The 72089-nt window shown below is 37.9% G+C and overlaps 3 protein-coding genes across 3 annotated transcripts; 2 read left to right on the top strand and 1 right to left on the bottom strand.

Moving 5' to 3' along the window:
• Positions 1-17470: 17470 nt before the first annotated feature.
• klhl20 (kelch-like family member 20) lies at positions 17471-27188 on the top strand. Its single transcript, XM_056239500.1, has 12 exons — positions 17471-17621; positions 18817-19183; positions 19331-19537; positions 21211-21369; positions 22407-22501; positions 23437-23552; positions 23695-23878; positions 24012-24155; positions 24266-24399; positions 25871-26079; positions 26156-26262; positions 26748-27188. Exons 1-12 carry the CDS (start codon positions 17527-17529, stop codon positions 26830-26832), a joined length of 1902 nt encoding a protein of 633 aa, XP_056095475.1. The 5' UTR covers positions 17471-17526; the 3' UTR covers positions 26833-27188.
• A 1752-nt stretch (positions 27189-28940) lies between these two features.
• On the bottom strand, positions 28941-32584 carry cenpl (centromere protein L). The gene is made up of 5 exons (XM_056239534.1): positions 32505-32584; positions 31231-31390; positions 30891-31142; positions 29549-30100; positions 28941-29453 (listed from the first exon to the last, which is right to left on the bottom strand). The coding sequence occupies exons 1-5, from the start codon at positions 32519-32521 to the stop codon at positions 29379-29381; spliced, it is 1056 nt and encodes a 351-aa protein (XP_056095509.1). The 5' UTR covers positions 32522-32584; the 3' UTR covers positions 28941-29378.
• A 226-nt stretch (positions 32585-32810) lies between these two features.
• Positions 32811-53150, top strand: dars2 (aspartyl-tRNA synthetase 2, mitochondrial). Its single transcript, XM_056239486.1, has 17 exons — positions 32811-33336; positions 33411-33510; positions 33820-33886; positions 34011-34112; positions 34211-34306; positions 35503-35626; positions 35726-35772; positions 38678-38784; positions 40663-40732; positions 41186-41365; positions 42564-42671; positions 43213-43275; positions 45774-45926; positions 47525-47743; positions 50757-50867; positions 51337-51412; positions 52676-53150. The coding sequence occupies exons 1-17, from the start codon at positions 33048-33050 to the stop codon at positions 52870-52872; spliced, it is 2109 nt and encodes a 702-aa protein (XP_056095461.1). The 5' UTR covers positions 32811-33047; the 3' UTR covers positions 52873-53150.
• The last annotated feature ends 18939 nt before the right edge of the window (positions 53151-72089 follow it).

Genomic DNA, 72089 nt, shown 5'->3' with positions numbered 1-72089 from the left:
AGAGAATACAATGCTGAATAAAGTCGTAGTTTTTGTTATTTTTGGACCAAAATGTATTTTCGATGCTTCAAAAAATTCTAACTAACCCACTGATGTGACATGGCCTGCTTTGATGATGTCTCTATTTCCTTTCTGGACAAGTATACCGTGTACACATTTTCAATGGAGGGACAGAAAACTCTCGGACTAAATCTAAAATATCTTAAACTGTGTTCCGAAGATGAACGGAGGTCTTACAGGCTTGGAACGACATGAGGGTGAGTCATTAATGACATAATTTTCATTTTTGGGTGAACTAACCCTTTAAACACAGACTTTGCAGGGTGACACCACATAAAACCCTTCAGATTCCTTGTAACGCTTATGTAGACCATTCTCCACTATGACATGGGTCCGGTGTGGCAGTGGTAAGACACATCCCAGTTGTCCCAAGCTACAGGCCAGTCTGGAATGCTGCTCCCTTCCAGAGCTTGGTGCCAGGCTCCCTGTGCTAGGTGAGTGTCTGTGGCAGGGTTTTGACTGTTTTACATGCTGTCTGGGCTTGGCTTGCCTCATATCTCAGTTGGTTAATGATTGCTATAACTCCTAATTGTGGCCAGGGTCCAGGCAAAGAGTCACAGGCCAGACCTGGGTAATGAAAGGGAGGAGAAGAGGGCATAGGGAAAGACAGAGGGGGGAAAAAACTAATAAAGTCATGGATTACTGGTACAAATCATAAGAATAGTGGTATTAAGTAATAAAACATGGATTCATGTTGTGATATTTTCTTTTGTAAAGACTAAATATGTTGAAATCAGTTCTGAAACGGTTTGCTCTCATTGTTCTGTTCTTTGTGGCTATTTATTTGAGAATAATTAATCAAATATAGGGATAGGACAAACTAGATTTAATGTCACACAGGCATTTTCATATCCTGTATAAAAAATTATATAATATAGTACAATATTATATTATATTATATTATATTATATTATATTATATTATATTATATTATATTATATTATATTATATTATATTATATTAATAGAACTATAACTACATATTATAGGGGTCATATGCTATTTTTGTACAAGTTAATATGAATATTTAGGGTCTAAATGAAAACTTTGTAATATACTTTTATTAAAAATTCTCATTAGTATTTTAAGAAAACACAAATTTTACCTGGTCAAAAACAGCTCTGTTTTCAGCACGCCGTTTCAATGCAAATGCCTTTCAATGATAATGAGCTTCACTCACTCCGCCCCTCTGTTCTGCTGGGGTTTTGACACAACGCACTTGGAGTGTTGCCTTGACAACAGTTGAGGGTATATTTTGGAGAGAGAATGGCAGCGGGAGTCTCTGAGGACACATCTGTGCAATCGTATCAGTTTGTAACGTTACCGGAGTCGGACCCGGAACAAGATGACGGCCGCAAAGAAGTTCGACAATTAAGGCTCGAACAGAACGTTTCTGAATGGTTGGTTAATGCAATGTCACTTTGATCTATTTTTGTATGCACTGGCAGGTTAGAGTAGTGAGATACAAACGCTGTGTGTTTACTGATGTATACGTTAGTTCATTGACAGATTGACGTTACAACTAATGGTCATGAAAAACTTTTTTCCGCGATTTGCAAAGATTAATATAAAGGTTAATAAAACTTTACACTTACTTCTTCTGGAGGTGCAGAGGGAACATAAATAGTTGGTACCGATTCTTTTTTCAGGAGCAGCTTTTTAGTAAAACCAGCTAATACTGACCCTCGTTTATAAAGCAGTCTGGTGAGAAATGATTCGCGCAAACATGAACGCATTGACGTTGATCGTGGGGAATATTCCCTTCGAAAACAAAACTCAGCCAATGCGACTTCAGCGGTTGGGATTTAGGAACATCAAAATGACTGCTGTGTTCGTTATTACACCCAAGAACAGAACACCACAGTCGCCTAGACGCCATTCTGCTCCAGCGTATCAACAATGACGGACTATGATGACAGCTCGCTCAGGGCGGGTCTGTGTTGAAACACTGCTGTCAATCAACAATCGTGGGAGGGGTGTCCGACCATGTGACGTCACACGGTCGAACAGCTCGATTTGAGACAAGGGAAAACATATAAGGAGATTAAAACAAAAACACTAGATGGATTTTTATCATTGTATGATGGTTGTGTACAGGCACTGCCAACACACATTTCAGTACAATCAACTTGTAAAAGTGCATGTACCATTATATGACCCCTTTAAAGCTGCAGTCTGTAGCTTTTTTTGGGTTAAAAATTATCCGAAATACATATTTGAGAAAATACATAACCAGCCAGTGTTTAAAACGGTCTGCTTGCCTTAAGTTAGCTAGATTCAAAACGGTAAGCTTGTAATAATGTTTTTAATTCCAGTGGTACTGGTGGATTTCCGCGGGAGATTCGAGCATGTCTTTGCGTCATTACGTCACATCTGTACACATAAAGAAGGAGTCTCGGCTAGTAGGCTAAGGCTATATTGCGTGTGAGGATGTTGGAGGTGGAGATTTATAGCCTTTTCTCACAGCACTTGATATAATTAAACTTATCAATTTGATGGCGGATCCAGAAAGGTTCAAACGACAATCAGTGACAACAGATTCACCCGCTGTAAAATGCAAAAGACTTCGTTCGGACTTCGGAGTGGCTACAGAAAAAAGGAGACTGCAACCGGACCCATGTGAAAACAAGGAGGATATATATCGGAAGGACATTACATGTAGTCACGCAATGCTTACGTTGTTAACATTAACAATTTGAGAACAAAGTATAATTTGCACGGTTTTGTGTGATATGATAACTTATAAGCGATTGTTAGATTTAATCAGCGCGATTTACTGCAATGTCAGAACCAGAACAAAAGTGGATGTTTCTTACTAGTTCAGATGACATTTATAGTTCAGATGACATTTTCCGGTTAAAATTCTTATGTTGGTCATACTTCCAAAAAGAATAATCTGTGATTCTGAATCCCAGTATCCACATTGGTGCGGTGACTGACAGCCTCACACTCTCCTCAAACACTGTGTTCATCCGCGCTGTGCCATGTCGAGAGAGGGTGTTGAAGTACAACCAGAGAATGTCTAATTGCGTTCATTCGACTTTTGGCCTATAATCTATATTGAACTTGCTGAATCAACAATAAAATCTATGTTGATTCAACGACAAGCAGGAGAACGAGATACATTTAGCCGTTTAGCTCCATAGACTCCCATTCATTCTGCACTCGCCCGCGATCACCTCCAGTGGAATTCTAATGGAACTGCAACCAATATGATACACAATGGGGCTAAAGGCCTCATTATGCTTCTGCGTCAACTCCACGGCGTAGCTACGCCGTCACTCCTACGGCGTCGTGGCCGTTTTATGGTTCTGCGTCAGGTTGCGTTGCATTGCGGTGCCTTTCACCGCCAGAACGCTAGGGGTGTGTGTGCTTCGCGAATCCTGGAAAAATATAATTTCCAGGTTCTAATTTGGCCTTAGAAAACCAGTAAAATCTACATTTTTATGTTTAATAAAGGGGCAAAAAATCATAAACAAATATCTTAAAATTCGTCGATTTTTTTTTTTTTTTTTCAGCATTTGGTGTACAGTTCAAATTAAAATTTTGGTGTCCTACTTTGCGTTTTAAAAATACAACAACCGTTCATTTTTCGTTTTGCAATTACGGGTTAAATAAGTGAAAACGAATGGACACAAAAGTAGCTACACTGACCGTTTGGAATTAATACGAGACAGAGTTCTTTATTAAATTCATAAAAGAAACAATAATTACAGGAATAGCCTACTGGACTCTAAACCTCAAAGAAATGCCACAATCAAGACCTCGGAGCAGAAATGAGGGAGAACTCCGTGTCTTTCCCTGCCATCAATGCTTGGATAACACACCACGTCTCCTTCCATTAATAATAATAATGTCTAGTGCGGTGGATAGGCTATAACGTTAAACTTACCAACGTCCGTTACCATGATTTTTGGAATGGCTTATCGCGAGAGGAAAAAAAAGACGTTTTAGTCGCATAACATTGGTTGGAAACGCCGTCATTTCGCAATAGTTTTTTATCGACATAGAAAAAATCGCAAAAGTTTTGTGCAAATCTGTAATGGAAACACACCTAATGCAGAGCGAAAGAGAGAGAATGTTGCAGCTGGAGCTAATCGACGTTGAACAACAAATGATTTTATTGCAAATGTTTAATCGCAGAAGAATCAAACGTTCCTCAACTTGATATCGTTAAAACAAACAGTGCAGTGGTCACTTTAAAAATGGCGGTATAGCGGGAGGGGGAAACCGGAAAAGCTTCACTCCTGAAATGATGTATCTGACCAATCACAGCCCTTGTGATCTGCGTCGCCTCGACGCGTAGTTACAATTTTTTGGAGGTGCACGTCGAGCTACGGCGGAGGGGTCGGAGAGGGGTTCGCGGGGGATGCAGAGAGGTCTGCAGGGGTACGCCGTCGATTCGACGCAGAAGCATAAAACAGGCTTAATAGAAAGTGCCAAGGCTCTCCGTTAGACGGGCTCTGGTACAACTCACGTAAAGTTGATAATTCCGCGAATGACTGCAATTTGCAGTTGCAGTTGCAGATTTCGAACAGAGATGGCGACAAAGAGGAACAACGCCGGACTGCAGCTTTAACATAAGGGGAATTGATATGGGTCAAATTTATTACAAGAACAGTGTGTTCTTCAGTAAAAAAAAATTGGTTGTAAAAAAAAAAAGGATTATTTTCATAGATTATATAGATTATTCTATATAATATATCAATAATAATCAATAGATTATTTTCATAATAATAATTATTATTATTTAATTTCAATCATTTAAAGTCACCCTGCTGCCCCCTTGGCTGAGCCCCCCTGTTTGAGAATCAAATTTACATGGCCTTTTTGTTCAATTTCTTTTTTAAATGTCTTAAAGGTGCAGTCTGTAAGAATGACAGCTAGTGGTCAAATTCAAAATATCGGAGAACGCTGTTTCCCCAGCCCCCTCCTCCTCAGACGGGGAGGAGAACACCACTAACCACTCGGTGAGTTGCACAGTTTTGAAAACGAACGTTTAGGGTTGTTTTAAGGACATGTTTGTGCATGCCCATAGACAGCCACTCTGAAGCGGTCAGAGGCGATTCTAAAATAGTCAAAGAGTCGAGACAGGACCCATCGTCAAAATTTCTGTGTCCACCACTCTAGTTCATCCAAAACAAACTAGAAAATAGACTCAAAGTGCTAAATACCGGAATTATCCTTTAAGACCAGTGTCATTACAATAGGCATATTTATTCAAAAGTTATTAGCATTTTTGGAAATTTTATTTAACTTTTGACCAACAGGTGGTGCTAACTCGAAATCTTTTGAGAACTTTCAGGGGATGGTGTTGGTGGCAAATTCTGAGTTTTATAATGTTACAGCAATGCATTTGTTAAGTATAGCATTTTACATCATAAAACTGTATTGAAGTCAATGAGAATTTCATATTTTGTTCTATTATAGCGCCACCAAGAGGCAAAATCCCACAATTTTTTTCAAGTGTCCTCAGAATAAGCCCATACATGTGTGTGCCAAATTTGGTGAAAATATCTCAATTCACTTCGGAGTTATAGACATAAATATGAAAAAAACACATCAAAAATGACTGACACGTGATTTTGATTGAATTTTACTACCCCTTACTATCAATATTTTGGCATTTGGGTATTAATCTTCAGCCAGCAACCTATGATTCCAAACTTCTGAAGGTGGTTTCGTCTCGAACGGACTAACGGTTTTGAAGATATTGGCAAATGTTTTTTAAGCGCTAAATCACAACGCTACACAAACCGTAAGACGAAACCTAGCATGTTTGGTATCTGTGAACTCGGCAAGGATTCAGGAACCCAACGAGATGACTCTCGTGAAAATAAGTTAACTACAGCCAGAGTTATAAGCATTTGAAAAATAAATTTTACCACTAGGTAGCGCTGTTTCGAAACTTCTCAGGCTCCTTCAAGGCATCGTACTGATGACCCATACCGAGTTTTGTAACAATTCGTTCATGCGTTCAAAAAATACAGCATTTTAGCACATAATTCAAAATGGCCGATCTGGGAAAATTGGACATCAGTCGAATCTAACGAGACCACTTTTATGATTTTTAGACAAACCGTTCAGAAGTTATGAGGAATAATAGCCATTTTTAATTTCTCCGGACCAGTAGGTGGCACTGCGCCAAAACGCAGCATGTAGCCTCAGGTCATGCTTGTGATGACATGTACCAAGTTTGGTCTGAATACGATTAAGCGTTGCGGAGATACAGCCATATGTCTGTTTTCGCAAGCGCTACGTAAAATTAGTTTGTGCGTTTATCAAAAACGGTTTGACGAATTGACTTGAATTCCATAACTTTTTGTCGGCACTGCCTGGAGATGATCTGGTGCAATTTTGGTGAAAATCAGACAACCCGTCAAGGACGAGTTCGCAAAAGTAGGTTTTTTGGCGTCATAGGATGCAATCGAATCGTCATGAGCTCAGGAATCAGAGGAAAAAGAATTTTGTTGATAGGCCTTACGGTTTAAAAGTTATTAGCATAATATAAGTGAAACTTTGGACAGGTGGTGGCGCTAGAGGGAATGAGTTAGAGACACCAAACTGACACACTGTAAGTTGATGAGTTTATTTATCCCCGTTTTAATATGCTCTCGTTCATAGAGATTTTTAGATGGATACCGAGGCTTTTTAGGTTGGGTAGAATCTGCAATCTCTAACCCAGTTTATTTGCTGGCTGCAATACGCTGTGTTTCCTGCAAACTGGCATCCCGGGGTGTCGAAATACTATTGGGTATATTGGCAGTGGGTGAGATCACACAGCCCAAAACCAAAACAGACATTCCAATACGGAAAGCACATTTCAAAGTAAAATAACTGTCTGTAGAAGTGTTTTTCAGAGAAACGAATATGTGAACTCAGCATGTTTCCTAAATATCTGCAAACATATTATGGTATTTTGCTTTAGTAGAGTGAAAAAGTTACATACATCACCTTTAAAATGTCACTTTTTTTTCATTAATTCAAATTTTTATTTTTTGATCTTTTATTTGACACTATACTGTACCTTATCATGCACATTATGTAGCCTACTTCAAAATGTAAATCTTTATAATTTGTTTTCAAAATTATTTACTTAATCTAAAAGTGCTGTTTTTTACTGCACAGTGCACATTATAGACTTCCATAAATTCAATGTTAGGCTGCATAGATTAGGTCAGCCGGAACTGGGAACACTTCCCTTAAATCTCGATGTACTCGCTACATCATAAGAAGAATGGCATCTACGCTAATATTAGTGTCTTTGTTTATCCCGAGGTTTTCCCGCAGCCTGCCGGATCCAGGCCGTGTCCAGATCTGACGAAGGAGATTCGCCTGGACCCGATGACAATGCAGTGCTGAAGTATCCACTATCCTCTCCCTATGGAGGATCCCTTTCCCACTCTACGGATAAAGCGCTGTGAATTCCGGCTCGCGTACCCCGAAGTGATAAAATAAAACAAAATTCTGTATCAAAATTTATAGGCAAGAAAAGTAGTTTGTTTAGGCTGGGTTGTATGAATTACAAACCTGCGCACATATTTTAAAAAGCACATAACTATAGAATTCTGAATGAGCATGTAAACGCCGTCAGCGTTAATCACAGGTTCGCGTTTAAAGTCTGATCATTTCGACGGAGGTGAATCAATCAAAGTTAACTTTAGCTGGAAGTAACATTATTCAAGAACCGCTATAACGCCAAAACAATCTGTTACCTTAAATTATATGTTTATCTCTGTAAAGCTGCTTTGAAACAATTCATTGTTAAAAGCGCTATATAAATGAAGATGACTTGACTTGACATCAGTCCACCCGGTTCCTGTGATCTCTGTGTGTCTGCCTTGCCTGTGTCCACCCCAAACCCATCGGTCTGTGAGGTCTGTGACCACACATGCTCCCCACGCTGCTTCAAACATCATCCGCTGTCTCCAACACCGTGCCCACACTATCTCTCTGCACGTGGGGAGCCTGCCTCCAGGCACCGAACACCGGGAATTTCTTGAGAAAAATTAGCGTTATATCTTGCAGTGGCTCATTTCGGTTGGGGAATTTTCTTTTAATTATGAACAAGGCACATCTAAGCAGTGTTTAATCACTATTTTATGGCCAACTTGTCATAGTTGCGGCATCCTGTGATATCTTCCTCCCACAGTGGCTGATGAGACAGTCGCTGTTCATTGGTGGTTGACTCGCGTTTATGCGTAATTGTGCCCGTTTTTTATCCAGCTGGACTCGATCCATCTTTTAGACTTGCTATATCTGGAAGAAAGAAAACTATGAAGCTTTGAGCAGATTTATAAAGGTTTGATTTATCCTTGGATGACAAGATAGGGAATAGCTTGCAGATTCCACGCCAAACACAACGGACATAATACTAGTGTGGTTTTGTGATGAATTTTTGATGTGTGGTTTGAGTTTTGTTGTATCAATAGAGCATCTTTCACCTGCCTGAATAATACTCTAATGCGTCTGTAATGAATTACTCAACATGCTTGGATCTGAACGTAGAAGATGAATGAGGGAAGACACTGTGTAATGATGACAGGTATAATGACACCTTAACGACAATAATTATAGATTTGCTGATCTGTATTTTTGAATGTCTAGTGCCCCCGGGAAAAACGCTAGTGTTTTGTCCCAAACACACTGAAGGGCTTTTGATTCTCTCTCGTCGTAATTAGAATGATAAGTGTCAGAAAAGTCCTCAGTGTCTCGTTGTGGTTTAATGGAGATTTCTTCTGCGGGCACTGTGAGCGAGCTGTCAGACTCAGACACCCAGCTGGCTGTCCTGAGAAATTTACTCTGTGGCCTCTGAGCTGATATCTGGCAGCATCTCCTCCATTCTCAGAGAATTCCTCATTCTCCCTGTAGCCGCTGCCAGGCTCGGAACACTGTCGGAAATGCTGCGGCTTTGGCTGAGCGCTGTGTGAGGTCCACCTTCACTGTGTGAGCAGTCTGCTGGCAGAACAAATATGGGTGGGACTTCTTGCCACACACACACACACACACACACACACACACACACACACACACACACACACACACACACACACACATCCCACATCCCACACACACAGAGGCTTTCTCAAATCACACTTTAGGATTTCATTTACTAGGCTAATGAGGCCAGGGCTCAGACTGAGTCACGGTTAAACCGTCGTTTTCTCCACTCCGCTGTGAACCAAACGCTTCTATCTTCCTATTACCGTTGAACATGTGTTCAATCCTTCTTCTGGTTGTGGATTCGGATGTATGTCACAATATAGAATAAATTTCATTGCAACTTTAAGGCACCCATCTTATTGTCAATACTGGTCATTTACATATATATTTATCAGACTTTTTTTTAAATCCCCCAAAAAACTACAGTGCATTCAGAGTAAACATTTTATCAACTAATGCATTCCTCTCAAATGATGGAATCAAACTTTTTTTAAACTTGCATTCCTCTGAAATAACCTTCCGATTAGCCTACATAGCATATCTACATGTGATGGACATCAGTTTTGTACATCTTTGCCCGCTCCTTTGAAGGTATCTTGAGTAAAACGACTCTATTTAACAAAGCTCATACAAAAGACAACCTGTTTGTTACGCATAATCACCACCTGCCAGTGCCTACACTCAGACAATATTATTAGACAATGTTAACGAATAGCCAAATAGCTAATGTTTACCATTAGCATTCAGTTCTAGCTCCATTCTGATAAATAGCTGCCACTTTTCACAATCCAATGAATTCTAATGTCCCACTGTACATCATTATTTTTCAATCAAATAATCTATCCATTATTTTTCCAACAAGTCGATTGATATCGATAACAAACTGATTATTAAGGCCTGTTCACACAAAGGACGATACCTATAAAGGTAACGATAAACATATAGGTCTAAAAATCGTTCTTAATATTAAAGAATAGCAGAGTTCACACCACAGCTATAACGATAACGGCACAGAGAAACGATATTTTTGGAATCACTTTCAGAACGATTTTATCTAGCTGATGATGAACGATAAAAACATCGACAGCTGTAATGAGCTTGAGCATTTAAAGTGACAAGAATAGACAGAACGATATCATCCTCTGGTGTGGATGCTAATAGTTCTTACTCTTTATTATACATATACCTGAGCAAACATTAGATTCACTGTCTATTTTTATGCGACTTCTCCTTTAGTGTAAACGCACAGGGTGATGTTTGAAAAGCATCTCAGGATGACGCACGTCTTAAAATAATCATACCCTAACTGTAGTAAAGCCACCCAAGCAATGTTTTCATGTTTTCACTGTGGTCGTGCACCTTTGTGTTTATTATTGAGTGCAGGTGAAGTAAGATGTCCCCGGAAGACTATTTGAGATGGAACCATTTAGGTTTCTGTTGAAATAAATGTTTACAGCATTCCAAACATTTTGTGTGAGACAGTATGTGTGGTCCTGTCGGCACCCAGTGAGAGGTGATGTCTTGTAAAGGTGTGTTTCTGTGCGCCTGCTTGTTTTACCTGTGAGAGAGAGAGAGAGAGAGAGAGAGAGAGAGAGAGAGAGAGAGAGAGAGAGAGAGAGAGAGAGAGAGAGAGAGAGAGAGAGAGAGAGAGAGAGAGAGAGCTATGTCTGAGTCTGTGTGTGTGGGAGGATGTCTGCACATGTGAGTCTCATAACTTTTTAACCAAAGTTTACACACACACACACACACACACACACACACACACACACGCAAATTAAAAAAAGGGGGACAAAACATCTGTTTTAGCACTTACTGTACAATTGTGCACTTACATTCTTTTAGAGATTTTAAATACTCCGTTTTACAAGAAGACGTGCTTTTTTTTTCGTTGAGAACCTTTATTTTTAGGAAGAATATATTTTTTATATATTCATTTGGTGTCTATTTATTCATACAAACAGATAGCACATGTGCTTGCATGTATGGAAAAGTAAGAAGGCTCCATTGAGACTGTAAAAGCAACACCATAAAATGTGGGGAAGCAATTGTGTGAATTAGGAGACTTTTATTATACAAAAAAGAGGAAAAATTGGCAAGTTCCAATGAAGCATCTTGTACAACTTTGCTTCAGTAGGAATTTTGATATTTTCTTTTTGGACAGCGCCACTTTGTGGTCAGTTTGCGTATTGCATGAGAAGCAGACGGGTTGCGATTTGCATCAGTCTGCCTGCACAGGGGCCGAGGGGCCTGGGGACTGAGGAGGGCCCAAAGAGGAGGGTCCGGGGATGAGAATTCCTGCCTGCTATGGCTGGTAGCAGCTTCCGCTCACTCTGGGAAATCGGTTTAACTGGAGCCATCCTGTGAATCCCCACATGGAAATAAATCATTTTTAACTAGCCCCCTCACACACCATACCAGGCATGTGTTTCAGCCCTCTTTGTGTGTGAGTGTGAATGTGCACATATGTTCTGGGTCTACACATGTAGCAGTGTCTGTGAGGTGTGTACGCAGCTGGATCTGTCTTTTATTCCACTCCCTGGAATAATGGTTCTCTCCTACGCATGGGGTGCTTTATGCTGTCTCTGAATGAACACTCTGTGCAAACGATAGCCTACTGTATGTCTATTTTTTTCCATCTGTCTTGGGCCTAAAAGAAGGTAGTGCACTACACTTATAAATAACACATGCATGACAGTTGTGAGGACACTTTTAGTAGCTTTCATAAGCATGCTGTCATTCGCATTGTTCCTACAGAGCCGTATTTAAAAGTCTCTTAGTCAATGACAAGCACACATACATGGAAACCTGTAGGGTCTGACATGACTGTTAGATGGTAAGATTTTAGGTATAGTTCGCTCAAAAATGAAAACTATTTACCTGCCCTCACGTCTTTCCAAACCTGTATGACTTTCTTTCTTTTTGTCAAACAAGACGATATTTTTAAAGAAGACAATAACAACAAATTGTTGGTTACCATTTACTTTCACTATATTCACAAAAAAAGTGAGACTTTTCTTAAAACATGTCTTTCATGTTCCACAGAAGAAAGAAAGTCATATGGTTTGGATCGTCATGAGGTTGATTTGGAATGATGACAGAATAAAAATTTGCGGGTGAACTATTCATTTAACCTTTTACCTCAATATGATCTTATTACCTGATTAAACAAAATAATCATAATCCAAAATGTATGATAAAGTGTGTAATTTTTGTGCTTATAGAGCCACTAATGAAATGTTTTCAAACAGGTTTCCATAGCTTTCTCTGCTTGGATCTGTGAAAACTCTGTCTGGACTGTCTGTCCATCTCTGCCTTGCTTTTTGTCTCTGTCTCTGTCTCTCTCTCTGTCTTGAATGTACGCATGGGAATGAGACAAGAGCAGGGTGCAGTGGGTTTGCTTGGCAGCTGGTATGCCAACAGCACTCCCATCACCTCGCCGACTTAATGCCAGTGGGAGTGAGACAAAGACCACCCCAATTCAGTGCACCATCCCCTGTGCTCATCACCCCACTGGACTATAGTACCAAACCAATGAAACTGAAACAATGGTAGATTGACTACAACTCCAAACTTTTGAACAGTTGTATATAATAGCAAATATTAAAATAAAAGTATTGGGGTTAGTATTAAAATGTAAAATAAAATATAAAAATATAAAAAATGAAAAAAAATGAAAAAATATTAAAGTAAAATATTAAAGTAAAATATTAAAATAAAATGATTAGTAAATTAGTGGTTAGTAAAATAATAAAAAATAATAAAAGCCTTGAAATTGTTACACACACACATACACACACACCAATACTTTTATTTTAATATTTGCTCTGCTGAGAAATGCCAAGTTTTAGGCAGTATAAACACCAGAGTGAGTCTGTAAAATATATTATTTGCTTTAACTGACCACATTTACAATTCACAAATCATCCCCAAGAGAAAGATATGTGGTATCATATATGCATGTTATTGTCCACCTAGGACTGAGTTTATATTTTTGTACAAGTTAAATATACTTTTTTGTGGGTTACTAAATGGTTCCTGATAATTCAACGCATCGTGACCAGTTTCCTTTTTCAAACTGGAGCAACAGATAGAGCTTTCACTGCTTATGCTCAGACTGAGGGCTGTCATTAGTGGAAATGGTCAACCAATCAATGGCTCAAATGTGGTCAGTTCAGGAAGGGGGATTTGCTCGGATTGAGTGAAGCGGTTGGGACTTTCCAGACCTGACCGTACTGATGCTGCTCCCTCTCTGCCTGACCATATATTTGGCTTATTAAAAGTAATTTTATTCAGAATTAAAGGCTAGTTATTCTGTTGTGACTACAGCCTGGTTGTCGACATAAGGTCATACTACCTTAAGGTGTGTGTGTGTGTGTGTGTGTGTGTGTGTGTGTGTGTGTTACAAAATATGTTAACAGTTATTATACACTACTATTCAAAAGTTACTATTCTAGGGTCAGTAAGATTTTTTTTTAAAGAAAATAATACTTTCATGCAGCAAGAATGCATTCAACTGATCAAAGAAAACAAAAATGTATCAGTTCTATAAAAATACCAAGCAGCACAACTGTTTTCAACATTGATAATAATAAGAAATGTTTCTTTAGCTGCAAATATTAGAATGATTTCTGAAGGATCATGTGCAAAGGCTGCTGAAAATTCAGCTTTGCCATCACAGAAATAGATGACATTTTAATATCTTTGAAGCTTGAAGATCCTGCCTTTTAGCATAATGAGCCTGGTTTCACACATTTGTGACTCCTGATTAATGATTGCCCTCTGGTGGGAGACTCAGACGATGCTTTCAGTAGCTTCATTCATATGATGCCTTAAAAGAAACAATAATCTCTTTTCTCTGTTATGATACAGTAAACTCAGGGTTTTCAACCAAGGTCCTGGTAAATGCATGGGGACATATCAAATAAATATAACATTTCTGTAACACATTTCATGACATTGTAACTATTTGAATGAACATTATCTAGTGATGTGATAATGTAATATAATTTATTTGTTTACTTTTTATTTATACTTTTAAACTATTTATTAATTTAACTTTTATTGTTTTTAACATCTCCGGCTCTTCTGGATACATTTCTATAGTCGTATACACACACACTACCATTTGTAAGTTTTTAAATGCACCAGGGCTGCATTTATTTGATCATAAAAGCAAGCAGTATTATTGTGAAAAAAATACTATTTAAAATAACTTTTCTATTTTAGTACAATTTTAAATGTAATTTACTCCTGTGATGGCAAAGCTGAATTTTCAGCATCATTACTCCAGTCTTCAGTGTCACATGATCCTTCAGAAAACATTCCAATATGCTGATATGGTGAGAAATATTGATTATTATTGTTATTGTTGAAAACAGTTGTGCTGTTTAATATTTTATGGAAACCGTGGTACATTTTTAAGACATTTTTTTTAGGATTCTTTGATACATAGAAAATTCAAAAGACCAGCATTTATTTGAAGTGGACATCTTTTGTAACGTTATAAATGTCTTTATTGTCACTTTTGATCATTTTAATGCATCCTTCCTAAATAAAAGTATTAATTTCTTTAAAAAAAGAGAGAAAACAATATTCCTGAACCCAAACTTTTGAACAGTAAATGTCTTATTTCTTTGATATCTTGAATTCGCCACTTATTGTAACATAGCATATAGTGGAACAACCTGGTAAGAATAAGTCCTTTGCCCAATTATAACTCAGCCCTTACGTCCTCTCAAGAGTAGGACCTCCAGGTCCAGTGGCCCCTCCCCCCCCACCCAAACCTCAGCTGCCCCACCTCCTCCTCCCGCTCACCCTCATGCTCTTTTCTCCTGGTTGCCTGGGCAATGCCTAACAAAGCCATCATTTCACCAATTTCCACAGAAACAGGTGCTGGTACAATGGCCGCTTCCTTCTGCACTGAAAGAGAAGGTTAGTGAGGTTCATGGGAACTCGGGTGGACAATCTCAGGGCTGTCCAAGTGTCGTCCTTAGGCTCTGACATAAAAGAAGGCTAATTTGTTGTCGCTGTTTTCCCAGGAGGGGGGGAAAGGAGGGGGACACACATTTTTTGGAGAAACAGACCTTGTGATATCAATCTCAGAGTACCCGAGAGCTCTTTTTCTGATGTGCTTGACGTCCAGTGTTTTGCCTATGTAGAATGACACATGTTTTATGTGTATGGTAAAGTCAAAGAAGCCAGGACAAAAGCAGAAGTGATGTCATTGTTATGAGATGTTTCATTGGCTATTTGATGCTGGGATCCACCTGTATTGCACACTATTCCTGGTCTCTTCTGCCTTCCTCACACCTCAGAACTGAAATTGAGGGGTTGCTGGCAGCATTGCAAAGTCTGGATATTTGGGGAAGGGGAGGATCCTTTTTGCATAGTCTTAAATTATGAATTGTGGAAACCATTTCAGAAAACTTTCACAACTGCATGAGACAATGTTTGAAAAACTTCTCTCTCTTTTTTTTTCAGCAGTTGAAAGGCCATTCAGGTAAAAGTGAAAATATTAAACTTATTTTGCAATATGAAGATTCAAATTAATCACATTTTATTATATTATAAAAATTATATTATGAACTCTAATTTGTTTTATAAACATAAATATTGCAGAAAATGCATGTATTATCAAACTCTCATGACTGTAATAAAAAGAAAATCAGTTTAATTTTCATCATGAACATTAAGTTTCATTAAGTAACAATGTTGTGATTGATTGTTTGATTGTCTTATGAAATTCAGGCATAGTAACATCTCTTCTGTTCATTTATGGTATTTGCAGAGTTCATGCTGATTAATGCAGTCTATTGAGAAGGTCTTGTTTACCTCTATTAGTGGTGTTGTTTGCCCCCACATCAGGCTCCAAAGCACTGCCTCCTATGGTTCAACTTGGGGGCCACCAATGCACAAAGTAAAACACACTACAAAAGAGTATAATAAAACATGCCACTGAACAGAAACGGGGAGAGAAAGAGAGAGACTGCAGGAGAGAGAAGCGAAGGGAGGGGAGAAGTCGAAAGAGAGAGAGAGAGAGAGAGAGAGAGAGAGAGAGAGAGAGAGAGAGAGAGAGAGAGAGAGAGAGAGAGAGAGAGAGAGAGAGAGAGAGAGAGAGAGAGAGAGAGAGACTTGTAAACCTGTCTGAAAACATTCCAATAACAGTGGAAGAATGTAAGCTTATTTGAGTCTCGTCTAGAATGTCTTTGTCAGTAAACTACACACCTTAAAGACAGACAGACACAAACAAGGATTCTTAAAAGGCAAACATCAAGTGCAAGTTGAAAAAAAACATGATCTTATAATGCAATAACAGTTTAAAACATGTTTCGATTTAAACGTATAAATGTCCTTTAACACAGCAACAATATGAATTTTAAAAGTAATTTTAGCAACAAAAATAACTGCACTGAAAACAATTATGTTGAATTTACTTAAAATATAAATGGCAATGCACAATTTTTGCAACACACTTTTTTTAGTTAAAATTAACAAGAAACCCTTTGTTCCTTAAATATATGATTGCACTCAACATTCTTTTCTTAAAAAATATTGAACACAATAAATATACTAAGTAATTGCAAGTTTTGTTAACTTAACATTCAAGGTCATTTACATTTAAAAAAGACAATTAATTGAGTTGAACCAATATAAAATTGAGCAATAGAATAAAACTGGTCTTGACATGTGATTTTGCATTGACATCAATGTAATTTGTGTGACTAAAATTATTTAGCTTATTCAAGTAGATAAAATAAAGAATAAATAAAAAAATTAAATTAACTATAGGGAATCTATCCAAAAGGCCACTTATATGTCAAATAGCCACATAAAGAGAAAAAGTGTGAATTTACTGTCTTTGCAAACACTTGAATGTGCAACTTTATAAAGTGTTTTTTTGTGTTTTTGTATATAAAGTGTATAAAGTGTTTTTTGTGAAAAAAAGAAGTGTTTTTGCTGAACCAAGCTCTGAAAACACGTGAAGCAGTGTTATTTTATTATTATTACTCTATACTATTATGGTTTTTATTAATATTTGAATTATCTTATTTTATTTCAGTTAGTTCATCTAATATTTATGTTTTATTTCAATTAACAAAAATATTGTTTAATAGTTTTAATTTTAGTTAACAAAAACATAAACATTATGAACCTTCCCAAACAATTCCCAAAACCTCAAACTCTGTTTACATCAAAATCTACTGTAACTGTATATACAATAGAGCTTTTTATTTGCTGTTTTGATATGGCTGGTAACAGGAGACAACTACATTTTACATTACACAAGTAAATTATCCAGTTGATGTATTTGTAAATATTTTATAAATATACAGGTGCAAATACCCATATAAAGGTAAAAAATAAATAAACTGTATCTTAATTAAAAAAATAATTTCTGGCACTTCTGGTACCGTAGTCGTAGTGCATGAACGCATGAACAGATAAGTTACAGGACTTGTATTTTAAAAAGCTTATTTCCGGTCCTGTCAGGAAACTCCTCTGGAAAATAAAAAAATAAAAGTGGATGGTGTCCCGTAAACCGAGCGGTTGTCTTGATATTATCTGGCTAAATCTCGACGACTTAAAATTCAACCTGGACCGATTAAATGGACAAATAAGGTGAGGGAATAACGCCTCTTTTGCCATAGTCGTACAATGAGTATCGCCACCTTTGAAAAGCTGCTAAATCAAAACAAATCCAGCACTTCGATAAAGCTAAGCTAGAGCTAAGGGACACTCCGTTAGCCAGTGTGTAAACAGTGAGTCTCTTTCACAGATGTACTCAAAACTTTGACGTTATGTGTATTAAAGCTGTACAGTTATTTTCTTGGTTCTGCCTAAAGGAAATCTGCTAGTGCGTAAGGTTTGTATAAGGGATACTCTGGGCCCTGTCAAATTGGTTATCATTATCAACAACACGAGAGCAATATTTCATTCTTTTAAAATGTCATTCTAACGTCCATAACATCGAGTTAGTTTGTGTATTTGCCTGATTGAAGTCACATTTCTATTTTGCTGCATTGTCATAATTCAGCATTTCACTCTCCAGATCAACCATTTAACTCACACGAGTAGAAGTTGTGTTATGATTAAACTTAATTAAATAGGTTTTAGACGGAAAGCACTGCGGTTAAATGTAAATAGATAACACGTCTAAGTTAAGTTACTCTACATGCATTTTATTGTTAAGGAATGTTCATCACATTCCGATAGAGTCAGTGAATTCATTTGTGATGTATGCTTTGGGACATGTGTTGCTGTCATATTTGCTTTTCGTGCTGTTTTCAAACTTGTTTGCATAGAGTTCAAACTGCTTGATCTCTAGATAATAATTTTCAAGGTAACAACTTTTTTGGTGCAATGTTCAGATTGCTCATGCATGCACAGATGTGCTTGCAATCATGTTGGCATGCTTTGAATGTATTTTTAAGTAAGGGTTTTAATCTTTTAATGACTTCTTATCTGAATTAGGGAAGTAGTTAAAATCAAAATGGACAATTCTTATTTTTATGGAATGTTGCAGTATTTATGAACTGAATGATTTATCCATGCGCTTCCCCTCTCTCTTGTAATGACATTTCTTCTCTGATAATGTGTTTACTGGTGTGAGGGAGAGACAAATCGTCATTCACATGAGATCACAGCAATAGCAAACCACAACGATCCAACAAACCAATCAATTCCCGCCCTACATTTTTTCTGGTTTGAGAAGCAGTTACATTTGGATGTACATCACAATAGTTTTTTTTTCATTTAGCAGATACTTCTTCATAAACATAAGCATAAACTTAAAAAAAAAATTTTTGTTCCTAAGGGGTACCAGTGCACGCCTAGATACCACAGGAATGGATATCACAAGTCGTTGCACCCTGGGTGACCCCAACAAGCTCCCAGAGGGAGTGCCTCAGCCTGCCCGGATGCCCTACATCTCGGACAAGCACCCTCGGCAGACCTTGGAAGTCATCAACCTGCTCCGCAAGCATCGAGAGCTGTGCGATGTGGTTTTGGTGGTGGGAGCCAAGAAGATTTATGCACACCGTGTGATCCTGTCCGCCTGCAGCCCCTATTTCAGAGCCATGTTCACGGGGGAACTGGCCGAGAGCCGGCAGACGGAAGTTGTCATCCGGGATATTGATGAACGAGCCATGGAGCTGCTCATCGACTTTGCCTATACCTCCCAGGTATGCATTTCTATTGCTGTATGTTCAATATTAGAGCTGCACTAAATGTTCAACTATTGTACATTTTTATATTAAGCTCCAGTGCTTGTATTGAAGTTCAATATTAAACTTTAAACCAGCTGATGTAAATTGTGTGGTGGCCTGCAGGTGACTGTGGAGGAGGGAAATGTGCAGACTTTGCTGCCCGCTGCTTGCTTGTTGCAGCTGGCAGAGATTCAGGAAGCCTGCTGTGAATTCCTCAAGCGCCAACTTGACCCCTCGAACTGCTTAGGCATCAGGGCCTTCGCCGACACTCACTCCTGCAGAGAGCTGCTGCGTATAGCTGATAAGTTCACCCAGCATAACTTTCAGGAGGTAATGGCTGACCTCCACACACCCTCTATTGTGTTGACACTGAATGTACCATGACTTTGAACTTGAGTCTTTTTGTTTTCTTTTCTCATTTGTTTTTGCTGTCTTTGGTTGTGCAGCACAGGTCTAAATGTCCTCTATTAATCATAAATGCAATTACAATGTAGGTAACACTTTACTGTAAAGTTCAATAAGTTAATTTTAGTTAATATATTAGGTCTCTGAACAACAATTTTAATCATTTAATCAATCATTTATTCATTTTTGTTGTTGAAATTAATTTATAAATCTATTGTTCACTGAACCACTGCTAATTTATTTTTTATCATAATATATTCATTTTAATTTATAAAATGTAAAACACTTTTTAAAATATCTTTTAGATTTATTATTTTTCTTATTTTATTCAGAAGAAAAGAAAGAAATTAAATTAATCATTTAATTCAGCAAGGATGCATTTAACTGATTAAAAGTGACAGTTAAAGGGATAGTTCAATTCAAAATGAAAATGGTCATCTTATACTCACCCTCAAGTTGTTTCAAACCTGTATGAATTTCTTTCTTCTGCTGAACACAAAGGAAGATATTTTGAAGAATGTCCGTAACCAAACAGTTAACTGGACCCATTGACTTCCATAGTAGGAAAAAAAATACTATGAAAGTCAATGGGTCCAGTTAACTGTTTGGTTACTGACATTCGTCAAATTATCTTCCTTTGTGTTCAGCACAAAGGAAGATATTTTAATATATATATATATAATATATAAGTATATTTAATATATATGTATATATAAGAAATAGACAGACACATATGATGTAAACAAAAACTTTAGAATTGATTAATTGCGATTAATCAACTTGACAGCACTAGTTATTTTAAATTGATTTTTTTTTTCACAATATTGCTGTATTTTTTATTTAAAAAATGCAACCTTGGGGAGCATAAGAGGATTCTTTCTAAAACATTTTAAAAATCTTACCGACCTCATACCTTTGATGTTATAAATATTGTGTAAGTATTGTCCTTTTTAGTTCATGATAGCTAGTGTTTGAACTGAAGTTAAAGAAGCCTTAGTGTACATTGATCTTGCATGGTTTTGTTTTAAAAAGAAAGCTAGATTCGAGAAGTAGTTCTGGTTGTAATTATCATAAGGATTGTTACATTCCTGGAAAACCTGTACATTTCAGACAATTTAGAAAAAAATGTTGATTTCCAGGCTTGGAGAAGTCATCAAAATAAATAGTCAATATAAATGTTTCTAAAAATAGTAATTAAAATATTTCTTCGGTTTTTACTTTTGAAAATTACACTGATCAGAAAGAACCCTGTATATGTGCCTTAAGTGTGACTTCCCTGTTTCTAATTTTAGCCATGGACTTAACCTTTCCATCAACTAGTTTAGGGTTTCCCTGATGGCCATGTAACCCTGTTATTTTTGACTCATGGGAAGAACCCCCATTGCTGGTATCAAATTAACACCCTCCTTATTTCTTTATTTAGTTTAAAAGGGTCATATGCACTGCTGGTGTTATGGGTTCAATTCCCAGGAAAAATATAAACTATATATGTGTGAAACTGTGAATGTGTTTTTACAAATAATTGTGATCTGCTTCTTGAAAGGAATTGATACCCGTCACATGGCCTGTTCATGTTTTTAATCATTTGTGCCTTTTAGGTGATGGAGAGTGAAGAGTTCATGCTGCTGCCAGCCAACCAGCTGATAGACATCATCTCCAGTGATGAGCTCAATGTTCGGAGTGAGGAGCAGGTGTTTAATGCTGTAATGGCCTGGGTTAAATACAGCATTCAGGAGCGCAGGCCTCAGCTGCCACAGGTCGGATATAAGCATATGAATCACTATAGACATACTGCTTGTTGTAGATGCACATCATTTGGAAGAAAATAAAACTAAGTAGTTTTGTATATGTAGTATATATCAAATTTTTGCCCTCTAGCAGTTAAAAAACAAAACTGCACGCATTTTGTAGAAGAACATTGTTTTGGTTGTGCTTCCGCTCTGCGTGACTCTGTGGATGAATATGGCTCTTCCTCATAGCTAAAAAAAGAGAAGAGAGATTATCCTACTGCTCATAAAACATTTACTACTAGGCTTAAGAGATATAACCAGTGATTTTAGATGGAAAGGATCTCAAGCTGACTAGCTGAAGATGTTACTATATCTATACCCATTAATAGTCACGGTACTTCCTTGAAAATAAATCCGAGAACAGTGCTACAACAACCACAATGAAATGACCTTTCACAATCGATAATGCTTTACAATGAACAATGTTAAAGAGCTACATATGGCAATTGATCTGGTCTGTAAAATACCATACTACCTGTTGAGTAATAAAACACCATCTCTTCATCGCTATTTCAAATCCCTCAGTTCTTGCCATCTCTGAAAAGCCAAGCCAATGTTGATTCTGGTTTTATTACGAGCTCTGTCGCATTCTTTTTGCCAGCAGACACTCCTCTCTTCTGCGTTTTTTAAAAACAGGTGACTCCCCAGAGGTTCGAGATTTAGCTAACCTATGCCACTCCCACACCATACATGCATGAAAGTAGCCGGAGCAACTTTTCTCTATTTATGGATATGAGGAGACAGCACAGGCGAGTGACGTATATACGCAATTTCCTGCGAAAACTATCCCGCTAGGTCTAAAATATAAACACTCATAATAGTCCATAGTAAATCAGGGTAAGACAAAAACCCAATTTGGAATTTGACTTATGTACATTTTGTTCATTCTTAACAAAAAAAGGTTCCGTCGTGTACAAATTCTTCTCTTTTACATGTATATTATGTTATTATTTAGACTTAGACTAATTCATGAGACCTCTCATCCGTTTTTGTCATGGCAACAGGTTCTGCAACATGTGCGTCTTCCCCTCTTGAGCCCGAAGTTTCTCGTTGGGACAGTGGGTTCAGATCCTCTGATCAAGAGTGATGAGGAGTGTAGGTACGTGTGAACAACAGTGCTATAAATTACTTCAATAATTGGACTATTGTAGTATTTACCATATTATCTACACTGGCCACTACAGATTAAATGTACGACTTTATGCCCCTTTTGTCAAAGTCCAATATCTAATAAAGAGCATAATTGAATGAACTGTGATGGTTTTAACTGCTATAGGTCTCTTTACTGGTCAGTTAATTCTTATGAAAAAGTTTTTAATGTAGTGAGACCAGATTTTTCAAAGACAAACTTTGAAAACCTTATGTTAATACGATAGCTATTTTGACATAATTGTGTGTGTATTTGATATTCAAGCGCAATAAGCCATGAAAGAGAACTGAACTGTCTGTTTATATAAACTGAATATTGTATTCAATAAATAGTAAATAGAGTCGTCTGACTCTTCTACTCTACAGCAGCCCACATTCAAATTAAAGTCGATGGGTGGTCGCTCCTTTACGGTTACCGCCCCACGGTTGTGGAATAAACTTCCTTTTGCGATTAAATTCCCCAACTTTGGACTGCTTTAAGAGGTCTTTAAAGACCCATCTTTTTAAAAATGTTTATTGTCTTTGAAGTGTATTATGTCTGGTATTATCTTGTATGTCGTTGTTGGATTTTTCTGTTTTTAATTATTGTTTAATTATCTTAAATTTGTTTACCATACTGTGTAGCGCTTTGGGTTGGAGAAAAGCGCATTATAAATAAAATGCATCATCATCATAGTATAAAAAACCTTTTCATGCCCTTGAAAAGTTCATGTTTTATAGGTCATATAGGTCAATATAATGTGTCTGTCTTACTGAGCTAACAGCCATTTGCAATCAATCTGAACCATTAAAATAATATATTTTTTTTTTAATTCTCTATAAAATTTCCATTCCAATCTCTAAATTGTGTCAGCACATATTAATCAACACTTTTTGCCCTTATAGGGACTTGGTCGATGAAGCAAAGAACTACCTTCTGCTACCCCAAGAGCGCCCCCTAATGCAGGGACCTAGAACCCGGCCCAGAAAGCCTATTCGTTGTGGAGAAGTACTGTTTGCTGGTGAGTGTTTTAGCAAACAGATCTTAGTTCTTATTCCACTGATTGATTTTTGTTCACTTTCCAAGATTTTCCCCTGCCACATCTGACTTAAGCAGTCGTGTGATGTGAGTTCTGTTTGTGTGACTCTTGTCCTGTCTGCCAGTGGGAGGTTGGTGCAGTGGTGACGCCATCTCAAGCGTTGAGCGCTACGACCCCCAGACCAATGAGTGGAGGATGGTGGCGTCCATGAGCAAACGGCGCTGTGGAGTTGGTGTCAGTGTTCTGGATGATCTGTTGTATGCTGTTGGCGGACATGACGGCTCGTCTTATCTCAATAGTGTGGAAAGGTGCTGCTTGAATTACACAAATGAATCAGCATTTATCTAGAATCTAATTAATAAATCCTCACAGAATTAAATAAATTACATTTTTATGGATAAATACGAACTCTTCATTTCCGCCCTCTGCTGGCTCTGTCAGGTATGACCCAAAGACTAACCAGTGGAGCAGTGATGTCGCCCCTACTAGCACCTGCAGGACCAGTGTGGGTGTTGCTGTATTAGGGGGTTACCTGTATGCTGTGGGAGGTCAGGATGGCGTTTCCTGTCTCAACATTGTAGAAAGGTTAGTATTAAAATAATTAGATGATTATTATCTAAATATCTCCATGGGCATGGCTTGCATTTTCCTTTGGTAGGGGATATAATGAGATATGTACTTTTTTTTTTTTTCAGGTATGATCCGAAAGAGAATAAGTGGACACGTGTTGCCTCAATGAGTACCAGACGGTTGGGTGTGGCTGTAGCCGTATTAGGAGGTTTTCTTTACGCAGTGGGCGGCTCAGATGGCACATCCCCACTAAATACAGGTAAATACAGGAAGATGTAGAGGCAAAACTCTGTAACATTGGAGTCAGAACAAAGTGATCAGATATTGCTATGAGTGCAATTAATACTTGATGTGTCTTCTGTACTTCTAAGAATAAATGCAGCTGAGGAAGGTTTTGACAGTTTCATGTTGGCAGTATCAGATGTGATCCAATAAAAGACAATTACTAAGTTTGAACTTGTCAGTTCAGGTAAATGTGTTGTTTAAAGTTGCAGTAGTTGTCTAGACGATACCAGTACCAAATATGATATGAATATAAAATTTCTCATTACCACAGATAAATTGATAAGCTATTGAATACAGTCCCTTTTTAAGTTCAAATAGGATTATAAATATTTATTATTTTCAAGAATTGCTCAAGTAAAAATTGTATAAAAGTTTAAAAAAAAAAATCAAATAATTAAATAAGTAAAATACAAAATTAAATAAAAATAAGTAGCAAATTAATGAATTATGAGAGGTGAGTAGTTTTCCCTTTTTTGTCAATATTGCTCGATTAATATTAACATGGTAATAGACCGGTTCATAAATGACTGTAATTACATTTAAAGGGATAGTTCACCCAAAAATTAATGTCATCATTTACTCACAGACTCAAGCTGTTCCAAACCTGTACACATTTTTTTCTTCTGCTGAACACAAAACAAGAAGATATTTAGAAGAATATGGGTAACCAAACAGTTGGGGAAAAAACACTCAAAGGGTCCCATCAACTGTTTGGTTACCCATATTCTTCTAAATATCTTATTTTATGTTGAATAGAAGAAAGAAATTTGTACAGGTTTGGAACAGCTTGAGTGTGAGTAAATTATGAATTTTCATTTTTGGGTGAACTATCCCTTTAATACCTCTCCAAGTTGCCATTTATGACCATTTTGTTATTTAATTTTTTTTTCGTTTAGTATCAAATTGATAAAGTCCTAGTATTTATGTGCTGCATTTTTTTATACAAAAACTGCTCAAATGTTTGGGTTTAGTATGATTTTTTATTATAAAAGAAATCAATGTGTTTATTCAGCAATAATAAATAAATTGATCAGAGGTGACAGTAATTAATAATGTTACAAAGGGTTTCTATTTTAAATAAACGCTGTTCCTTTGAACTTTCTATTTATCAAAGAATCTTGAAGAGAATTCCACAAAAATATTAAAGAGATTTCAACATTGATGATAATAAAAGATGGCTGCTGAAAATTCAGCTTTACCATCACAGGAATAAATTACATTTTTAAATAACTGTTTTCTAGTTTATTATATTCGAAAATGTAATGTTTCACAAAATTACAGCTTTTATTGTATCAAGTAAATGCAGCCTTGGTGAGCATGAGAGACTTTCAAAAACATTTGAAAAATTGACTGATCCCAAACACTTGAACAGTAGTGCTGATTGCTTAATTTCTGGTATTCTAGAGGAAATGCAGAATGTTTATTAACAGTTATTTTGTTGGCAGTGGAGCGGTATAACCCGCAGGAGAACCGCTGGCATACGGTGGCACCCATGGGGACCCGTCGGAAACACCTGGGCTGTGCCGTGTACCAGGACATGATCTACTCTGTGGGCGGCAGAGACGATACCACAGAACTGAGCAGCGCTGAGCGATACAACCCCAGAACCAATCAGTGGTCCCCTGTGGTCGCCATGACGTCCAGAAGGAGCGGGGTATGTGATTCTTTGATCTCGTTTCAGCCTCTTATAAAAGAATTGGCCAACAAACAAATTCTCTCTTTTGTTCTAGGTTGGTTTAGCAGTAGTAAATGGTCAGTTGATGGCAGTTGGAGGTTTTGATGGTACCACATACCTGAAAACTATTGAAGTCTATGACCCTGATGCCAACACGTGGAGGTAAATATGCACAGCACCGTTCAAAAGTTTGGCGTCAGTAAGATGATTAAAAAATAAAATAAAAAGATTTAACAAGGACGCATTAAATTGATCAAAAGTCATAGTAAAAACTTTTATGTTGTTACAACTTTTTTTTTAAAACTTTCTATTCATCAAAGGATCCTGAAAAAAATGTATCAGCTTTTCATTACAATGATTTCTGAAGGGTCATGTGACACTGACAAATGGAGTAATGGCTGCTGAAAGTTCAGCTTTGCCATCACAGGAATAAAATACATTTTAAAATATATTAAAGTAGCAAACCGTTATTTAAAATTGTAATAATATTTCACAAGATCACTGTTTTACTGTATTTTTGATTAACTAAATGCAGCCTTGGTGAACATAAGAGACATTCAAAAACATGAAGACCCTAAATGTTTGAACCTGAATCACATTATTTGTGATTTGCCAGTCACTAATTGCTTTTTCCCCACTCCCTTAAGGCTCTATGGTGGAATGAACTACAGGAGGTTGGGAGGTGGTGTTGGTGTAATAAAAATGACTCACTGTGAATCACATATATGGTAACAACTACAGTATCCATCTCACAGATGCCTCACCATAGCTCGTTCCTCATAGAGACATTGTGCATCATGCAAGAGGAAATCCTGGTTAAAAACTGAGTATTGTCTCCAGTTACTGAGATGGCAAACCAAAGGTATACCATCTCTGGAAGCTGCTCTGAGGAGACTCACCTGTACGGCCATAGAGCATCACTCCATTTTGTTTTTACATTTGGTTTCTCTTTCGTACTTGAGCATAGCCAAAGGCAACAATTTGAAGAGAGAAGCAGCAGCCGGAAAAGCATCAGTTTGTTTTTATGGATGGAACTAAGCTTCTGTCAGTCTGTTTGACTGCATTGAAGAATTACAGTAACCTGAAACGCATCACTGGGATTGGTGTGAATGATGCTTGTGTTTCTCTGATTGATGTTCTGGTCTGAATTGGATGCACTGTGATTTCTTTAGCTTTCGTTTTTTTTATGAGTTGTACACTGAGCATTATCTGTTCCTGCATTCTTACCAGATGTAAGCAGATTAGTTGATCTTTTGTTTAAATCCTTGGTGTACTGAAAATGCAGTTCCTCCCTGAAACATTGCAATCTAATGAAGGCTGTTGCAGAAGAAAAGAAGTTATTTTTGAAGCAGTCAAAAACAGGTTTGACGTATTATCAATTTGTTTACTTTTATACAACTGAATGCATCAATGAATCAGTCCATGCACTTTAATCCACTAAGATTTTTTCTATTGACGTCTGTATTTTTTTTTCTTTAAAATATAGTTGGATGTATTGCAGGGTTCCTCAAATCCAACCCTAGAGGGCCAGTCATGCAGAGTTTAGATCAAACCATGATCGAACTCGCCTACCTGCAATTTTCTAGTAACTCTGAAGACCTTGAGTAGCTTGTTCAGGTGTGTTTGATTAGAATTGGAACTCAACTCTGCAGGGCAGTGGCTCTCCAGGAACGGATTTGAAGAACCCTGATGTATTGTTTTATGCAAGTTTGAGGACTAAGGTAAAAAAAAGTTTCTGAAATTTCAGAACAAACAGGTTTCTAGTTTTAGCAGCCTGCACGTATGGTCAGAAACGTAATGTTAAACTTGTTACTGAATATGAGATGAATCTCTGAAATGTACAACTGCCCTTTCATTTTTTTTTTTATGAACACTCGTTTTCCCACAGGACACTAATGCGTTCTATTTTGGTGTTGAAATACGGTTACATAAAGTATATCTTCCATGGTCTTACCTTATTTAATTTTAAAGATGTTCAACTGTCTATACATTTCAAAACTTTAAAAGTTGAAATAAAACAGGAAAGAAAATATTAAAATGCTTTTAGTCAATTCTGAAATTGTGTTGACAAGTGATCAACCTATTTAATGAGGTTTAGATCAGTGGTTCTCAACCTTATTGACTCTGACGTACCTCATTGTATTTGGAGCCCCCCTCCTAAATATTTTCTCTGGTACTTTTACTGTAATGATGACCAAGCTGCATGTTTTAAAACATTTTTATTTCTGAAACTAGGAGTGACAAATTAATTTTATTAAAAACATTATTAAAAAAATCAATATGTTAATCTGTTTACAGGTTAGACATTTAACATGTTTATAGTGGTTTTTAAATTATTAGCCTAAATTATTTGAAGTTAACTTTAGGTTGAGAACTACTGGTTTAGATTTTTCAAATCTAGATTAGTAAAACATGTTCATTTAAACCAAAAATGTGTTTTTCCTCATACAAATTGGGGATTTGTTGAAATATAAAATAAAATAAAAACTCAACTTTAGATCTGTGCTTTATTGTAAGACAAAAGGTTGCCCAATTCAAAAACATTGTTATGCACATCCTAGGTCATTTTCTGATGTAAATGTTTAAATGAAGGATGTGTCTTGAGTGCAGATGAATCAAAGTAATATCCAACAAAAAACTTAACTATCCTTCCAACAAAAAAATCTGCTTGCAAGTTCTACCTACATACTTTGTAAAACATTATACATTTCGACTGTTAGATGCTGACATTGTTGGCACTAAAAACAACACTTAAGATCATTTCTGAAGCCATGAACCCTGTCAAAACAAACATCCAAAAATCAAGCCAGCTGCAACTCATTACACAAAGATGACAACTGTTCCTAAGTGATTTACATACTTTTAAGGGTACAAAATGTTTGTATTTAATATCAACATATGTTACAATATACTAATTACAGATATTAACATATTTGTGTTATAACTATTTATAAGCACCTATACATATAGTAGTGATACATTTACAAAGTTGACAATCAAATTTATTTATGATAAATGAGTTATATCGCATTAATATTAGCCTTATGGACTGATATACATGTTATTTGTCTTGATAAACAGTCTTAGGAAAGAAAACCGGGATTCAAAAGCAGAATAAAAACAAGTTCAATTTTAAAAGCTGGAAAACAGACAGACATTTTACAGCACAAAAAAATAAATATGAGACGATAAGCCTTAAAAGATATAAAAGTTTAGATGTCATGGAAAAAAAAAACCCAGCAACAAAAATATATTTACAAATCTAAAATAGAAAGATTTTAGGTTAGCATTTTCAGAAGGGCACATTCTGTCAGGAGGGTAAGCAAGGTGGTGATGTAGTCACTGTTTCCGATCTAAAAAAAGAGAAAAATAGTTTTTAAAAAATCATAACATACTGTAAAGATATAACTCAAATATACAATGTACAGATAGGACACATAGCAATCACCTTGATTTTCCCATCAAGCTGTGCTGATCCCAGAGCGGTAGATACTTTTACAAGCGTACCAGCAGACAGGTAGATCTTGAAGTGTCTGAAAAAATGAGTCTCCAGCCCGTTCATGAAAGACTGGACCTCTTTAATATCGATCCGGTCATCTGTACTCTCCTCTGGATGAATACTGTTCCACAGCTCCCATGCATCCTGTGGATTCACCGTGTATGAGACATCCAGGGGTGGCTGTGTCGGAAGGCTCCAGGCCAGTTTCAGATACCTGATATTGCAGGTGGGATGGCAACCGGTCCACAAAGCAGCAAGCCAATTGAGAGTGGTGGAGTTTAAAGCCAAAGAACCAAAGTTGCAATCAAAAGCCCTCTCGAACCAGGATTTAACCAGGGTCGTAAGAGACTCCGGTCCACTCGTGCAAAACAAAGGCAAGCTGACAAAATCTGGAGGCAGCGACCTCAGGTACTCTGGATCCCCATTGACGCATGTGAGCCAACCGCGCCAGACAACTTTCGGTGCATCTGCTGCTGCGGCAAACACCGGTTTGGATTGGATCTGAGGGGAATAAGAGAAAAACAGCATGAATGCGGTATATTCATACACTATTGTTTAAGAGTTTGTGGTTGGTGAGGTTTTAACGTTGTGAAAGAAGTCTCATATTCATAAAGGATGCATGTATTTGATAAATACAGTAAACAGTAATATTGTGAATTACACGTTTTCTAAAAATGTAATTTATTCCCGTGGCCGTGATGTTAAAGATGCATTTTCAGCAGTCATTATATGCTGATTTGGTGTTCAAGAATTTTTTATTATTATCATTAATGTTGAAAATGGTTTTGCTGCTTTTTTTATGGAAACCATAATTCACCTACCCTCCAGGATTCTTTGATGAATAGGAAGTTCCAAATAATGCCATTTATTTAAAATTGAACTCTTTTATAACAGTAAAAATATCTTTACTGTCAATTTAAGAATTAAAGGGATAGTTCACCCAAAAATTCTGTCATCATTTACTCACCCTCAGGTTTTTCCAAACCGGTTTACATTTCTATGTTCTGGTGAACGCAAAAGAAGATATTTTGAAGAATGTGGGAAACAGTTCTGGGGCACCATTGACTTCCATAGTGTTTTTTTCCTACTATGGAAGTCATTGGTGCACCAAAGCAGCCTGGTTACAAACTTTCTTCAAAATATCTTCCTTTGTGTTCAGCAGAACAAAGAAATTGATACAGGTTTGGAACAACTTAAGGGTGAGTAAATGATGACAGAATGTTCATTTTTGGGTGAACTATCCCTTTAATTTCTTAAAAACAATAACAAAATCTTAGCCTGTTAGACTTACCTGAATAAAAACAGTTTCAGCATCCTCATCTGTCTCAGCCAGTCCAAGAACTGCAGTAAATGTGACCTTGAATCCCGCCTCTAACCCGACTTCAACTGCAACTCCTTGCTGTTTCTCTGCTACGATGAAGGCTGAGAGATGCTTGGAATATGATTTCAGCTGTGTATGTCTGAAGCAATGCAAAGGAGTGACATAGGACAGCTTCCACTCATTTTTCACCAAAAGAGCAATATGCTCAGGGTCAACCTTATTCTGTAGAAAGAATAAATGTATTTGTCACTCAAGCTACTCTATGTCAGAAACAGCATTTTGAGATGGAGTCATTTCCATGGTCTCTTACAGTGATTAGTTGTGATTTGGCAGCCCCTCTACTGGTTGGGATCTTCAAGACTGTTAAATGTCCTGGTGTTTGCCAGAAATATGAGGGTGCTTCCACACAGCTCCGGCCATAACTTTTGCTTCTACGAGTTACAGGTCTGCTGGCAGGTGTACCGACGGCACTGCATGGGTAAAAGAAGCAACAGAGATGGGTTATTAACACTGACTATACTACTAATGGGACATACAAAGTTCAATCCCTTCAGTGTTATTTAAAAAAAATGTTAATGGACTGGTTTCACAAACAGGGCTTAGATTAAGCCAGGATTAGTTAGGACCTTATTAGTTCAGTTAAGTGGTCTGTTCTCACGCGTCAAGCAGGGGTGCGTTTCCCGAAAGCATCGTTAGCCAACTATGGTCGCAAGTTCCGTCGTTACCAATAGAGTTCAATGGAAATTGCGATCATAGTTGGATAACGATGCTTTCGGGAAACGCACTCCAGGTTAGGTAAAGATTTTGTTTCAATGTTCGCTGATCAGTGTTTATATGTGAACAAAAGCATAAATTCAATTCGTTCATCATGATATAGTGACCGAGTCTTTTCAGAGAATTTCGACTACATCACTCAATTTATATGTATTGGAGATCGTACTATTTATGATTTTTTGAAGCGTCAACGTGTCAGTTGCGTAACTTACGTTAGCTGTCTATGAACATGGACAGAAAAGTCTCAAGATTTCATTAAAAAGATCTTGATTTGTGTTCCGAAGATGAACGAAAGTCTTACGGGTTTGGAACGGCATGATTGAGGGCGAGTAATTAATGACATCATTTTCATTTATCTTTTAACTCTTTAAGTAGCTTTAATAAACGTGTATTAGAAAATAAACATTTAACGTTACTGGTGTGCTGCGCATCTTAAGACAAAATAATGGCACTAACATACTTTAAGATATGTCAGTGCAAGTTGCTTTCGGTTAAAACAGTTCAAACATGCACTTAAGTCTGGGACTAGGCTTAAGCCTAGTTTGAAACCGGGGATATATGTCGTAACTATACGTATAAAATATAGCCTACTTAAAATGTCATTTTGAGGTTTAAAGCATTTAATCAAACTCAACTTGATTAGAAAACAAAAGACAATCGCGACTATTAGCATTTCGCTTCCACCACTAACTAGCTACATGATCGATTTTCATCGTTTAAGTTAAACGCTTATATGTGTTGATTTTAAAAAAAAATATTCTGCGGGGCAAAATTCACTTTTAAGACGAGCTAAAAGCTAGAATCCTGTACCTGCCTCTCCCCTCCATGATGAACAAAAACACACCGAGCCAAAAAAATCAGGAAGAGGATTTGAAACATCCCGCTTTCCCATCGTGCAACGGGGCGGCGCAGGAACACTAATCGACTGCTGATAGCAAGGACAAAGGTGTATCATATATTTCTACATTTAGTTTACTTTAAACCATATTTACCTAGATCAATAATGGGCGGTCACCAATGTAGAAGCATGGCCAATAAATGTAATATAACTTACTAGTTGCCATGTTACAATCGATTATATCTAGTTTGATTAGTCGTGTCAAAGTATTCATCCATGCGCCTGGCTCAATGTAGCACACGGATCCACTTCGCAACTTTCATGATTCAGAATGTCATTGAAAATCCAACCCGATTAAGATTTATTTTGATGAACTTATTGTCATATGTATTTATAGATTGACGTATGTACAATATTAACGAAAGGAAAGAACAACAAAGGTGACCGTCAGTGTTACATTACCTGCAATAATGTAACTGGATTTATGTAACTACAACCGCGTACACAAAGAAGACATGTACAAAACATGTACACAGTCAAGTGGAATATCAGCTCTGAAATGTATATTTTCAAAGAGATTATTGGTTAAATGTAGCCAAAGACACCAAGACCTCTCATACCGGACAATGGCAAACAAATACAGATTATTTTTTCTTAGATCATCCCAGCAGGTGTTGAGGTGTGTGTACAGCACGAGATCAGTACCTTCCATAAATCAAATTTACTCCACAAAACCATCTCTTCCTCCAAACTCTTTGGCATGGGCTTATGAATTCTCCAGAACCTGCTCTACTTACACTTCAGGTAATGTGACCTTGAACAAGACTTTGTATTTGTTATTGCCTTTTTTAAAATCTATTTTCTTCTTCTCCTTGTAGGTCAAAGCAGTTTTTCACAGAGAAGCCACACATGTGGAGAACTGTGCTCCAGTCATATAGATGAAGAAGTTACTTTATGTGGCTGGATTCAATACTTGAGGTTTGTATGGACGATCGTTTCCATCACAGAATAGAAAAAAAGTAGTTGCGATGTTTTATCTAAACTTCTGACTTTTTTGTCACAATTGCTCAATTTTATAGCTCAATTCAGACATTTTTTGTTCACAATTTTTGGAAAAAATGTCACAATTGTGAGATAGAAAGTCTCAATTACCATTTAATAACAATTTACCATTTTGTTGTTCTGCGGCAGAAACAATCTTCCATAGGTTTGAGACACAATGCTTAGTCTTTTCGATTGTCACTGGGCTACATCACTATAACACATTCTCTGTTATTGACTCATTAGGCAAGATCTTTTTGTGATCTTGAGAGACTTCAGTGGATTGGTGCAAATTCTTATCCCACAGGATGAGGTAGCAAACCAATTCTCTTTCTTGTTTTGTGTTTTATAAACTAATTCTGATGCTGCCCACATGTTGGTTTATTTGTTGGTGTTTTCACCATAACATTTTTCTTTTGACACTTTAATTTTTTTAGTCTAAATCTGAACTGAAGAATGCTTTTCTTGGCCTCACGGTGGAGTCGGTCATCATGGTCAAAGGACGGGTCAGGCGTAGACCAGAGGGACAGGAGAATAAGGTTGTTATGCCTGTTCAATTGCACATAAAGAGAAAAGTCTGACACTGTACTGTTCAGTGTGAAATGTGTGTAAAATTCTCCTTTTTATTCAATATTAGACCATGTCCACTGGAGACATTGAGGTCTGTGCTGAGAGCATGAAAGTGCTGAATACCTGCAGAAAGCTGCCGTTTGAGATTAAAGAATTTGTCAAAGTAAGTAAATATGATTAAACAAAGTGTTGCATGCATTACTTTTTGAATTCTATTTTTGCCTGCAATATTTCTAAGGTGAATCTCACAAAGAACAACATATCAATCAGAAGGAAAAATGATGTACATCACCATTAAAAAATGTTGGTTCCTTCAAAAACAATATTTTAATGTTTTTGAAAGAAGGCTCTTATGCTTACCTATTCTTCATTTATTTGATCAAAAACACAGTAAAAACAGTAATGTTGTGGATTATTATTACAATTTACAATAACTGTTTTCTATTTTAATATATTTTAAAATGTAAGTTATTCCTGAGCTGAATGTTCAGCAGCCATTCTTCCAGTCTCCAGTGTCACATGATCCTTCAGAAATCATTCTAATATGCTGATTTGGTTCTCAAGAAACATTTCTTTCTATTGTCACTGTTAAAAACAGTTATGCTGCTTTATATTTTTGTAGAAACCGTGATAGATTTTTTTCAGTTTTTTTTTATAACAATATCAAAAAAAGATTTTATCCATTAATGCATCCTTGCTGAATACAATTATTAATTTCTTTTTTAAATCTTACTGACCCCAAATGGTAGTGTATGTTTTGCAGGAAAAAAAATCATATTCAATCAAAAATATTTGTTTTAGGATTTTTTGTTGTTGTCATTTTTATAACCATTAAACAAATGTATATTGTAATACAGTAATTGTGTCTTGTCTGGAGACAGTGTTTTAATTTGTATTGCTATTATTAATAAAATTAGTGTTAATTAAAGGCAAGACAAGACCTATAATGCAATACAATCTAATTTGGCCTAAAATATGCTTTAAAATCTTTAGCATTTTTTTGTTTCTATTCTGGGTTTAGCTAAGGCTTCAGCCTACACCTTTTTCAGTTATTACGTATATTTTCGTCATTTATCATGAAAAGTTGTCTATGAGGACCAACAATTATTTTTTGTTGAATTGGAAAAATTTAATTAAATATGGCCCTGAATCGTTTCTTGACAGTGTTTGATAGTGTTTGATAGTCACTCTCTGTCATTTTCTGTGGAATAGCCAATGCATTTAATTCTAGATGGATGTTATTTTTATTATATGAGGTTTATTGACTGTTTGTGATCCATACAAAAATTGTTGTCCAAGTAGCATAAAAAAAATCAATTGATACATTTCATCTTAATTCTTTTTTTGTTTGCCTTGAAGAAATCCGAATCCCTCAGGATGCAGTATCGTTATCTTGATCTTCGGTCAACCGGGATGCAGTACAATTTAAGACTGAGATCACAAATGGTGATGAAAATGAGGGAGTACCTTTGCAATTTGCATGGTGAGGATTAACAGTGGAATTTTCAAACTTGTGCATACAGTACATTTGCTTAGTTAATATACCCCAATACTCACTGAGCATTACCTGTCTTTTCCTAAGGATTTGTGGATGTGGAAACACCAACGTTGTTTAAAAGAACACCTGGGGTAGGTATTTTTTACGGTATGAATCAGTTTCATTCGTATAACCAAAACCAAAGACTTTAGATATACAAAGATATATAGTGGGATAAGTCCCATCCTAAGCTGCTGTTAGAAGTTTCGGTAGAGAAACAGTCAGTGTTCTGAGACTGCTAAGGACTGCACATGCGCATTGCCTAGCATGAAAAATAAGCTTTTTTTCAATGCTATTTGAGCAACATTTATGTGACAATCCATGTAAGATGTTGTTTCTGATTTGAAATATGTTATTTAAATGTGGCAGTTTTTGAGATTTCAGGATTCCCCCATTCAAATAGATAGGATGCCTGAAATAGCTGCCCAGAGGCATTGCAAATATGGCTGCCAAGTGAACAGACTTTCCTTGAAAGAGACTTTGCCAAAACTTAAGACCATTTGCTAATTCAAATACACAGTATTTTGTATTTCATAGGAATCTATGCTGTGCTACTCGGCACATTGTTTCAGTATGGAAATGTTCAGAAAATTATACATTCAAGTTACAACAGCTGTGCTTGTAATTCAGATGTACTCCAAGTGATTTCAGGAATTAAAAAACGTGGCCATGAGCACTAAGAATCTAAGTGTGTTTATTTATTTATTAACTTCCAACATTGTAAATTGCACTCATAAAACAAATATAATACTTACTGAGCTAAATCCAAAAAATGAAAGAGAGAGTATTATGCAAAATGTAGCTCGACATACTAAGCATAAAAACATTTGTAATTGCAGAAACGTTTCATTCATGAGAACTTATTTTACAATGCTTCTATGGTGACTCATGCTTCTGTTTCTTGTTTCCTGCAAGACACCCCTGTAAGGCTTGCCCAAACAACAAACTACAGCTGGTGCAAAATATTGCCAGATCATTACCCGAAATTTTGTGAGCAATCACATCACTCTGGCTTCCTCCCTCGGGCTTTGTTGTGCTAAGAACTTGTACATCTGTTTCAAAGTTTTATAACTTTGAAAGCTTTGACACATATATATGATCGTTTGAATACTACCCACTTTATCTGGTGTTACTGGAAACTTTAGGTTGTAGAATAAATTAATCATGGCTGAGTGAGAATAGTGAGTGAATTTATACAATGGCATCGGTACTAAAAGCATTTTTTTCTTCTTCTTTTTTTACTTTCATGCATAATGTGTAACATGATCGACACTTAAAAACGATTGCATATTCCAACATTGAGATATGCATAACTACAGTGTTTTTTTTCCCTGTACTGTTGTCACTTTCATTTCAGTGCATCACAAGAAAGCTTTCAGTTGAGGAAAAGTCTAATTTGCGAAATGAAACAACAGGGAGTTGTTTTGCAGTTGCTGCAAGGTGTCTTTAGGGGGCAGATGATCATCTAGAATGTTAGAATGTCTGCTAAATGGCTTAAATATTAAATATGAATACGGTTTTAGGTGATGAATAACAATATATCTTACCTGTAGGAGAACTGTCTATATACAGAACCATCTATGTATAAATAGATAGATAGATAGATAGATAGATAGATAGATAGATAGATAGATAGATAGATAGATAGATAGATAGATAGATAGATAGATAGATTCATTTAGAAACTAGGCCTTTTAAATCCATTTTTTTAAGTCAGATTAGCGCCATCTGTTGAGAAAATAAAATAAAACATGTAATTTCATGGTGTAACCACTAGATGCCTGTGTAGCTCTATATGGAGAGGCTTGTGAATTCTAGTAGTTTTTGGAAACAATTACTTACTTTTAAGATGTGGATTTGAATTTGAGAAATTCTCAAATAATACTTTTTGTCAAGGTTTATACATTTTTTAAAAATAATTTTTATACAGAGAAAGCATTTTGTTACACGTAACATTAAAATTCAATAAAAAATTTACAAAAATAAACAGGAATGCTTTATCACAGCTTAATCCATCTGGATCTAATCTCATTTCAACCTCTTATTCCAGTCTTCTGACTCAATTATGCGGCATGGTAATAGCCCTACCAGTTAATTTGTGTTTATAATTGTGTATGTGTGTGTGTGTGTGTGTGAGTGGGTGGGTCTGTTTTGCACTATTGATGTTTTAGAGTTTCACCCCTTCATTGCTGAGCACTTTTTTTTCTGCATCGTGGCCGATTTGTAGAGAATTTTTTTTAAATGTGACTATTTTTTTCCGACCAATTTTTGTGTGTGTTCACGTTCCAAATGCCATAAAAGTCACCAAGTTTCGTACCATTCTGATGAAGCTGTGATTTTTAAAATTTCAAAACAGAACATTTTCGATCACAATTCATTGGTGTGTGTGTGTGTGTGTGTGTGTGTGTGTGTGTGTGTGTGTGTGTGTGTGTGTGTGTGTGTGTGTGTGTGTGTGTGTTTTTGTGTGTTTTTGTGTGTGTGAGTGGGTGTGTCTGTTTTGCACTCTTGATATTTTAGAGTTTCACCCATTCATTGCTGAGCACGTTGCCGATTTGTAGATTGTACACACACATTTTTTGTGTTTTTGTCGATTTCCCACTCATTTCCAATGGTCGGTAATTTTTGACCGAAGAGCACAAGTGTGACAATTTTTTTTTTACGACCACTTAGGCTGCTCGAATCATGCCCTCAATTTTTTTTTGTTCACATTGCAAATGCCATAAAAGTCACCAAATTTCGGACCATTCCGATGAAGCTGTGATTTTTAGAAATTCAAAACAAAAAATGTTCCGGTCAGAAATGACCAAAGAGCACCTTAAAACTCTTTTAAAAATATTTTTCCATGCTTTTCTCACCTCGTGCTACATCATTTTTGCTTCTCTCTTTTATATTTCATAATGTGACTTTCATTTATCAGATTGGCTTGGGATATTCTGGCTGATTTAGTTCTGTCAGAGGCAGGAATACACACTGTTCAAGTGTAACTGTGTTTTTCAGGGTGCCAAAGAGTTTGTGGTGCCATCTGGAGACCCTGGGAAGTTCTACTCTCTTCCTCAAAGCCCACAGCAGTTCAAACAGCTTCTTATGGTGGCTGGCATAGACCGGTGAAAATCATATTTTATATTACATTTTCTTGCCTTTTTCGAATTCCTTTATATCCATAGATTGTTGTCAGATGCTTGGCACATTCACTTAACTCTGCTTTCACTGAATGACAGCCCCTTGAAAACAACTTTTGGCCAACATACTCTTGGAATCAGATGGTATTGTTCGTAGCTTTTAGCAGCTCTGGAATTTGCAGAACTGCATTTGTTCCAATGCTGTATGAAATGCCAAAACTGTGACATGTATGCGGCATGTACAGTGTGATATGCTTTAGAATGCTGCTTTAGATTCTTGCTGTTTTTTGAAGATTTTTGTCTAATTTGAAATTCGAAGGCAAGAATTGTGAGGTGGTATTAGCACATCAGTCACTGAGAGGGTGCTGCTGCTGACATGTTTAGCTTTGTTGTCAATGGTTGTGTATTAAAGGGGTCTAGGGCACATGTGAGTAGTTGACAAGGGCACATTCAATTTAAACTGAAATGACGCTTCGCAGTCCAGCTAGTTAAACTCTAAATAAAATGTTGGATCCCAACAAGTGTACTAAAATATGTAAACTGTTGTAAGGAGCATAAGAAGAATGTTTGATCATCTAAAAAAATACACAGTGATTATTAAAATTCTGTCTGATATAAGCAATACTTTTTTCTAAATGAATGAAAAGATAAAGCACTGAATATTAAAATCAATAAGTTTATCAATATATTGCTACAATATATTTACTAGAGATATGATAAAAAGTATTTATATATAAATAAAATTATTATTGTTTTTTTATAGTTTATATTTTTTTATATAAAATTTCAATAAATAAAGATGGTGAGATGATGGCAAATGTAATTTGAATGTAAATTCATCGTTTGTGATTTCTCCTTTTATTTGAATTTTTTTTTTTATAATTATACACTACTATTATAAGTTTAATTTGATCAAAAGAGACTGAACAATGTTACAGAAAGTTACTTTTATAAGAAATGTTTTCTCATCTGGGCTGGGCTTGCTTTCAAAAAAATTGATTCTATTGAAAATATAATTTTTTTGCAAATGTATCAGCCTAAAGGCCCCAATATATACACAGCAAAGTTCTTTTTCTTTCTTAAGTTGTATCATTCAAATGTATCATGGTTTACAACATTTTCTAACATTGACAATAATAAATGTTAATATTATAATTTAATGTTAATCAGCATATTAGAATGATTTCTGAAGGCTCGTCATGTGACACTAAAGACTGGAAGAATGGCTGCTGAAAATTCAGCTTTCCATCACAGGAATAAATTACATTTAGCAATATACTGAAATAAATAAAAAAACTGTTATTTTAATTTGTAATAATATATCATAATATTACTTGTTTTATTGTATTTTCGGTCAAATAAATTAGCTGTGGAGAGCATAAGAGACTTAAATCTTACCAACCCCAAACATTTGAATGGTAGTGTAAATTATTTATGAATTTATTATAAATATAAAAAAAATTCTGAGTACACCTTTTAAATACTTCAAAAGTTTTTCGTGAAATAAAGTTGGAGTGAAATCAGGCGAACAAAAGTTTGAGAGAGGGTGGCAACCACCCAGAACACACTAGCATTGTGTTAACATTTTTATACAGGCAAGCAACTCTGTCATTGTCAATTCAGAAAATGCAAAAGTCTAGTTTCTATTAGATTTTGAAAAATGATAATGACCACAATAGACCTATTTTCATTTCAATTTTGGCAGCACGTCTCTTTGAATTAATAGTTGCGCTAAGCCAGGACTGCAGGCTAGTTCTATGGAAAGTCTGTCAAAGGAAAATGATATGCTATGCATGATTTAAAAATGTCAGTCAATATTTGGCCCACAGTCACTTACGTGCTGGTTATCTCCTGCAATCTCAGGTACTTTCAGCTCGCTCGCTGCTACAGAGACGAGGGCTCCAAGCCTGACAGACAGCCTGAATTCACACAGGTAATGATGTGCTAAAGGTTGGGAGGAAACATGCAGCAGATGTAGATGAATATTGAGTGTTTAAATGACGTGACTTGCTCTAACTCGCATTCATGAGGGTTAGAGCTGCTAATAAGCTTTACAGGATTCTCACTCAGACTAAAAATCATAAACCCCAAAAGACCATTTTGGTTTTGTTCAGACAGGCAGCAAAAATCCGATTTTTTTTTTTTTTTTTTTTTTGCATTCAAGTCAAATCCGATTAGTTGTTGATGATCTGAATTGCAAAAAAAAAAACCCAAAAAACCACACATACATGTCTTAAACCCAATTCAAACTGCATTCAAAAGTAAAATCAGGTTTTATTCACTGTCTGAGCAAAATTATTAGATTTGAAAAACAAATCAGATTCGTTTGCAGTGTGAACAAAGCATTGTGGCTTATTTCTCTCTTCTGTGTTGACACATCTCTTAGGTGGATATTGAGATATCCTTTGTAGACCAGGCTGGAGTCATGAGTTTGATTGAAGGCTTGGTCCAGTACTCCTGGCCAGAGGACAAAGGACAGATTAATGTTCCCTTTCCCTCCATGACTTATGAGGAAGCCATGAGAGACTACGGAGTTGACAAACCAGACACTAGATTTGGGATGAAGGTGACCGCACTTTCTTCCTTTGTACACATCATCCTAGATTGGACGTAAGACATCAATGAGGTTGTTTGCATGCTGGCCGTCCTTGGCGTCACGCTGTGCTGGCATCCTGTTTCCCCACACATCACAGATTTTCACGCGGTGCTCAACAATTAAAAATGAATCTCTCATGATACGTTCTCTTTTACCGTTGTGCGTCCTGAATGCATTCAGTTCTGCTCGTAGATTTAGAGCCCTTTGCTGAATCTGTGATGTTTTAGCATTTAGAAAAATAAGAGATGAATATTAAATACACTACTGTTAAAAAGTTTGGGGTCAGTAATTTTTTTAAAAGAAATGAATACTTTACTTTTTTCCTAAGAAACATAGTATCACAGTTTTCATGTAGATTTTAAACAACTCAACAGTTTTCGTTTTTTACACACATACAGTAATGGCTGCTGAAAATTCAGCTTTACCATCTTATAATTAAATTACATTTTAAAATATATTAAAATAGAAAACAGTTATATTAATAGTAATAATATTGTACATTATTACTGTTTTTCTGTATTTTTGATCATATAAATGCAGCCTTGGTGAGCATTAGACTTCTTTCACTTTTGATGGTAGTGTATGTATTTTAACTACATTTTCTGTTATATTTTTACTTTTCTATTTGTTTGTTTAGATTTTTAAAATACATCTCTTTATTTCATAAGATATTATTAAAGTACTAAATTTACATTTAAAGTACATTTAAAATGTTAAAGTTAATTTGCACAAATTTTCTTGTTAATACATTCACTTTGTGTATTGCTTTCTTAAAGGGATACTCCACCCAAAAATGAAAATTCTTTCATCATTTACTCACCCTCAAGTTGTTGCAAACCTGTATGAGTTTCTTTCTTTTGCTGAACACAAAGGAAGATATTTTGAAGAAACGATTGGAACCAAACAGTTGTTTGGCACCATTGACTTCCATAATAGAAAAAAAAAATACTATGGAAGTCAATGGTGCCAAAGTTCCAATCGTTCTTCAAAATATCTTCCTTTGTGTTCATCAGAAGAAAGAAACTCATACAGGTTTGCAACAGCTTGAGGGTGAGTAAATGATGACAGAATTTTCATTTTTGGGTGGAGTATCCCTTTAAGGCTGATTTAATAGTTGTGGCCTGTGTGGCAAAACTTAGTTAATTCTGATGTGTTTTCTTGTATTCAGCTTGTGGATGTCACCACAGCATTCCAGGGAACGCAAATCGAGTTCATCAAAGATGCACTTCTTGAACCTGGTGGCTGCATTCAGGCTATCTGTGTCCCAGAAGGAATGGTAAGTATAGAATCCGGAGATTCTGTTGCTGATGCCCCGGCACTGAATCAACACCATTGAATCTACAGCACAATCTAGTCTGATTTCCAAACAAAATAATCTTTTGAGTTGGTTTATTTCAGTGATTCAAAACTGACAGTGCAATTAGTGTAGCCTGGTTTACGAACAAACAATTATTATCATAGGCATACTATAGTGATTCAGGTTAAGACAAAAACACGGGTTGGAAGATGGATTCATGATGTACTCACTCATTATAATTTTTGTAAATTCCTTAGAACTCTCATTCCTTGTCATCGTGAAGGCAGCAAACCAGAAATGTGTTCCTTTTAACTCGTATTATACTGGAAATCAATGAACATAATCATTAATATAAATCACATTATTGTATTTAATCACTTATAAGATGACATTCTTTAAAAAGTTGTTACCGAATGTGTTGAGGTTCACAATTTCTGCCATTCATATTTCTATGAGAGGTCGATCTCTATACTGTCTCTGGAACAGGTGAAGCTAACTGTGTGTGACATTTCATCCACAGAAACACCTGAAGGGCAAAGACTTCGAGTTCCTCAAACAAGCAGCCAAGGCACAGTATGGTCAGGTGAGTTTTGTGTCTGCTGATGGAACGCTACCAGCATTCAGTGTGTGCACATCATGGGAAGTCTCCTGAAATATTTATCTGAAAGTAATCAATAAGTCAGGATGATTTGGTGGTAAAACAGTCAAATGTAACACACTGCATACTTACCCCGAGGCAAGGATTGACCTCACTAGAGGGTCATGTGTTGAACGTGTGTTGTAGGCGGCCGTCCATGGAGTCTTATAAAAGGAATGTTAGATGTATTTTTTTCCTCTACCCCATACGTAGTACATTCACAATTTTTAGCTTGTAATGATTTATATAATATAAAATAGTTTGATCAAATTTTCATGTTAATTCATGTTATGCTTTGTACTGAGATAAAAAATAATACTAATTTGCATTTTGTCTCAGTCTGCTCTTGTTAGTGATGATGCTAAGGCAAGAATCTCTATTGCTCATCTCCTATGAGCCATTTCAAGTGGATACGAAACATATCACACAACCAGTGTAGCCTAACCTATTCCCAAAGAACTGACTATTATGATTTGTTTCTTTTTTGTGAATTCAAAACCATAAAACGTGATCAGTTTAGTTCAAATGAAACCCAGATGATTGACCCTCATGAGTCAACCTCATGATGCCATTTTTTTTGTAGTGGATAAAAAACGTTTAGCACAACCAGTGTAGTCCGACTCCCAAACGACTGACTCTTATGAGTTTGATCTTTTTAGTGAATCAAAACCATACAGAACAACCAGTGTAGTTGACTGATTACCTGGATGAATGACTAGTAAATCAAACAACTTACAAGCTGCAAAATGCAACTTACTGTGTAATATACTTAAGACTTGTGAGACTTAAATCAGTGTAGTTTTGCCAGTAGTATCTTATAAAAAAAATTGTTGATAAAATATGTTGCCATATTTTTTGTTTGTTCAGTATTATTTAACATGAATATAGTAATATAGGACATTTAATTTAAAGGGTTAGTTCACCCAAAATTGTAAACTGATCAACTTTTACTCACTCTCATGTCGTTCCAAAACCATAAGCCTTTTGTTCATCTTCAAAACAGAATTGAAGATATTTGAATGAAATCTGAGAGCTTTCTGTCCCTCCGTTGACAGCTACGCAACTACCACTTTGACTTTATAAAAGTTCCTAAAGAGATCGTAAAACTAATCCATATGAATCAAGCGGTTTAGTCCAAATTTTCTGAAGAGACACTATCGCTTTATATGATGAACAGATTGAATTTAGGTTTTTATTCACATATAAACACTCATCATCAAACATAAACAGAAGCTCAAACATGCTGCGTAACACTCGAGAATGAACCTCATTGGTTCTCGCACTTCAGCTTCCGTTTACCATAACTGATGTGACATGACATGACTTGAAGGCCAAGTATGGTAACCCATACTTGGAATTTGTCCTCTGCATTTAACCCAGTGAGTAGTGAACACACACACCACACTGCAAACCGCGGACACACACCCGGAGAAGTGGGCAGCCATTTGCTTGAGAATCGAACCCGCAACCTTCGGGTTACCAGTCTGACACTGTCTGACTCGGTCTGTGCATTTATCAATGTTATATGTGAATAAAAGCCTAAATTCAATCTGTTCAGCAGAGAAAGCAATCGTGTCTCTTAAGAAAATTTGGACTGAACCACTCATTTAATATGGATGCATTTTACAATTTCTTTATGATCAAAGTGGTAGATGCGTAGCTGTCAATGAAGGGACAGAAATCTCTCAAATTTCATTGAAATTTCATATCTTCATTTGTATTCTAAAGATGAACGAATTTCTTACGGGTTTTGAACGACATGAGGGTGAGTAAATGACAGATTTTTTATTTTTGGGTGAACTAACCCTTTAAAATCCTTCCTAGAAAAATACATCTTGATCATATTTTTTTACTGAATAAACTTAAATGTAATTCCTGTCAAAAGGGGAACGTTGTGTTAATAATAGTCTCTTATAAAAGTCAAGAGTAATGATCAGGGGCATAACTTTTGAATGTTTAATGTGGACACCACTTCGGGTGACTCAAGTTAGATTTCTGGCTCATTTTACTTTATGATGCCGTACTTCTCTCTCACACTTTGCTTCCTGTCAAGTCTCTACTATCCAATAAAATAAAGGCAACTTACCAAAAATAAATAATAAAACAAGAAAAACGTTATTTAATACTTATGATAGCTAACTGTTCTGCTTAGTTTTCCCACTGAAAACACTTTATATATTCTTCTGTCTGTATGTATAAATAGAAAGTGAACTTTAAGCTAGTGTGCTTGGCTTGAACTAAATGGCATCGTCAAAGGTGATTGTCCATTGCTATCCTTTTTAGTTCAGCTCTTGGCTTGGTTTGTGTCTGGGAAACCAGCCCGCAGAGTTCTCGAGACTGATGATTGCTCAAGAGTTTGTGCCCTATGCTGTCAATGGCAATTGAATATGGGCCGGTGGAGGAAATGGATGATCATTGCTGTGCTTGCGCCGTGTGTCGTACAGGAGGTGAGCGTGGCTCCAGTAAGGGCAGATGGTTCACTGAAATCCCCTCTCAGCCGGCTGCTCTCGGACACGGCCAAACAGCAGCTGCTCCAGATGGCCCAGGCCAATGCTGGAGACCTGATCTTCATCACGGCCGGACCCCGGGAGAACGTGGTGCGTATCCGCCTCCATTTTGTTCCCTGTCTTCACAGATTGATATAACCATGCTGATTCAGTTTCACTGATGCATCATGAGAGCTCAGCGAGCAAATATTTAAATAAAACTACAGTTGGATCACAAGTACATCAAGACATTTTGCGTTGGAGTAAATAATTCAATGATCAGCATCCCTATTTATGGTCCTCAAGTACCTTCCCATCAGTATTTGTGCCCTAAAGTGATTGATGACTAGGGTTTTTTTGTTTTTTTGTTGTTGAAAATATGGCTTCAGAGGAATGCTGACATGATCTAATCACTTTTAAAATAGTCATCTTTTCCATGCCTCAGCTCTCGCTCGGGGCTGGTGCAGATGGTGAGCTTGGCACAAAGTGAGACGGCTGTTTAGTCACAAAGCAGAGAAGTGGGAGATGGCTAGGGATAACTGGCGAGCTTTGTGTGCTGAGGTTGTGGGATGAATGGTGATGCTAGTGCAGAAAGCAAGAGAAATGAGAGCTGAGGGAGATCTTTCTCCTCAAATATAGTTTTAGAGATCTTGGCATTCATTAACATGTACCTGCCCCTAATTGCATGAATTGTAAAAGCCTCTTTTGTTATTTTTTTTTTGCTGTTCCATGAATGATCAAAAAACTACTAGTCAGATTTTACATTCATAATCTTTTATGTATCACGAAGGGATAGATCAAACCAAAAAGAAAATTATTTAATCATTTCCTCAACATCATATTTTTCCAAGCCTCTATGACTTACTCTCTTCTGTAAAACACTAAAGAAGATAGTATGAAGAATGTTTCAACTGTTTTTGTTCATACAATGAAAGTCAATGGGCTCCAAAATAACACTGGACCCCTTTGACTTTCATTGTACGGACAAAAAAAGTGTTTTAAACTAAAACAGTTAATTTCAGTTTTCAGTAATTAAAATAATGCTGAAATAAAATATAAATATTAGATGAAAAACCTAAACTTAGGAAACTTGAATGAAAATTAGACATGTTGTCAACTATCTGAAATAAATAGTTACTAATTACTAAAACTAAAATAGAAATACAAACCCCCCCCCCCCCCCCAAATAAATAAATAAAAATAAATACATACATAAAATAAAAATGACAAAAGCATGTAAAATTACTAAAACTTAATCTAAAATGAAAACAAAAATTGAAAATGTAAAAATAAAAGCTAATTCATGTTGGTGATGCAGGTTCGAGTCCAGCCTGCAACATGTCCTGAACCTATTACCTCTTTCTGATAATTTCTTGTTACTGTTGATATCTTGTCACTGTTGACTGTTGTGTTTAGCTATATATTAAAGGGTAACTCTTGCCAAAATTGAACCTAGGTCTTTTGGTAACGCTTCCTTTTACAGTACAGTTACCCATGTAAATACTATGTACTTATTTTAGTAACTACAATTACTGGGTAATAACTAGTACTTACCCTGAACCTACCCTTAAACCTACCCCTGTTCCATGTACTTACCTTATATTAGCCAGTACTTTCTAGGTAAGTACACTGTAAGTACTGCACTGTAAAAGGAAGCGTTACCACTCTTTTTTAAGTAAAAAATTAAAATGTATTTTTTCATGTTTTAGCGCCCTCTGCTGGGGAAGGTGAGACTGCAGTGCGCTGACCTGCTTGAGCACTATGGTGTGCCTGTTCGTGACCCCTCTGTCTTTCACTTCTTGTGGGTGGTGGACTTTCCCCTCTTCTTACCCAAAGAGGATGATCCAGAGATGCTTGAGTCTGCCCACCATCCCTTCACGGCTCCAGTCCCCGAGGACGTCCATCTGCTCTACACCCAGCCCTACAACGTATGTAGTGTCACATCACAAATAGTGGATCATCACAGATTGTCTTTTTTAACCTTACAGAATCATAGCATTTCATTTTGATGGAAACCTGACAGGACATCTTGACAGTCATGAAGATTAAAATAGTAAATAATATACACTATTATTAAACTTATTCTTCTGACAGCAATCACTCCTGTTTTCATTGTCACATGATCCTTCAGAAATCATTGTAATATGATTTGGTGCTAAAGAAACATTTCTTATTATTATCACTCTTGAAAACAGCTGCTATATATTTTTGTGGAAACAATCATGCATTATGTTCAGGATTCATTGATGAATAGAAATTTTAAAAAGAACAGCATTTATTTTAAATAACTTTATAAATGTTTTCACTTTCACTTTTAATCAATTTAATGCAATCTTGCTGAATTAAAGTATGGTTTCCTTTAAGGAACACTTTTGAAACCAAGTGTGCATTTTTCTAGTTTTGCTGTTTTCGAAAATTTGCTCATAGTGATGATTGTCTGATATGAGTAAATCATTCTTTAGAGTCATTTTATTCCAATGAATTAGTCAAATTGGTCTAAATTACTCATTAGCGAGTTGGTCTGAATCAAAACAATTTTTAAAAATCCTTATCCAGTAGTCACAATAATCACAAAAAGATTGAAGGGTTTGTAACCAAGCAATCAAATGAACCAACCTCTGAAATCAAATGTTCCTAGTCAAGGACAAAAGTGAAGTTTCAGATGTGATCAGCATGATATCTATGGAAGCTTATGTGTAGCAATATTCAATTTGAAATGTAATATGCAAAATGATAATGAAATATGTAAAATGACAATGCAATATGTAAAATGGCAATGCATTTCTGTATTTAAATTTACATTTTTCATTACATTTGTGCAACGTTTGGTGCAAAATGAAAATGATAATTCAGTTATATAATTTACATTTGCCATTTCATACATATGTTTTAATATGTAAATTGAATACATATTTTAACGCTTTATAAGTTGCAAAATTAATATGAAAATGTATTAAAGAAATTATTAGATCTGTTTAAAATGGTCAAGCAAAAACTGTAGCAAAATGATCATTTAAATGTTATTTTTCTTAATTGCATTTACACTCACAGTTAAGACACTTGCGATTGCATTTTCATTAAATGTCCCGCAATGAGTGTAGCAAAATTCAATGTGCAAATTGAAAATGCATTCCGAGCCGATCACGCCCCTGCCCCGCCCCCTCCCGCTCTTGTCAATCACTGCATCAAGGCGGAGCTCGGCAACATTTTGAGGTGTTGGAAGGAAACATGGCGGCGGCAGAGCTGGTACGAGCGTAAATTTACTGGCAGATGAAGGGGAGCGTGAACACTAACAGAGAAATTGTAGTGTTTCCGAAGATTATTACGCGTCTGCAGGTGATAGAACAAGTGCGTTGTTGGACGGTCTGGGAGGATGTTCTGCCTTATCACCCGTTTGATGTCAACATTATGCTGCGCTGTTGTTATCTGATGCAGGACTCTGTTAATGATGGTTTCGTTTTGTATTAAATATTCTCATTGTCTGTTACACATATGCTTAACTTTATTCTTATTACTATTAACTATAATTACCCAATAATGTTGTAGATCCTACAGGTTTTCTTTGCAAATGCACCTACTCTAAAATCACAGAATATGACGGGTCAAATTCATAGCTACCAAAAAATTTGACCGCTCTTTATTTCTTCATAACTGACTGTAATGTTCAACAAAGTGACTCATGTGATGTTTAACCATCTCCCTTTTCTATTTTATAAAGCATATTGGTCAGATATTTATAAATATATAGGGTCATCACTCATCACGGAATCTGCCGGGTTTTGATGTCATCGTCTATAATTGGTCTTATATTTTAAAAACCGAACCCGCACAAACAAAACTTTAACCGGCACAAACGAACGAGACTATTTTATTTGGAGGATGTGGGGGGGGTGGGTGACCTCAGAATGAGCTATAAATATTCTTTAAATATCTAAAAAATCGAAGCAGCACAAACAATAAAGCAAAGTAACAGCACAAATGAAGTAAAAACGATTGAGCCTATTTTGCCAACGTTTTGCATTGGTTGGGGGCGGGGCCAACTTCACGCAGTGATTGACAAGAGCGGGAGGGGGCGGGGCAGGGGCGTGATCGGCTCGGAATGCATTTTCAATTTGCACATTGAATTTTGCTACATTCATTGCGGGACATTTAATGAAAATGCAATTGCAAGTGTCTTAACTGTGAATGTAAATGCAATTAAGAAAAATAACATTTAAATGATCATTTTGCTACAGGTTTTACTTGAACATTTTAAACAGATCTAATAATTTCTTTAATACATTTTCATTTTAATTTTGCAACTTAAAGCGTTAAAATATGTATTCAATTTACATATTAAAACATATGTTTGAAATGGCAAATGTAAATTATATAATTGAATTATCATTTTCATTTTGCACCAAACGTTGCACAAATGTAATGGAAAATGTAAATTTAAATACAGAAATGCATTGCCATTTTACATATTGCATTGTCATTTTACATATTTCATTATCATTTTGCATATTACATTTCAAATTGAATATTGCTACACATAAGCTTCCATAGATATCATCATTGTTCATCACAATGTATTGAATCATGACATACAGTAGGTTCCAAAAGACATAAAAAATTTGATCTTTTTAAAATATTTTTTTTATTTTCTTTAACCGAAAATACATGTAGCATAAGATAACATAACAAATGGTAGTATTTGTAATGAAAAATTGTGTATTAAATGAAAAGAAAAATACAAAATGGAAGCATTTTTACTGGTGGTCACAGGCATTTAGACCCCACTATGTATTTTGATGTGCATCATACAGTGAGGTTGTTTGTGACAGCACTAGTCTGTGCTTTTATCACTTTGAAAGTCTACAGTCATGAGCCAAGTTTATCATAGAGGAAATGTATGATCTCGTTCACAAGCTTCCCCTACCTATTTATCTGCTTTCTCAGGTGCGTGGCCAGCATTATGACTTGGTGCTGAATGGCTGTGAGATTGGAGGAGGTTCAATTCGAATCCACAATGCCTCTCAGCAGCTGTATATCCTGGACACGATTCTCAAGGTAATGGAACAAGAGTGAAAAATTACATAGCAAGCCAAGTGCATCTTTTAAAGCATCGAGTTAAAGCACCTGTAATAGATGTGTCCATATACCTGACTGCACAATTTTCTTATTTTTGATTCTTACTTAACACCCCCGCACCCGTGAAAGACAACCCTTTCGGTCGCTGTGGCAACCTATTAAGCTATATTTAACCGTCTTTAAAGAGCATACATGCTTTGGATCTTAAGAGCCAGGGAGAAGAAACATCACATTAGGCTGTTTTTACTCAAGTTGAGTGTGCTATCATAAGATTTGTGTCTACAAAGGAAATCTTTTTGAAGGTCTATTTACTCTCTTGGCACTAAAGTAGTTGTATGGATCTGTACGATTTATACATGGTGAGACTATGAACAATTCCCTTTCAAGCTGAAAAGGCTGTGAATTACAAGGTCCACTGTGTCTTTTTGCCATGCTGTCTGTGTTAAAGGAAGACCCATCACTTCTTGCTCATCTATTGGAGGCTCTGGACTCCGGGGCCCCTCCTCATGGTGGAATCGCGTTAGGTGAGTGAGCATTCAATACATGCTATCTTGGACTTTCGCAAGGTTGTTGGGTACCACTGTGACGAAAGGCCTTGTTGATTACATTCTCCTGTTGGTTAAAGTGGAACGGTCATGCTCAGAAACTGAAATTGCTTGCCCAGCCAAGAAATGTTGGCAGCTTTGTTTTAGTTTGAGACTGTAAACATGAAGCATGAAGTGCCCTTGATCATTCGAGAACTTCTGTTTGGGTTTATTTCTGTGTATGGCAGAACTAGAGCTGTTTTTACAGCTTGCATAACCTGTGATACACAAAATTAGCATGTTCTTGTTTACATTATAAAGATTAAAGAGTATAAAATATGTCTTTAACATCCGAAAGAAATATGTATAATTATTAGGCATACACGTGATGGCCAATAATGGTTCAATAGCAGATATTATGTTCCAAAAAAAAAAATTACTTGTTTTAAATGCTACAAGTGAATTTAGGCATCACAATATTATAATGTACAGTATGACAAATGGATATTCATTTTGAGATTTGCTAAAGATTACATTTACAGTGTTATTAAATTGTGTTTTAAAGATTAAGTTAAAGTGAGCATTTGTTGTCAGCAAATGTCATTTAAATGTAAAAATAGGGGAAATGAGCATGCATGAATAAATTAATTAAATATATATTAGTGTAATATAAATACACTACCATTCAAAGTTTTGTGGTCCATATGATTAAAAAAAAAAAAAAAAATTACGATTTTTATAAAAATAGATTCATTGATGCATTAAATTGAACAAAAGTAAAAATAAAGATAATTATAATGTTACAAAAAAAAAATCTATTTTTAATACATGCAGATCTTATGAACTTTCTATTCATCAAAGTATCCTGAACAAATATATCATGGTTTCCATAAAAATATTAAAATAGCACAACAGTTTTTAACATTTGATAATAAGAAATTGTTCTTGAGCACCAAATCAGCTTATTGGAATAATTTCTGAAGGGTCATGTGATACTGAAGACAAGTAATGGGTGCTGAAGATTCAGCTAATATTTCACAATATTAATGTTTTTACTTTGATCAAATAAATGCAGCCTTGGTGAGCAGAAGAGACTTAAATAAAAATATTTAAAATTCTCACCAACCCCAAACTTTTGACCGTTAGTGTATATTAATTATATGAAAAAATTGCAGATAAAAAATAACTATGCATAATCAATAATGTAACCAATAAGTTGTGCATTCCTAATAATTATAGAATTGATGTTTTTCTGCTGAACAGGGCTGGATCGACTGGTTTCCATCATTGTAGGAGCTCCCAGTATCAGAGACGTCATAGCTTTTCCAAAATCCTTCAGGGGCCATGACCTCATGAGTCACGCTCCAGACTTCGTCTCTGAAGAAGATCTGAAGCCGTACCATATTTCTGTGGTCTGGCCAAGCACAGATACAGGGGGTCAGCAGGACAACTCAATGTAAGCACTAAAATGGTTAATATGTGTATGAAGTTCAGTGTCGCCATCTGTGCCCACGCTGGTGATGGACTTCAGAGCAGAAGCAGCAGGATCACTTCCTGTCCTGAGAGAATTGAGCACCATCTTCTGAGTGAAGGCCATGTCTGTGTCCTCTACATCACGAAACTCTTCTCATCTGCTGCATGAACAGATCAGTCATGTCATATAATTGCTCTGTAATTAGTGTTTTCAACTGTACATTTTGTTATTACATTTGTTTTAGTGGAAAAACTATGAAATCCAGAGAGAGCATGGCTGAATATTTCAGTAGGGGGCAGTGTTGTTCCATTCCATCTTTTTACATTGCTTCACCCCCCTCTCCACATGCCCTGTGTTGAAGTCCGCGTGCATCATATCCTAGATTTTTTTCCCCACCACCAGACATACCAAATAAAGCTACATTTCAGTTTTTCTCAGCGATGCCTTATCTGCAAAAGCAGATGCTCATTTTTCATGCCCAGGTACCGTACAGCTACTCATTACAGCCAGTGTTGTTTTAAAACAGACCTGTGTGCTCGCCGCCATGCTGTGAACACAGTTCTTTGTGTATGACATGCTGTTTTTGCTGCTCTTCCAATGACTTTTACTTAAGTACCCAATCTATTTACATTACCATGTTTACTTGGAAGTACCTGCCCACATTCGGTACGTTTACATTAGTGCTCTAGAGACAATTTCAGTACCGAAGCTCAGCTATTTGATATAGAGCGCTTCGTCTAGGTCTGGGATCTGAACTACGTGACTATTGTCAGCGTTAATAGTTTAAAAATGCGCGACCCTTATTTTAACATTCTGATTTAACCCACTTAAAAGGGGATGGTTTAATTGTTATCATTTACTTAAGGTTCCAAACCTGTTTGATTTTCTTTCTCATGTGGAACACAAAAATATTTTCAAAAACATCTTTTTTTTTTCGTTTTCCAAAATAATCTTCTTTTGTGTTCCCTAGAAAAAAGAAATGTATGCAGTTAGTGATGCATCAAAATTTCAGCAACCAAAAATACTCGCCTGAAACGGCACAAAAACGAATTTTCAATTTCAGCCAAAAAAGAGGGCTGAAATCAGCGCTTCTCAGATGACACATTGTGACTGTGTCTATTTTATGCACACAGCGTGCATAAGTTACATTAGGTAAACATGTTAGCAGTGTGTACCCATTTCATTGTGCCTAAAAATAACGCTAGAGTTGCAGTATGTGAAATTTGTTCAGCTAAAATATAGAGTTGCTGAAGAATTTTGCTACGACTGGTTTAATTTACTATCTGAGAACATGACACTTTGAACTGAACACAGAGTTTAGTTCCCTAATTTAATCACAGAATCATTGGCTAACTGTAAAACTTTTGGTATTTTGGTCAAAAAAAAAAAAAAAAAACTAGATTAAAAACTGGATTACTAGTACAGGTTTGGAGCAACATATAAGTGAGTAAATGATGAGCATTTTGGATGTTCGATATATGGCACAATGATTTATATTTCACAAATAAAACGATATTTCTATTTTTAAACACACTGCAGCTACTCAAGCTATTTTATTTTGCCGTCCAAAATAAAATTATTTACAAATATAATGTGTGAATTGCTTGTGTATTGATTGTGCTAAATTTTCACAATCAGCGCTTCAATCTTTCAATCTTTATTCATGTTCAAGTAACCTGTCCGTTTCGTCAAAGCAAGTGCGATTTTCTGATCTCTTAATGGAGCTGCTACCTCCCTGATCTGCAAGAAGAAAATTGCAGTTTTCAAAGAATGCGATCTCAGGCATCATTACTCCACTCAGCATGCGGTGCAGTCTGTTAGGTATGAGTCTGAGATGAGCTGCTCAACTCCAAAAAGATCTAACCATGCATCATTAATTGTATATAGTTAAAATCCATAGTTGTAAAACCCTGTTGCCCGGTTCACAGACAAGGCTTAAGCTAGTCCCAAAATAAAGTGTATGTTTGAACTGTCTTAACTGAAATCAACTTGCACTGACATACCTTGAAATGTGTCAGTGCCATTCTGCCCTACAAAGGCAAAAGGCAGTAACTTCCATTTTTGGGACATTCAAGACATCATGTGGATAAGTATCTTGAGTCAAATCCGTTGTTTTTTCGAGAAAATAATGGGTTGTCTTAACAGTAACTTCTAAAAGCACAGGAGAAACCAAAGCAGAACACCGAAACACCAGTTACCCTTTGCCTTTTTTTGTGTAGGAGCAAAAAAAAAAAATTCAGCTTTGCGAATTGAGTTTGGATACTCTGCTATCTTTAGCTTTTGTTTTTGTTTTGTTTAGAAGTAACTATCCTGGAGTTATGGTATTCTGCCTTTGATTTACTGTCCATTAACAGGGAACTACACTGCGACCAAAATGGTCGCATATGCGACCTTTTGAAATGCCATTGCGACCCTAATTTTTAATGGGTCGCAAATGTATCACTGACTATTTTTGTACCTACCTTATGTTTTAGGCAATATGCTATGATTTACTATGAGCATTTATTAAAACAGAAATGTGTAGCCTATTTTAAGTATACGTTTTTATAACGTGCTCTGAGCATTCAACACATCAAGTTGGCTTCAGCCCCGCGCGAGAGAGAGAGAGGCGCAGGCGCGATCGAACTGTGTGTGAGAGAGAGAGAGGCGCAGGCACAGGCGCAGGCACGGACACCGGAACAGACATCGGCACGGACACCGGCACTGACGTTGTCGTGTGACCGCCGGACTTGGACTTGGGACCACTGGACTTGGAAGTGGGACTTTCTTTGGGAGTCTCTGGCGTGGCGGCCATAACATGACGAGACTCTGGTGTAGCGACCATTATGTGAGAGGACTCTGGCATGATGGGTACTGAAGGACTGCAGGGTTCCTCAATTGCTTCTCCCACAAAATGGATTTTTCCCCTTGGCAATCCAGAGCGAATGGGTTCATGGAAACAGACACACCCAAAATGTATAAGTATAAATAGCATCTAACTACTTTTTACATTGCAAAGAAAATATTGCTATTTTTATATATAAAAAAAATAATCTATTGCTATTTTCCCTCAGCGTAAATAGAATCAAGTTGCTACTTACACTTACACAAATAGCCGCTGCATTACAAAAAATGTACGCACAAGAAAGAAGAAAGCTGCCTTATGAATAGCAATGGTGGGCCTAAACCATAGACTGTAAAAAAAAAGATGGATGACGCCCCTTCGCTCTCTTCCATTGGTGAGAACTGAAGCCGCCAGTGTCCCGATATGGCGCTGACATCTTGGGACTTGAGTCTATGCAGTATCGATCTCGGGACAAGACCTGCGCAGTAGTGAGCAGGAAGTAAAGCCTCAAAATCAAACCCCGCCCTTTCCCTGCACTTTTTTTAAGTAGCCTATGTCTGCTCCGTTCCTCAGTTCTGCTCCAATTTTTGACGTCTGTTGATTGCAGTACGACAAGAGGCTTATTAAAATAAAGTAAATACAATCTCCTCAGTCTTCCGAAGATCCCCAAAAAAAAAGTCAGAACGGTGCTTCAGTGACAGAGAACCTGTCAATCACAGCTGTCAATCATGACGTTACACCACCATACGGGGTTTATGACCTATACTAGGACCAGCCACCGGGGGGTGATCGAGACGTTTTGGCTTCACTTTTCAGGGCTTGTGCGGCACGCTTGGCCTGGACCAAGGACACACGGACACCGGCACGGACACCAGCACAGACACACGGCTCGGACACCAGTACATTGGACACTCGCACGGGCATCGACACGATCACGGACACCGGCACGGACACACAGACACCAACACGAACACAAGCACGTTCACCGGCATGGACATCGGCACCGTTACGGACACCGGCACGGACACCAACACGAAATCCGGCAAGGACATTGACATGGACACCGGCACGGATATTGGACATCGGCATGGACATTGGACACCTGCACAGACATCGGCACGGACATCGGGACGATCACGGACGTGGAAAATATTGCTATTTTTATATAGTGGATATATAATCTACGCACAACGGCACGGACATTGGACCCCGGCACGGACATCGGAACGGACACCGGCACAATCACGGACACCGGCACAGACACGAACACCGGCATGGACACCGGCACGGATACGGACACACCGGCACGGTCACGGACACCAACATGAACACAGGCACGGACATGGACACAGTTCAAGTTCCACTTTATTTATCCTTAGAAAAGAAAATTTAGTGTGCAGCAGGATATCTAAAAAACATAGAAAAAAGCACCACCAGATGCCAACAACATTGTAAACAAAACAGGACACACATCAACACATCAATGGAGACACTCCTTCCCCCAAAACCAATGACAGAATCCAATTGAACAGTACACAGGTCAGTATGTCATAATGAACAATGACAGAAATAAATTATTAATAAATAAGCATATATGAAAATTTCATAAGATGTCACTCAAGTGAATTCAGATTCCTAATAGCCACAGGAATAAAAGAATCCCTGGCATGTCTAGTTCTTAACATAGGTAGCTTAAAACGGCGACCTGAGGGGAGCAGATTAAACTCCCCAAAGAGTGGGTGATCAGGGCAATTTCGGTTAGCCTTACCCCGGACCCGTTTATCATATGTTGCAGCTGTGGTAGCTGTACCCCAACCACCTTAGACGCTACATTTACCAGCTTTGTTAGATTACACTTGTTGATCATTGAAAGGCCACTGTACCAAACCACAATACAAAATGTCAAGATTGATCAAGAGTCCTGCACACGATGAATGATTTCATCTTCCTCAAGAAGAAAAGTCTCTGTTGGGCCTTTTTACAGGCAGAATCTGTGTTGCTCTCAAAAGATAATTTGCTGTCAATGATGGTTCCTAAATATTTATATTCATCTACTGTCTCAACATTCATGGTCTGAATAATAGTTTGTGAAACATTGTGCTGTAATCTACGGTAACCAATAATCATATCCTTTGTCTTGGAAACGTTGATAGACAGATAGAAGTTTTCACACCACGCAATGAAATCATCAACTACAGGGCCATGCCCATCCTCAGTATCCAGGGCCATGCCCATACTCAGCATCCTCAGCCCCCCGTAAGGGCTTTTGAGGATAAGATACCATTAACCCTAACACACTGCGACCTGTTCGACAGAAAATCCAGTATCCAGCCAATTAAGTTAGGGTTCAAGTTAAAAAGAGACTGAAGTTTCTCAGCCAACAAGTAGGGCTGAATGGTATTGAATGCTGAAGAGAAGTTGATAAAAAGGAGCCTCGCATGAGTTTTTGAGGATACCAGATGTTGATAAAGGGAATTTAACAATGTAAGTATTGCATCCTTAACACCTCTGCTAGCCCTGTAAGCAAACTGGAGAGGGTCTAACTGTTCCTCCACCTGCTTCAGTAACTCCTGCTTAACCAACTTCTCAAAAGTCTTCATCACCAATGAGGTGAGAGATACAGGTCGAAAGTCCTTTAAGACCTTGGGGTTCTTACACTTACAGTAGCCACAGGAATGATTGTAGAATGTTTCCAAATCTTTGGCACTGTTTGCGTCCTAGTTTTCCTAACCTTAGTTTGTTTAAATAATGATTTGACCATTGATACATCAATATCAAAATCAAGAACAGAACAGAACAACCACTGACCAAATTCTCACTCATGTGACTGATTTTTGCACTAAAATCACTGTTGGAAAATCTCATATAAAAACTATTTAATTCATTTGCTAGCTGCTCATCAGAATCAAAACCATTTAAGGACACAGTGCTAGTGCCTTTGTGAAGACCTGTCATTAGTTTCATGCCATTCCACACAGATCTGAGATCAGACTCACTGAATTTGGACTTAATTTTCCTTTTATACTGAAGTTTAGCCTTTACTATTTCATAGGGCTGGGGTAAACGATTATTAAATTAAATTTAAATATAAAATTAAACGATAAGTCTGTTGATTATTTTATCGATTAGTCGACTAATCTAACGACTAATTGAACGATTCTTTTTTGTAACATGGAAATTGCAGGAGTGCACATTCAATGCACAACAATTTTGATCTGGTTCTTACAGAGTATCTACACTGTAAAATGTTTGGTAGGCTACTCAAATGAGCCCTATCACACTTGGATGTGGTGCTCATTTTAATGTTTTCAGTGCTCATAAAAAACATCTGACTGATTTTTCGGTTTTGTTGACGGGGGTGGGGTTTACATGCGCTTCATAAGGCACACACGCACATTTGCACACACACGCGCAAGGTCTCTCGCTCTCTCCCTCGCTGCGCGCGCTACACGGTTTGGAGCTCGCGAGCTCTAGATTCCGGGAGATTTTAACTAATTTGCGGTCATCAGGGAGCCGCTATCACTATGCGGGAGACTTGGGATGTCAACTCCATTTGACAAAGAGCGCAAATAACGACACCTTTACGTTTGGGACTAAATTAGGACTTTTTCTTTTGTTGGGACTTTTGCATGGCTTTGTTGTGAATTCTGTGAAGAGGTTGCTGTTTCGTGCTCGATTCTGCAATGTTTCGGTCTCCCACGTGTGTGTGGCGAGCTGTACCGCCGGGAACGGTGCAAAAAAATAAATACATAAATAAATAAAGAAGCGTCGACAAAAAAATATGACGTCGACGAATTTTTGACGTCGAAGCGTCGACGTCATCGACGCGCCGCTACAGGCCTACTATTTCAGCTCACACAACCATCCTAATTTCAGCATATGCACTTTTGTCACCACTATTGAAAACAGTCCTCTTTTCCCTTAACAGATGTTTCAGTTCTTTAGATATCCAGGGCTTATTATTGGGATAGGAAACAACTGTCTTAGTTGGGATCACACTGTACACACAGAAAGAGATGTAACTGCATACTGCATCAGTCAGTTAATCAATGCTGTTGGATGAGTCTTGAAAAACGGACCAGTCGGTACAGTAAAACAGCCCTGTAGGGCCAAAGTGCTCTCCTCATTCCACACCTGTACCACACATGCCTGCACGCACAGGTCTGTATGTGGGGAGAAGATGAACCACGTTATGGTCAGAAAATCCTATAGTACCCCTTTTCCACCAAAAAAGAACTGGTTCGGAACTGGTGCTGGTTCAAAGTTGGTTCGGAGTTGGTTCAACTTGCGAACCTTCTCAGAACCTGTTTGTTTTTCCACTGACTAGAGCGCCCAGCGAACGACGTCGTTACGTCACTGTGTACGTCGCCATACGTCTTAGCTAGAAACGCTTGCAAGTAGGCTACAACATTACTTTGGGATTATCTCTAACTCGTGTACAAAGAAGGCTTTAAAAACAATTGAAATATGTAAGTCTTTTAATATTTTCCTTTGATATTTAATCTTTTCTGATTACTTATGTACCCCTGTCTTGTCTTTTTTCCCCCCGTTTATTTGTTCTATATTGTGACTGTTTTCTTCTTTGCTTACATAATGTTTTCAATAAAAAAATTAATTAAAAAAACTAGAAACGCTTGCGCCAACTTCAAGCATAACAATTACAATGGTGGACTACATCGTGTTTCTGCAAATGTTTGTCCTGGCTTTGCGATCCTATATTATGGTCAGAAAAGATATTTAGAACACATTTAAACCCGCCCTCAGCCCCCGACGTAAGCATGACGTGGTAAAAGAACGGTTCTAGTCCAGCAAAGAGTTGGTGCCGCTTTGGAACCAGTTTTCCTGGCCGAGAACCGGTTCTTTGGCTGTTGAAACACAAAGAACTGGTTCGCGCGCAGGCACCGGCTCCGAACCGGCTCTCAAAATGCTTCGGTGGAAAAAGGGCTTAGGAGGACCTGCAACAGACTTATAGGGTCCCTTGATAGAGCAGAGATCCAATAATCTGTTCCCCCGAGTGGGACAGGTGACATACTGGGTGAAACTGCTCAGCGACTTTTTACAGTTGACATGATTAAAATCACCAAGAAAGAAGCACGGGGCATTAGGAGAGATAGATTGTAGTTTTTGAGCTACTGAAAAGATGACATCAGAAGCGGATTTTGTATCTGCTCTGGGGTGGATGTACACTACTGTTTGAAATATTTGGGGGAATTCCCTGGGCAGATAGAATGGTCTAACAGACACCCACAGCAGCTCGATGTCCGGTAAACAAATCCGTTCGTGCACAGTGGTGCCTTTGCACCACTTTGGATTGATGTACAGGCAAACACCCCCGCCGTGACGCTTCCCCGTCACCTCCAGGTCACAGTCCGAACGGATCGGAACCCCATAACTATTAATGTTCACGGTAGAATCCAGGTCAGTGTCAGACAGCCACGTCTCAGTGAAAGCCATCACACAAGCGTCCCGAACTCGCGCAAAGAGGCCACACACGGAAACCAACACGGACACCGGCACGGTCACGGACACCCACACGGGCATGGACACCGGAATGGACAACGGCGCGGACATCGGCACGGTCACGGACACACTGGCATGGACACCGGCACGGTCCGCATGTCACTCTTTAGCTAGCAAGTCAACTCACAAGTGCCTTATGAATGGCAATGAAGGGCCTGGTATGGACATCGGAACGGACACCGGCACGGACATTAGACACCGGCACGGACACCGGCACAGACATCAGCATGGACACCGGCACGGACATTGGACACCGGCACAGACATCGGCACGATCACAGACACCAACACGGACACTGAAAATATTGCTATTTTTATATAGTGGAAATAGAATCTATTGCTATTTTGCCACAGACACAGGCAAGGACACCGGCATGGTCACGGACATGGACACGGACATTGACACGGACACCGGAACGGACAACGGCACAGACAACGGCACAGACACCGGCACAATCACGGACACCAACACGAACACAGGCACGATCACGGACACCTGTACAGCCAGGGACACCAACACGAACACAGGCAAGGACACCGGCTTGGACATCGGCACAGTTACGGACACAGTTACAGACACCGGCACGGACACCAACACAAAATCCGGCACGGACACCGGCACGGTCACCGACATCGTCATGGACACCGGCACGGACACAGACACGGGCAAGGACACCGGCACAGAAACCAACACGGACATTGGACACCGGCACGGACATCGGTACGATCACGGACACCAATGCGGACACCGGAACGGACATGGAAAATATTACTATTTCTATTAATATAATCTATTGCTATTTTCACTCAGTGTAACTTATACTTACACAAATAGCCGCTGCATTAAATAAATGCACGCACAAGAGAGAAGAAAGCTGCCTTATGAATGGGCCAGAATGGCAATGGTGGGCCTGGAACGGACACCGGACACATTTTGGAGGCCTGCCTGAGCAATGCTGCAGTGAATTGGCTGTCTAAGAAACCTACCTGATCTACCTACCTACCAATAGAATTAACTGGCTATCTCCGGTCAACTCCATTCTTATCTTTTTTTCTGGTGTGCAACGCATCTACTTCTTTGGTTTGTCTCTAACTGGCCTACATAACCAAAAAATGGCCCATGTTTGTGGATGATATACACAGGGAACATAAAAGTCAAATAAAGGACAATGAAAATTTCTTCTGGATAAGCCATGTTGTTTTGCAGTACATCTTTCAATGATGGAAAGGTAATTATAATGTATTCCACCACAAGACACTTTTAGGACTCATAATTTGTTTCTTTGTAATTCTTCCTGTTTTGTAATCTCGAGGGATAGTGCTCTGTGGAGAATAAACCAAGCGATTTGACGGGAAGACCCTTTAGGTAACTTGCTGACATGGTGGGTGATAATGAGCTCACTGGCTTTATACCTTTTGTTCCAAATTACTTTTTTTAAAAGCACTCAGACGAAGGAAATAATTGGCTTTTTCTTGTAGCTGTTGATCAATAAAGGAATATAGCTTGCCTTGCCAGTGAGATTCACAATATTTATTTCTGAAAATGTGTGACTCACAGAATTTGTTGGTATTTTTGTTGTTTTTAACCAACAAACTATTAGCGATTGTTCATGTTTTGGTCTGCAGTGTAAATGGAGTTGCATATAGGCTATTCAACATATAGGCCCCGTTTCAAAGACAGGGCTTAGATAAAGCCAGGAGTAGACCTTTTTCAATTAGGGCATTTAAGTATAGCTTTTATAAACGTGCCTTATAAAAAACACTATCTTGAGACAAAACAATGGCACTGGACTGATGTATTTTTAAGATATGCCAGTGCTAGTTTATTCAGGTATAACAGCTCAGACATTAATTTTATTATGGACACTGGCACGGACATCGGCACGGAGCTTGCTGGCTTGCCTTGTCTGTCTGTGAAACCGGGGGATAGGGTTATTAAACTATTATCATACATGTGAGAGCTCCGCCCACATCGGAATCTGATTGGTCCAGAGCAGGGGTGCGTTTCCCGTACAACGACGTAACTTGCTGCTTTACTACCATAGTCCGATGCATCGTTGAAGAAATCAACTAGCTAGTCACGACCAAGCATGCCTCACAAGCCCTGAAAAGTGAAGCCAAAACGTCTCGATCGCCCCCCAGTGACCGGTCGTAGTATAGGTCATAAACCCCGCCTCCACCCATGTAATTCAACGGCACGTGAGACCAACTAAACAATTAAATTGCACTTCACATATCTTTTTTCCAAAGACAGTTTCTGTCATTTACTGTAGTTTTTATCACGCTGGTGTAATTTCAAGTGTTTGTTTTTAAAATAAGTTTGTTTTTAGTTAGTTATTTGTAAGGGTGTCACGATTTCGATCGAAAATATAAAAAAATTAGAATCGATAGAATAAAAAAATGGAATCGTCGATGCTGCCACGCCCCCATGTCACGTCCGGTCGGCTTGCCAAGCGGAAAAAAACACGTGTGTTGAAAAGCTGCGACTATGGTCAACCTCCTCTAACTTAGCTACAGCCATTCAAAAGATAGCATGGCAACTGCAGATGCAGGAGACCCATCGACAGAACTTGAACCCCCTCCTCTTTCATTGAAGTCGCAGGTGTGTAAGTTTTTTTGGATTTCCAGTGAGTTATGTTGACAACGTTCGCGCTTCAAAAAAGCCAGTTTACTTTGCAGACATCCTAAGTCTCGCGGAAGTTCCTGGAGTCTCCCGCATATTGATAGCGGCTCCCTGATGCCCGCAAATTAGTTAATCTCCCGGAATGGGCTATATGCACGCATAAGTTCCGCGTTTGACGCAAGGATGCTCTTGCGTTTTCGGTTGGGGAGATTTAAAGCGGAGGAAAACGGGATTATGGCAGAGTCTTCAAAATTTACTGTCCTCTCGTCTTTGAAACGAAACTTTAATACGTTTAGATGTAATTTTATATAGGTATGTTTATTTAATATAATAAACAAAGAAGCATAAACAAAATGAGGGGTGTCTGTTTTGTCTGTTTTTGTGACTAACGTTTCTTTAGTATAGCAATTGAGTATAAAAACCAATATAAATTCTTGGTATAGCATTGGACTCTACGATCGGCGGAAGTAATCCAGCATCCTTAGACCTTCACCGGAAATACCGCCGTGCATAGAGCCCATCTAGAGTGAGAGAGCGAGCAAGAGCACGCAATCCTGCATGCGAGACAGAAAAAACTGTGCTCCAAACCGTATAGCGCGCGCACAGGAGAGAGCGAGAGATCTTGCGTATGTGCCTCATGAAGCGCATGTAAGACAGAGAGCATCCTGATTGGCCGGTTTCGGCTTTAAAAAAATAAATGTAAAAATCGAGAATCGAACCGTGACCTTAGAATCGAAAATTTAATCGGATCGAGGATTTGGAGAATCGTGACACCCCTAGTTATTTGATGCTATAAAAACGGTGCTGTTACGTCATGATTGACAGCTGTGATTGACAGGTTCTCTGAGCGAAGTAGTCACTGAAGCACCAACGGACTTTTTTTCGGGATCTTCGGAGGACTGAGGAGATTGGAGCTTTAAATTAAATATCTAAATTTCTATAATTAATTTCACACCGACATAATGGCTTGTTCGGCAGTAGAGTGTGCTAACCGATCAGGCATGTCAAATCGATCTTTGAGTTTTTTTCGGTAAGTTAAATTTATAAGCTAATTAGTAAATAAATGTTATGGGTCAGCTAGCTAAAAGACAACAAGCCTCGTTAAAAGCAACGGAGCAGACAGAGGCCACTTAAAAAAAGTGCAGGGGCGTGTGATTGCGATTGATTCAGCAAGAGTGAGGGCGGGGCCTTGATTTGGCGGCTTTACTTCCTGCTCACTACTGCGCATGGGATGTCAGCGCCAATGGAAGAGAGAGAAGGGGGGTCGTCCATCTTTTTTTACAGTCTATGGTTACGACCAAGGGGGTAATCCACCAGCTGGAAACTGAAGCCTCCCTGGGGGCCACCATTGGCTAGCAAGCCATCACCTGCTGTCAGCATTCCATTGACTCCCATTCATTTTGGCGTCACTTTGACAGCGAATAACTTTACATCTGAGGTGTTTAAAGACTCCATTTGTCCATTGTTTATTTCTAAAAAAACACGACAATGTATAAAAGGCTCCATTATCATATGTTATGGCCCTGTAGAAGCAGTTTTTGTAAAAATAGGCTAACGATTGCGTCATATCACGCAACTCTTTGTCGCACAGTAGAGAAATTACCGTATAGACAGGAGGAGAAGCTCGCAGGCAATCAGGGGGACGTGGAGGCATAAAGTCAAGGGAGAAGCCCATAGAGAGTCATAAAGTTGATCCTGCTGCTAGCTCATGCACAGCTCCAACTCACGCTCTCAGTCTCTGCAAGATTCAGAGGGGAATGATTCAGATTTCTCTTGGCACAGCTACTAGAAGACTTACAACTGTCAGACAGGTTGCTCACGTCACATCTACGTCGTCAAGCTCAGTTTGAGCCTGCGCAGTACGCTCAGCCATCAGGAAGTGAGTGCTTCTAATTGATTTCACTTTTCTCTGTTGAAGTCTATGGGGTCGCTGCATGTGTCCATTTCTTTTACTGTCTATGGTCACGACCTATAGGCAAGGCAAGGCAAGGCAAGTTTATTTATATAGCACATTTCATACACAATGGCAATTCAAAGTGCTTTACATAGAAGAAATTAAAATAATCAAAACAAATAAGAATAATTAAAACAGTTTAGAATAAAAAATCAAATAAAGTAGTACTGGTACACCCCTATCTGAGATGGAAGAGATTGAGCCGGTTTACGGTGCCACTGGACCTCTAGCCCAGGGACGTACTCTGCTGGGGTGGTGCTACACCAGTAATGCCCAGCGGGGCCCCCACAGAGCACGCTTCGTGTGCGCTGTCTGCTGCCGTTACCCTTAACGACGCTCTCAGCGACTTCTTATACAGCAGTATAACTTACTCCTTCACTCGCCTCATCGGAGTGAAGACTCTCCCGCTCTCCTTCAAAATCTCTTCCAGAGATTATAAAATAAATAAATTAGAAATTAGAAAACAAACAAAGACAAAACCAGTACAGTAAAAACAGTCGGACGGACAGTGGCACAGTGCTCATTCAGTAAATGCATAGCTAAACAGATGTGTTTTGAGTCTGGATTTGAAAGTGACTACTGTAGGAGCACATCTGATCTCCTCTGGAAGCTGGTTCCAGCTGCGGCTGGCATAATAGCTAAAAGCAGACTCTCCATGCTTAGAGCGAACCCTTGGTATTTCTAGCTGATGTGATCCTAATGATCTGAGTGATCTGTTAGGTTTATATTTAGTGAGCATATCTGCAATATATTGAGGTCCTAGCCCATTGAATGATTTATATACCAGTAATAATACTTTAAAATCAATCCTAAATGTAACTGGGAGCCAGTGTAAAGACCTGAGGACTGGTGTGATATGTTCATATTTTCTGGTTCTGCTCAGAATCCTGGCAGCAGCGTTCTGTATGAGCTGCAACTGTCTTATGGTCTTTTTAGGAAGGCCAGTGAGGAGTCCATTACAATAATCCACCCTGCTGGTGATAAAAGCATCCACAAGTTTCTCTAAGTCTTGATTGGAAACAAAGCATCTAATTCTTGCAATATTTTTCAGATGATAGTATGCTGATTTAGTTATTGCTTTGACATGAGTACTGAAACTAAGGTCTGACTCTAGAGACACACCAAGATTCCTGACTTGATTTTTAGTTGTTAGACCCCTAGCGTCAAGGTATGGGTTCACCTTGAGAACTTCATCTTTGTTTCCAAACGCAATGACTTCAGTTTTGTCTTTGTTTAACTGAAGAAAGTTTTGGCACATCCAACCGTTGACTTCATCAATGCATTGGCACAGGGAGTCAATGGGGCTGTAGTTGTTAGGCGATAGGGCTAAGTAGAGCTGTGTGTCGTCTGCATAGCTGTGGTAAGCAATTTTGTTCTTTCTCATTATTTGGCTCATTGGGAGCATATACAGGTTGAACAGGAGTGGTGCAAGAATTGAGCCTTGAGGGACTCCGCAAGTCATGGATGTCCACTCAGACTTATGGTCTCCTATACTCACATAATAACCTCTCCCTTCTAAGTATGACCTGAACCATTTTAGGACTATCCCAGAAAGCTCCACCCAGTTTTCCAGCCTGTCAAGAAGTATGTCGTGATCAACAGTGTCAAATGCAGCACTGAGGTCGAGTAGTACCAGCACTGATAATTTGCCTGTATCAGTATTTAAGCGAATATCGTTTATTATCTTTATGAGCGCTGTCTCTGTGCTGTGAAGCGATCGGAAACCAGATTGAAAATTGTCAAAGTATCCATTTGAGCTTAAGAATTTGTTCAGCTGATTGAAGACAACTTTTTCAATGATCTTGCCTATGAAAGGAAGATTTGAGATCGGTCTATAGTTGCTCAAGATGGTCTTATCCAGATTGCTCTTTTTCAGGCGGGGCTTGACAACTGCAGTTTTCAGGGAGTTTGGAAAACTACCAGAGAGAAGTGAGGCATTTACCACTTCTAGGAGATCTGCTTCTAAGCTGTTTAACACACTTTTGAAAAAAGATGTGGGAAGTGCGTCAAGGGCGCAGGTTGATGTTTTAAGGTGCTGTATGGTTTCTTCCAAAATTGTGCCTTCAATTTCTTCGAAAACAGACAAAGTAAAAACTTTCTCAGGTTGTGGTCTGATCTGTCTGACCCCAGCGCAACTCAAGGATGAGCTGATCACCTTTCTGATATTATTGATTTTCTCAGAGAAGAAAGAAGCAAACTCACTGCACTTGCTGTCTGAGAGCATTTCACTGGGAATCTGGCTTGGGGGGTTTGTCAGTCTCTCTATAGTAGCAAAAAGTGTGCGTGTGTTGTTTAAGTTTCTGTTTATAATATTCAAGAAGAAGGTCTGTCTAGCTTTGCCTAGTTCAATATTAAAAGCATGGATGCTGTCTTTGTAGATGTTATAATGGACTACAAGTTTTGTCTTCCGCCACATGCGCTCTGCTCTTCTGCATTGTCTTTTCATATTTTGCACAGCTGTTGAGTTTCTCCAAGGTGCTTTTTGTCTACCACTATTCTTCCTGACTTTCACAGGAGCAATATCATCAATTACACTTTTAACTTTTGAGTTAAAAGAATCAAGGAGAAAATCAACAGAGTCAGCAGATATGCTTGGTTTTAAAGATATGGCCTTCATAAATAGCACACTAGTGTTCTCATTTAAGCATCTCTTCTTGACAGACACAGATCTAGCTTCAATGGCAGGAGAGATCAATATATCAAAGAAAATACAGAAATGATCAGACAGTGCTACATCCTTAATAACAATCGATGAGATGTTTAAACCCTTACTGATAAGTAAATCTAGAGTGTGTCCATGATTGTGTGTGGGACCATGTACATGCTGGGTCAGATCAAACGTTTTTAAAACAGTTTTGATTTCTTTTGCCATATTGTTTTCTGCATTATCTATGTGAATGTTAAAATCTCCAGCAATGGCAAAACAGTCAAACTCTGAGGAAATTGTTGATAGCAGTTCTGTAAAGTCCTCAGCAAAGGCTGGAGAGTATTTTGGAGGCCTGTAAATAATGATAAGTAAAATACGTGGAGCACCTTTTAACACAATACCCAGATATTCGAAAGACGGGTAATTCCCAAATGATATTTGCTTACATTGATAGACAGCTAAGCCCCCGCCTCTCTTACCCGCTCTGCAGACACTCATAAAAGTAAAGTTAGGAGGGGATGTTTCATTGAGGACTGTTCCACTGCAGCTGTCTTCTAACCAAGTTTCAATTAGAAACATGTAGTCCAGGTTGTATGTGGTTATTAAATCGTTGACTAGAAGTGATTTATTTTTAAGTGAGCGGATGTTTAAAAGTGCTAACTTAACAGTCTTACTTTTTGTCCCCACAGCAATCTTAGTTTGGTGCGTAATAGGCACCAGATTAGATGGGTTTGCTGTACGGCTTTTGAAGGCCTTAGATTTTCTATCATGTAATTGAACGGCAATAGAGAAAGATTCAGGCACACTGGGTTCCCGCTTGTTTTGTAAACATTTAAGAAAGTTACTGTTTTCATAGCGGGGACCCGACACATATCACTGAGAGCTGGTATCAGTTGTTTTTGGTTCACCTCGGGCCGGTGGAGGAGGGTGTGAGCCCTGGCGCTGTGGCAGAGGCCGAAGAGCTCTCACAGGAGGAGGAGGAGGGGGAGGGCGAGCTGGGCCCACAGGCTTTGGTGGTTGTGGGGCCTGCCGTTTTTTGGTTGACATCTGGGGACTTGCAGCAAAAGAGTGCGATAGTTTGGTTCCAGCATACACCAGTTTTTCCATTTTCTCTGAGAAGCACAGAAGTGGAGATGCTGGAGAGAGGGATAATGTGTCTGGGGAGAGGGGCTGTTGCTGTAATATGCTGTCCTGGTTTCCCTCGCTGTTTTCCAGAAAAGTGTCCTTGGGAGCTGAATCTTGGAGCAGTTCTGATATGTCCCGGTCTGTCTGTGGAGAGCTCTGTGGGCGGGGCTCTGCTGAGATTGTGTCCGTGAGCAGAAGTTGTTGTGGCTGCATGGTGTTATCGTTGTCCTTGTGTGATATGTCAACCGCATGTCCATTCAGGTGCTGAAGTGAAGTCCTGTGGTCATTCATACTGTGTCCAGGTGTGTGTGTGCCATTCAGGTTGAGTGGATTGGCACACACTGCAGAAGGATGATTGAGAGAGAAGTAGATGTTGTCCTTTAGTACTCTTGAACCAAGTTTGTTTGGGTGGAGCCCATCCTGTTGAAACAGTTGCCTCTGACTCCAGAAAAGATTGAAGTTGTCAATGAAGTTCACTCCTTTTATATTGCAGGTTTTTTGCAGCCATGTGTTGAGCCCAAGCAACCGTGAAAACCTGTTTGTTCCTCTTGCTGGCAGTGGTCCACTGATGAATGGCTGAACTTTCAGTCTTTTAAGTGTTTCAAAAAGTTCTTAAGTGTTTCAAAAAGTTCTATGGTCACGACTGTTTCCCAAAACCATATTGTCGCAAAGTGGTCGTTCAACCACGTTTATGACGTAGTGCACGTGGTGGAGTATAACTTATTTTAATGAAACTGTTTGAGATCGAATTAATGCTAGATGTTTTGATATAAATGACAGACATGGCATCTGAGGAATATTTCTCATTTTTCTCTGTTATTTCGCTTTATTTCCAGATTCAATCATATGCTCGTTCTTACATCGCAGAGCACGTTCGCACATGCGCAGTCTTCAAAAACGGTGCTTTAAAGGGCCCCTATTATGGATTTTTGAAAATGACCTTTCATGTAGTGTGTAACATAGCTCTAAGTGAATGAAAACATCCTGCAAAGTTTTAAATCTGAAAGTGCACCGTATATTAAGTTATTGTCTTTCAAAAGTAAGAGTTGACTCTGAGTCAATTAAATGAATCATTTTTCAAATGAGTCATAAGCCGTTTCGTAGTGACGTCAAGACGAAACATTAGTATATTGCCAGCCCATATATTGCACGCGCAGACTCCAGTGCTGCGTTCCAGTCCAAAATTGTCATGCCCTTCACTCGCTAACTTCCCTCCGTCTCGTTCACTCGGATGTACGTCATTGCTTACGTTGCACGAGTACCCTACTGGCGGAAACTGCAATGGGCTGAATAGGCTCTATGCACGATCGCTTCCGTGTTTTGTCTCAGTCCGCCCAGTTACATCCGGTGCTGCGTCGCAAGCCGTTTTTGCATTAGGTGGAGATAATGGCAAATTACACTCGCTGTTTACAAGAACTTCCCGTGGTTAACGTGAATGATGTTAACAATATTGTGAGGCAGTTAGCTGTCAGACAGAAGAGTAAGAAAGAGAAGGGCATTAAATTATATATTTCGAGCTACATCATCAACTTTGAGGGTGAGTAATCTCTCATATCATGCGAAATCCAACTAGCGAATCAGTTTCTAAAATCGTTGTCTCGTTTCTGAGAAAATTAATTTTATTAAAGTTTGGCCGCTAGTACACTTCGCTATAGAACGCGCTATGCGGAGGTAAAGACGCTGGCTGAGATTCTACTGGAAATACGTCAGCAGCGTTCGTGCATAGAGCCTATTGGAACGTCCTAAGCCCTTGATCACTTGGAATGAGCTATGGAGTTGATTTATTATTTTAAAAAAATGTTCACTTTAAGAATGTGTTTAATGCAGCATCCAAATGTATATAGGTGTGTTTGGGTTGTTTAAAATAAAAAAATATATAATTGATATATCATAGAGTTGTTTGTTGTGGTTGTGTGATTAGATGAGATCTGTGGTGACGTCACAATCGTACTGCATTATGGGAAATATAGGTGCCTGAAGTGTACATATGAAATAGACTCACTCCCTTGGTCTAAATCGAGGGAACGAATGTCTGTCCATATAACGTTAAACTTCTCTCATCCACTTCACGAAGTGGAACGCACTTCAAAATGGTGGCAGGGATTCCCCCGAGGGAAGTTCGCAAGTGCTTGTCTAAAAGTGGACTGGAACGCAGCCCAGGGAAAACTGGCCCAAATATTTGAGGAAATATTTGTTTTACCAACGTTTATGTTACATCAGATCATTCACTCTAGCTCGGCTAATGTACATTGCATAACTTAACGTTACATGCACTGTAACTGTTATTGAAACAGTTTCCACGTGTTCACCACAATATATTAGAAAAATACTCGGTAAATAAATTAGTACAACTAAAATAATCGGTTTGTTGATGGACATCCACTTGTCAATGCTGATGGTGAGGAATTACAGTTGCAACATCTTATAATGTAACTTACCTCAAACTGAGTAAGTTATCGGTAACGTAGTAGTGTATCACTGAGAAACGTCCTGCTCGAGTCGTCCTTGCAA

Source organism: Rhinichthys klamathensis, unplaced genomic scaffold (assembly GCF_029890125.1).
Source record: "Rhinichthys klamathensis goyatoka isolate OS25496 unplaced genomic scaffold, OSU_Roscu_1.1 h1tg000566l_1, whole genome shotgun sequence".
Taxonomy (NCBI): domain Eukaryota; kingdom Metazoa; phylum Chordata; class Actinopteri; order Cypriniformes; family Leuciscidae; genus Rhinichthys; species Rhinichthys klamathensis.
The sequence above is the reverse complement of the archived record's forward strand: the minus strand, read 5'-3'. Positions and strand labels throughout refer to the sequence as shown.

Bases quoted from the DNA above. Each gene is read 5' to 3' on its own strand.
- klhl20 (XM_056239500.1), top strand. From the start codon at position 17,527: ATGGTGTCCCGTAAACCGAGCGGTTGTCTTGATATTATCTGGCTAAAT. The intron at 17,622-18,816 runs GTGAGGGAATAA...TTTGTTCCTAAG, and splicing joins CGATTAAATGGACAAATAAG to GGGTACCAGTGCACGCCTAG. The intron at 26,263-26,747 runs GTAAATATGCAC...CACTCCCTTAAG, and splicing joins CCTGATGCCAACACGTGGAG to GCTCTATGGTGGAATGAACT.
- dars2 (XM_056239486.1), top strand. From the start codon at position 33,048: ATGTACAAAACATGTACACAGTCAAGTGGAATATCAGCTCTGAAATGT. The intron at 34,307-35,502 runs GTAAGTAAATAT...TTTGCCTTGAAG, and splicing joins AGATTAAAGAATTTGTCAAA to AAATCCGAATCCCTCAGGAT. The intron at 40,733-41,185 runs GTAATGATGTGC...CACATCTCTTAG, and splicing joins GACAGCCTGAATTCACACAG to GTGGATATTGAGATATCCTT.
- cenpl (XM_056239534.1), bottom strand. The intron at 31,143-31,230 runs GTAAGAGACCAT...TTCTTTCTACAG, and splicing joins CCAAATCACAACTAATCACT to AATAAGGTTGACCCTGAGCA. The intron at 29,454-29,548 runs GTGATTGCTATG...CTCTTTTTTTAG, and splicing joins AGCTTGATGGGAAAATCAAG to ATCGGAAACAGTGACTACAT.